The following is a 72,089-nucleotide window of genomic DNA, read 5'->3' as shown; positions in this document are numbered from 1 at the left end:
ATGCACAAGTGGCAGGAGCAGGCATAGATGCTTGGGCAAAGTCTAAGGAAGATAAAATCTCACAATCTGTGAATGAGCCAATTCAGACTGCTGTTAGTAACCTGATGACAAAGTTCCCTCCGACAGTGGGCTAAGGAAGGAATTACTCATGATATAGGAACAAACACAATGAAATTTTTTTCAGTGGAGAAATAAAATAGGAGAATCAGTCAAAAACATGAAAAAATAGTTAATAGATATCGGAGGGACAGTGCAGGATCAGACTATAACAGTCTGAATGTGTGTCAGCCAGTTCAAAATATTTCACCTTCTGCACGTGGCGCACTGTTGGTGACAGCACTACACACAACAGTAATGATAGAAGGAAAGATGCTTAAGCATAGAACTTTTCAAAGATATTCATCAGGTAAGAGACAGTATATCCTGTGCCATTCACTTTACAGGTGTGTTGCCCCTGTCATCAACGAGGCCACAAAATATAATTTGTGTAAACAAATGTATACATGTGACAGACCCATATGAGTAACTGAAATCAATGATTCATGTGAAACATACCCTGAGATGACAAAAGTCATGGGATAATGATATGCACATATGCAGATAGTGGTAGCATCATGTACATGTGATATAAAAGTGCAGTGCATTTGCAGAGCTGTCATTTGTACTCAGCTCCCTGATGTGTCCAACATGATTATGGCCCCATGATGAAAATTAATAGACATGGAACATGAAGTGATAATTCAAACCTGATGGCATGGGACATTCCATTTTTGAAATCATTAGGGCATTTAATATTCTGAGATCCTCAGTGCCAAGAGTGTGCTGAAAATACCAGATTTCTGGCTTTACCTCTCACTGTGGACAATACAGTGGCTGACGGTCTTCATTTAATGGTGAAGAGCAGCAGCATTCGTGAAGAGGTGTCTTTGCTAACAGACAATCAACACTGCATGAAATACAAAATCACAGAAATTAGTCTGGGACATATGACAAGTGTATCCGTTAGGACAGTGCTGTGAAATTTGTCATTAATCGGCTATGATGGCAGTCAACCAATACAAGTGCCTTTGCAAAAAGCATGACATCACCTGTTGGGCTTGTGACCTTATCAGTCTAGTGGGAAACTGTTTGCTGGTCACATGAGCTCCAATTTTAGTTGGGGAGAGCTGATGGTAGATTTCAGGTGTGGCACATACGTCACAATGTCATGGACCCAAGTTGTCAACAAGGCACTGTGCAAGCTGATGGTGGTTCCATATTGGTGGTGTCTGTGTTTATTTGGAATGGACTAGGTTTTAGTCCAGCTGAACTGATCATTGACTTGAAATCATTATGTTCAGCTACTTGGAGACCATTTGCAGCCAGTCATTGACTCTAGGTCCCCAAACAACAATATAAATTTTATGGACAACAATGCACCATGTCACTGGGCCACAGTTGTTCACGATTCATTTTAAGAACATTCTGGACAATTTGAGTGAATGATATGGCCACCCAGATTGTCCACCATGAATTCCACTAAGCATTTATGGGACGGAATCAAGAGGTCAGTTCATGCACAAAATCCTGCACTGGCACCACTTTCACATTTATGGATGGCTATAGAGGCATTATGGCTCATTATTTCTGCAGGGGATTTCCAATGACTTGTTGAGTCCATGCCATATTGAGTTGGTGGACTACACCAGGCAAATGGGGGCCAGACACCATTTTAGGAGATATCCTATGACTTTTGACACCTCAGTGTGCAAGATTTTGAACAGGGTTTTCTTGTCAAATTGTGGTCCAGTGGTGTGCAGGTAATACTACAGAAGAAGGATTTTACTCGGAGCTTTTCTCTTTTCAAAATGGGAGGTTGCGCTGTTATTTCAAATAATAACTTAATAAGGCATGCTATTGGGATGAACCATTTCGGGTAGAAATATTTGAATGATCTTGAAGCAAACACTGCCTGTTGAAATTAGAGAGAAACTTGTCCAGAAGTTTGGAATCCAATCTGGAAGAATTTAAGTGTGTATTGCATTCGATGGGCATAATTGAAGGAGGCATTTAAGTTGCAACCAGGACCCAGAGGTTATTATTCACAGAGTCCTAGTACAATCAATGGTTGTATTGGAGCACTACCACATGAACTGTATGTGGGCAACCCCAACCAAATAACAAACTGAACAGTTATCAAAACCACAACAAATGAAATGGTAGCGGGAATTATTACATATTAACTGAAACAAACAAAGGTGCTATGAAATGAGATATGTGCTGGCCATGCACCTACTAATAATATTGAAGTAACAGACATCTGCAAACACCAGTGAATTATGACTGGAGATCTCAGTCACCAGTGATTACCAAAGTCAATGATGATGTCAGTCACCCTACTGAACAATATCCGGTAAACTGTCTCTGACCACATCAAGCCCTGGAGAGCTGATCATGAGATAAGATAGGGCCTGTGATAGAGCTGCAAAATTCTTTCATTGTGCTAATGGGACCAACATGTGGGAGGAGCTCTGCTCTATTTGATTCAATGTAACCAGGAATAGCTGTTGTTACTACAATCTGAAATTTGGACCAGTATTGAGGATGTTCCAGCAACTATTGTTCTAGACTGAGGAGCCTTTGTCAGTGTGATTTCAAGCAGTTCTTTCAATAAAGTATCCACAAAAACAAAGTTGTGTAGCATTCCTGTACAGAACAGCAAGATTATTGTGCATGATCCAGAAATGTTAGAATGATGGAGACGTTACTAAAACTAGAAAATGTAGCAGTACCATGAACCATTCTTGTAGATGAAGACTTGATTGTTGATTATATTCTGAGACTTGTGTTTATCCATGAGGACATGAAATTGACTTCTCTATAGGCAAGGTCTCAAAGAGCTAAAGTTGAGCTGCTGTGGAGGGATGGTAGCCACAGGTGGTAGTGCCAAGTATGTATTTGTATGTTGTTGTGTGTAGTAGATAAGTATTATCCTGCGAAAGATGCAGGAGCTCATGAATTATTCTTGAATTTTAATTAGTCATATTATGAGAATACTCAAGATCATTTTTGTTAGTAATAAGATCTGCTTACAAATGAAGCATATTATTACAAAATAATGTAAGACAAAGCTTTATGTTTATGTAGCTTGAATGATTCTCACCTGCCAGTCTTAAGATCAGTATTTCCTACATTTGCATCTACATGATTACTCTTTAATTCACAATTAAGTGCCTGGCAGAGGGTTCATCAAACCACGTTCAAGCTATTTCTCTACTGTTCCACTTTCAGACAGCACACAGGAGCAATGGACATTTAACTCTTTGTTTACAGGCTCTGATTTTTCTTATATTATTATGATGATCATTTCTCCCTTCCTAGGTGGGTGCCAACAAAATACCTTTACACACTGAGGAAAAAGTTGGTGATTGAAATGTCTCGAGAAGGTCCTACCACAACAAAAAAATACCTTTGTTGTAATGATTGCCACTCTAATTCATGTACCATATCACATGGTACTCTCTCCCTTATTTTATGATAATACAAAATAACCTGCCTTCCTTTGAACTTTATTCATGTCCTCTGTCAGTTATATCTGTCAAAGATCCCACACTGCACACCAGTACTCCGGAAGAGGGTGGACAAGCATAGTGTAAGCAGTCTGATTACTAGACTCGTTGGAGTTTGTGATGTTTGTCTACTTTATTTCTTTGTTGATAGTTCTCTGTGTTGATGTACTGCATTGTCATACTCGCTGCAAAATGGGGGGGGGGGGGGGTGGAAGATCAATACTGGCACTGTAAATGATGTAGTTGACAATTGCAGAATTGTGTTTCACAGTTCTTTACTTTCACTGTTCACATCACCCCTCCCAGTAGTACATAATTATATGCCCGATCCACTATTGGTAAATGTTGAAAAGCCTCATTAACAGGTTGCAGGCAACATCAGCATACTGCTGCAATAGTTTACAGTTGAACATGTATGAGAAGTAAAAACCTAAACACACAGTTCACAGTTCTTGCAGAATAATATGGTACCTGTGACACTATTTTTCAAATAAATTAAACAGACATTGTCATTAATTGTTCTAACGCAGGGCCTATTAGTGTTCCCCTTATTCCACTGTTAAGTTGATGCATTGTTGTTAATCTAACCAATATGTGTTTCACATCTGAAAATTGGCCAGGGGCTGACTGGATGGGGACCAAAAATTGGTCCTTTACATATCCTCACAATAACAGGCGCTGAAACTTGTGATGTTACAAAATAAAAGTGAAGTTGTTATTAAATGGAAAGTTGGAAATTGAGATTTCGCTTACTGTTTTATCAATCACAATTAGCATAAGAATCATGGATTGACCATTGTCATAAAATATTGCGTTATGAAATGTGAATAGTTTTTACTTGCAGTTTCACGTGGCTTGAAGCAGTCACAGCTAGCGTGCTATTGATTAAGAAATTGCATTATCGTCTTTCTAATTACTTCATGATCGTAGGTACGATCATACCCGGTTGTGAAGTTATTGTTATGACAAAACAATTTCCTAAGGGACCAGAAAGTTCTTAAGTGCGCAAAAACAACTGTAACATCACACAAAAGGGAAATTCAATATTAAAGCTGATGCAAGAAGACGATAAAACAGTTTTCTTTTTATCAATGTAATAATAATAATAATTTTATTGCCATTTGGCCATTACAGCAATAGACAACATCATATACATACTAAAATACAATTAATAGTTTGAAAGAAACAACAGGTTTCTTGTTAACATTATAGTAACATTATAGTAACACGCACATTGGACTGCTGATCTTGGTGTCTGTAATATTAGCAAAATGCATAATTAAAATGAAAATAATACTGAGGAGATAATAGGAATGAGCACTGCTAAATGATTCAGTATTCCCAGAACAAATATTTATTATAACTAAAACATATATCATACCTTAAGCTTAGTACTACAATGACGGTAGATTTTTATGTCCGTATCAGGTCCATTGAGCGCTCTTTTATATAGCCATTGTCCTTTTGAGTCACCCGTGTGTCGTCACGATAAGTTATAACAGTTCTTCTTACACTTCACTCAAACTTAGACGGAGCATGTTTTTATTTATTTAGTAAAAAAAATTAGATCAGACCGCCACAAATCTGCGTCCGTCTTACTCCAGAAAAACGGTACAAGTCTCTAGCGCTCAAGGTTTCATTTGTTCTCCAGCGAACAAAATAGTGAAGGATCACATATCTATCCGTATTTTTCTGTTTATATTGCCGCCCGACGAATTACATTATTTACAAAATTCCACCGTCGCCATGCGACGCCTCATTATACATTAATCATTATTTACAAACAAGTATTTGCCTTCTGGCTGGAAGTATTAACTACTCGTATTTGCTGTTTTTAATGAAGTCAAAAATAGCGAATATCACATTGCCTCCCATAAGGAGGGAGGGAATGCCGAAGGATTACCTCGATCCTCATGCCCTCATGAGATATTCGTGATTATTTGGTGTGACATTTACATAACGTTACTGGCGTACTATGTACATAAATTGAAATTACATTTATAAACATATATCAGATATTTATCATTTTTCAAAATAAAGTTTTTCATTCTTTGTTCATCAGTCACTTCATTCCATAATACCAAGATTAACATTTATGTGCATATTTAAGTTTGGTCCATATTTGCTTATAACAATAAGTGAACGTTCATTTCGCACTTCAGGGGATAGAATTCAGAAATTACTTTCTCTTGAGCTTAACAACTAATACATGAGTACAGTGAGTGCTTATTTTCACTAAACTAGAGTGGACAATGTTCGAGCATCTGTTGACTCATTGTGGTTCAATTACAGTTTAATAACATAGCACTACACTTCGTGATGCTTTCACTTCTGTGTTAGCTGTCTACGGCGTTCATCATGCAGTACATCTGTCCTTTCCACTGTGGTGCCAGGAATTCAAGTGGCTTCCCGGGTTTTTATTTACAATATGAAACAGAAGAAGTGGAAAATTATTAGTATAACTTACAACCTATTGGCTACATTTGTTAAGGATCGGGACTGGTCTGAAGTTTAGGGTCTTCGTATAGTGCACATTCATTTTCTTTGTCCATCAAGAGACAGGATTATAATTCATTTTAGCAGTGTTCAGGAGTGCCGGTATTAATGGCTTTAAGGCCTGAGTAATCTAACACTCTACTTCTCACTCATCTTAACTTCAACTCAAGAAAATTTACGTATGAAAATGTAGTCACACAAGTGTACAAATGTCTTTCCTCCAGTATGTACGATGGAAGTCATGGCGGTTAGCAGTTTAAAGTTTGGATTGTTTCGTCACCCACACGTCAGCCACTCACAGTGGCTGCACAGTGTTGCATGAGCTCCAATACTCAATATCCGTTCGCCTCAGGTTGTAACAGAGCTGCCGGTCGTCGATCGCTCTTTTTTTTGTGAACTTCATATCACGCGAGTGCATCGATACAAACACCTCGCGTGCGTTTTCCATCGGAGGAGCCAGACACTGAAGCTGCCTCCATACTTCTCTGTCAACTGCCTCCCATGAGGCTCACAGGTAAGTGACGACGAATGTTTTAGCTGTCGCTGCACTTAGAACAACACTGAACTTTGCGTTGCACCTGTTGTCGTAGCCTTGACTTCTTTTTACATTTGCAGTGCAACACTACCACTAATACACACTGAACAGTTTTTTTTATTATGCACGTCGCACTTTAGTGTGCATCTTCACACAGCATTCGTGCTTAGTTCCTTCGCCGATAGAGTTCATTTACAAAACAATCAATTTTGCAGGTTTCCTCCATTGGTACTGAAAGACTTATATTCTACTATTTACAAAAGATCACTTACGAGCTAATATTTACAATTAATGGTCACTCCTTTTGTTAAGTCCAGTGAACAACTGCTTTATGAATGGACTCTTTATATCTCAAGGTTTACTTTCACTAGTGAACCTAAAAATATTCTTTCAAACTTTCTTTTAAGGGTTCATCTCCTCATTATGAAAACTACAGGTTTCGCAACACTCGTTGCATTTATTCTTTAGTGCACCCAAGATCATTTTCTACTGCCACGCACCATATCTACTACTTAACGAGTACGCATTTAACGCTGAATCCTCTTTTTTTTTTTTTTTTTTTTTTTTTTTTTTTTTTTTTTTTTTTTTTGTGCTTGCCAAATCTTATATATATATATATACACAAAATTCTAGCTTTCGCAACCAACGGTTGCCTCGTCAGGAAAGAGGGAAGGAGAGGGAAAGACGAAAGGATTTGGGTTTTAAGGGAGAGGGTAAGGAGTCATTCCAATCCCGGGAGCGGAAAGACTTACCTTAGGGGGAAAAAAAGGACGGGTATACACTCGCACACACACACATATCCATCCGCATATACACAGACACAAGCAGACATTTTAAGGGAGAGGGTAAGGAGTCATTCCAATCCCGGGAGCGGAAAGACTTACCTTAGGGGGAAAAAAGGACGGGTATACACTCGCGAGTGTATACCCGTCCTTTTTTCCCCCTAAGGTAAGTCTTTCCGCTCCCGGGATTGGAATGACTCCTTACCCTCTCCCTTAAAACCCACTTCCTTTCATCTTTCCCTCTCCTTCCCTCTTTCCTGACGAAGCAACCGTTTGTTGCGAAAGCTAGAATTTTGTGTGTATGTTTGTGTTTTTTGTGTGTCTATCGACCTGCCAGCGCTTTTGTTTGGTAAGTCTCATCATCTTTCTTTTTATATATATATATATATATATATATAATTTTTTTTTTTTTTTAGGGCAGACTGGATAACAATAGGTCTCCCTCTTCGCTTCATGTACTCAGCAATCGTTCTCTGTTAAAAAAAAAAAAAAAAGGGTAACACGTGTCTACTATTTTTCACGTGAATGGAATTACCGACAGTTCACTGGGTTTACGCAACCGGTCCATAACAAACATTACCAAAGCTAGCGAAGTTCATCACGCTACGTGTCTCATTTCTCATAAGCACTGCTTTGCCTCGAAGCACACGTGCCTTTTACAAGTCGACCCTTGGTCTGGGTTAATGAACCAGGATCAAAAGGAACGGGCACAAGGAAAATGGATTTCATAAGAGGAGTGTCTTAGGACACATTTTTGCAATAAAATCTGCATGTAAATAAAATTATCATAATAAACATAGGCACATATATAAATTTCAACCTCTTTCATTACAGCATGCTTTGCTACTTCTACGTCTTACTCTGGTTATAGTCAGTATTAAGTTTAAATATCACTGCATTGCTTGTTCTTTAGATTAGCCTTCAATTAGGGTGTTGAATTACACTACAAATCTTCTGAAGATCTTTACTTGGACTTATTTATTATATAGAGGGGGGGCTTGCTGTGTGGTTATTTAGTACCTTGATTCTACTGAAATCAATTCGTCAGCTAACATTCCTCATATACTCTTTACATTGGGCTCAGATCACAGGGAAATAGTTTACTTTCATAGCAATTAATGGCCTCGTGGAGTACTTACGCTACATTATTGATGCTTCATGGTTTGCCTCTATTTGTACTGTATTTCACCTAACTTAGTTTACTACAGCTTATTGTCTCCTTGCGTGAACACATGTGGGTTACCACTTGTTTTTCCATTTAACAGCACGCTTTAACTGAACTTTAAGATATTTCTTCTACTCCTGTCCACTGTCTGGACTGTTTGAACATGTACCTTTTTTTTTTTAAGCAGGTAATTTGGGCTTTTACAACAGAACTTCAAGTACTTACATTACTAAAAATAAATCTATAAATCTTCTTGTACCTGGAGAGAAGTGCTTATTTACGCATCCTCCTCCATTTCTCACCTTTACATATTTATATAGATCCTGGCAATCACCTCGCAAACACATTTTTTTTATGCTAACTTAAAGCTAAATTGAAATTCTTTCTGCAACCTTAATTTCCTGCTTCAGCTTGTTGAAGAAATATCAGTTCATGTCCATCACTATAAACAATTTTTCCATACATAGCATTTAATACTTAAAGTTTACATGTAGTAGCCGTTACCATGTAGTCAGTGCGCTGTTCAACACAATACTTATCATTAACAGTTCACACAAGGAAATTTCCAGTACGAAAGAAGCAAGAAACCAAAACAGATTCTATCTGCAGTTGAAGCTGTGCCTGTAAACTAACTCTCTGTTTCAATGGACCAATCACTCCCGATATGGAGCAGCCCTGAATCGGCAATGATAAAACTTTTGAAACAGAAGACACCTGTCAGAAGGGACATGACATTGATGTTTGCTCCTGTATCAACAACGGCTGTGAAAGGAATGTTGGCAACAGAAATCTTAATCGAAACCTGGACCTGTTCATCATAAATGTCGTTAATTTCTTGAGCTTCTTTGTCAGGTGCAAGGTCATCTCGTAAGTCGGTCTCATGGTTGTACCGTATCGCATTAACATACTCAGAATCAGAGTATTCGTTAGTGCCCCCACTGGAACTGGCAGCGACCTCTAGGAGGCTGAAAGGCGCTGCCTCTAATTTTCCACAGGATGTTTAACCTGTTTGTCATTCATGGCCTTAAGTGTTTGTTCCGTTTCATATTGGTGCTGGTTATGTGGTACAAATGCCGGTGTAAATGGGTAAAATCCACTGGGTGCATTCACTTGTGAATAGAATACTTGAGACGGCTGCTGTCGCCCGATCTTTTGGTTGCTGGCAAAACCATTTCCTTGTGAAGGAAAGTTCGCATTTGGTGCCGTTTGAAAACTGTTCCGTGGTCCTCTATCCTGTGAAAAGTTGTTCTGATGTTGTGCTGGGTGGCCTTCGCCTTGCCCATGCCACTTGCTATTTTTCGACCTATAACTTTGATTGTACACAGGCCCATTTGAAAAATTGCCAATCGTTTGTGGAGAATTTCCATACTGCTCAGGCACAGAATTAAAGGGTGGGTTTCCGTACTGATGTTGTACCTGGTGGTTGTAAATTGGGTGGTATCTCTGCTGATTACTGTAATTGGTTTTCTGCTTCCGTTTAAAGTTATTGCCGTTTGCGTTTTCATAACGGCTGTCAGGTTGGTACCCGCGATCACAGTAGCGCACTCTCTCCTTCGGCACATTGTTGTCCGCGTGCGATGCATTCTGCTGGCTGCCAGTGAAGAATTTGCCGCTGCCAACCTTTGAGCGCACATCCTTGCTAATTAAATCTAAGGAATCCAGCACAGAAAGGAATGCATCCGTGTCTTCTTCGGACACATTTACTAGTTTCTCTCTAATAGACACAGGGAGTTTGCTTTTGAGAATCATAATTACGTCCTTGGAAGAAATCGGAGAATCCCAGAATTTAATTTTTGCTAGATACTTCTCGAAGTATCGCCGGAGACTTCGATGCTTCTCATTGAAAATTTCCGCACCATACACCTCCTTCCTTAATCTTTGCTGTACCCCATTACTCCAAAATTTTGCCAAGAACATTTTCTCAAACTCTTTATAATTCCTACACGTGTCTACCATTTCCGTTCCCCATAATGCTGTATCACCAGAAATAAAGCCAGTGACGAACTGAATACGCTGTCTGTCTGTCCAGCTCCTGGGAAATATGCCGGAAAAATTCTTTAGGAACACAATGGGGTGTATTTCTCGTTTCTGCGGATGAAAAACAGGAAAAGTGCGATGCTTAATCACACTTTCCTGTTGCATTAAACTCACAATTGTGGGCAGATCATTTATTTTCCCTACTCGGGACTCAACAGGACTGTTGTTTTGCATGTAATCAGGCGGTGAACGATAAGGAGTTGACTGACATTCGTCACCGTCTAAAGAGTTGTTCCTTATAGTTTGCGTATGCGTGTGCGGATTTTCTACCCAGTTTCTCAGCATTCTGACTTCGTCCACTACTTGCTGCTTCCACTCGGGAAGATCCCGTGTAAGTGTCCTCCGAATCTGTCCCAATTCAGAAACCACTGTGTCTCCCGACCTACCAGGAGCAGCTAAGATTTCATAAGTTACATCCTTGACAGTCTCCCTAAGCTCCTCCCTGACCTTCTTTTCGATAAAAATATCTTTACCCTTTATCCATTCACCGTAGTGTTCCAACAATTCCTCCGCATGTGCTTTCACGGTGCTCTTAACCTGTTCTTCAATATTGATTGAGTCTATCTGCCTCGACAGATTCTCCACTACACCTTCAATGTCAGATACTGCATTTCTAACTGAGTTTATTTTTTTGGTAGCTGCCTGAATTTTTGTGTTTAATGTTCCAGATACTTCAGCTATTTCACTTTTCACCTGTTTCTGCATTTTCTGAATTTGATCACTGATCTTAGTTTGCACCTCACCCAAATGGGTATTTAATTCAGCCATAATTTCTTTATGCAGATCTGTTTTGATTGTGCCTAGCTGTGTTTTTAATGATTCGCTTACAGCATCTAATCGGACGTTAACAGCCTCAATTTGTGTTTTTACTGCTTTGCTTATAGCATCGAATCGGGCGTTAACAGTCTCATTTTGTATTTTTACTGATTCGCTTACAGCATCTAATCGGGCGGTAACAGTCTCATTTTGTGTTTTTATAGTCTCATTTACTGCGTCAAACTGTTGTTTCAGAATTTCCATTAACGCACCTAGGTCATTTGTAGCTGCAGCGGGAAGAGTTTGGACTTTAGGGCCACTTTCCCCTGTTACAGACATGGTTAGTTCAGTTTCCACACGGGAACCTACCGTTCGCGATCGTAAAGGCTATGGAATACTATTAACGTCTTCACTCCTGTCTCCTGTTGTCACCTGTCTCTGTTTACTATCTGCCATTTTCGTCAGTAAATCACGTGCTACGCAAGGCTTTCGTCGTTTGTCAGTGACGTGGTGAGTCCGCTAAGAGCACCGCTCTCGCGTGAGCAACAAATGAAATACTATCTGGCGAGAAGACAAGATGGAACCTAAATGTTTCAGACAAATGAATGAATATGCTCTTCACTGCAAATTGCACACACTATCCACCATGTTGAAAATGTAATATAGCTATACTAACAATGGAGAAAAATAATTTCTATTATCAGACTACAAAGAATTTTACTTTGAAAGATAAAATAAAGCAGATTTTCTATAGCGGGAAGGAGATAGAAAGGATGTGGATCGACTTGGAAAATGAAATACGGCTTCCCAGAAAGACACAAGTTGAAAATATGGTCACTATTTTTTAATTAACTTAAATTTGCCATATTTCGTGACAGTACCTTTTCCATTAGATGTTTGCAAGGCGATATAAGTCTTGGCTTCAGTTGTCTAAGTATGATTCCACAATGCATCGTTGTCGGCTGCAGAAATGACGTGGTTCAAAGTGTTTCTCTCATTTTGGTGTTTTAAATACAGTTTCTTCTTTATAGTCAATACAAAAATAATAGTAACATAATTCAAAATTATTCATGACTTCGACCTTCACAATGTTCTTCCATCAACACACACCAACAGTTAGCTGCCGACTGACTATAGTCAAAGACGACTCTAACGTCAAAGATACTTTACACAATCCACAAGTTTCCATTTGTAATCAGTCTCTTTGCTGTTCTTCGATACATTTCCTAATAGTAAACAATATGCTTTCACTCTCAAAAACAGAGGTAAATTAACATGTAATAAGACAAATTATAATAAATTCTGACAAAACTATAAGAAAACATTTACACTTCGGTATCGAAAAATAAGGTAAAAAAAAATAACATTTCCCAGATCCATTACAAAAAGCAACGTTGCTACTGAAGCACTACACTGCGTATGCAAAATTCTGACTTACTTTTTGATGGCTTGGTTACCGCTATGTTGTCTCAGCAAATTCGTGTCTCTTTTCTTTTCCTTTTTCTCGATAATTAAACTGCGTTATTGACCAGCATATTTTCCGTCATTCTCACAGAGATGATGTGTACATGAAACGACAGAACATTTATTAACACAAGCACATAGAAAATTTTCCAAGAATTTGAACTAATTTTTGGTCAAGTCCCTGTTCGGGCACCAAGTGTGATGTTACAAAATAAAAGTGAAGTTGTTATCAAATGGAAAGTTGGAAATTGAGATTTCGCTTACTGTTCTATCAATCACAATTAGCATAAGAATCATGGATTGACCATTGTCATAAAATATTGCGTTATGAAATGTGAATAGTTTTTACTTGCAGTTTCATGTGGCTTGAAGCAGTCACAGCTAGCGTGCTATTGATTAAGAAATTGCATTATCATCTTTCTAATTACTTCATGATCATAGGTACGATCATACCCGGTTGTGAAGTTATTGTTATGACAAAACAATTTCCTAAGGGACCAGAAAGGTCTTAAGGGCGCAAAAACAACTGTAACATCACACAAAAGGGAAATTCAATATTAAAGCTGATGCAAGAAGACGATAAAACAGTTTTCTTTTTATCAATGTAATAATAATAATAATAATAATAATAATAATTTTATTGTCATTCGGCCATTACAGCAATAGACAACGTCATATACATACTAAAATACAATTAATAGTTTGAAAGAAACAACAGGTTTCTTGTTAACATTATAGTAACATTATAGTAACACGCACATTGGACTGCTGATCTTGGTGTCTGTAATATTAGCAAAATGCATAATTAAAATGAAAATAATACTGAGGAGATAATAGGAATGAGCACTGCTAAATGATTCAGTATTACCAGAACAAATATTTATTATAACTAAAACATATATCATACCTTAAGCTTAGTACTACAATGACGGTAGATTTTTATGTCCATATCAGGTCCATTGAGCGCTCTTTTATATAGCCATTGTCCTTTTGAGTCACCCGTGTGTCGTCACGATAAGTTATAACAGTTCTTCTTACACTTCACTCAAACTTAGACGGAGCACGTTTTTATTTATTTAGTAAAAAAAATTAGATCAGACCGCCACAAATCTGCGTCCGTCTTACTCCAGAAAAACAGTACAAGTCTCTAGCGCTCAAGGCTTCATTTGTTCTCCAGCGAACAAAATAGTGAAGGATCGCATATCTATCCGTATTTTTCTGTTTATATTGCCGCCCGACGAATTACATTATTTACAAAATTCCACCGTCGCCATGCGACGCTCATTATACATTAATCATTATTTACAAACAAGTATTTGCCTTCTGGCTGGAAGTATTAACTACTCGTATTTGCTGTTTTTAATGAAGTCAAAAATAGCGAATATCACAAACTATACACTGTTCAATGTTTAAATTACAGAAATTACAATTAAAATATAACTCATTCAATTAACTGAATACATCAAAAAGTTCCTTCTGTGTACCAGTTCCTTCTACCTCAAAGGTTAGGCCAAATTGTTTGTTTGAGTAATGAAATTTTTAAGTAATGAAATTAACAGGTATAGTTATACAAACAATACTTTTGACAAACCTGGTAATTATTTTGGAATTAATTAAGGGGTGGCTTTGCTACTATGTTTTCGAATAGAGCCAAATAAATACTTTAAGAAGCCTAGAAGTTCTTCTTCCAAATGTTTGTAATTAGTACAGAATTTATATTTGTTTATAAGTCAACAACACAAACTAAGTTGCAAAAGAATTACTGATTTCAACCTATATTGATCTGTAGCAAAAGATAATAACTAGGAATGATCAAAATAAAATACGAACTTCATTACGTACACAAAAATAAGCACAAAAATAGACCTGGAGCTGTATTCCTTAAGACTGAGGGCCGACCTTTCTCTTTTATGGAAATTCAGATTATACTCATGCATATTAATGGTAATTAAGCAAGAATGAAAATATAATGAATTTAAGGAGGCAGATGGTGGAACAAGGAAGCAAGTAAAGAAACCCCAGCTTGCTTTGTCACAAACTGTGCCAATAAATCACAGTCTTTGCTTCGCTTTCCCCACATTTTCTGTGTGATCATCTCAATTTAAACTACATGTAATTGTGATTCCCAAGTATTTAATTGAATTGACAGCCTTTAGATTTGTGCGGTTTATCCTGTAACCAAAGTTTAGCAGACTCCTTTTACTACTCATGTGGATGACTTCATGCTTTTCACTATTTAGAGTCAGTAAATTGCTACTTTTTTTCATCCTTCAGATATCTTGTTGAAATTATTTTGCAGTTCGTTTTGATCATTTGATAACTTTACAGGGCATTAAATGACAGAATCATCTGCAAAAAATCTAAGGGGTTTGCTCAGATCATCTCCTAAGTAGTTTATGTATATCAGAAACAGCAGAGGGCATATAACACTTCCTTGGGGAATGCCAGATATTACTTCTATTTTACATGGTGACTTTCCATCAGTTACAATCATCTGTAACCTTTTTAACAGGATATCATCTATCTTGTCACACAACTGAGACAATACTCCACAGGCACGCTATTTGATTAGAAGTTGCATGTGATAAATGGTGTCAAAACCTTTATGGAAATCTGAAAATATAAACCTGTGGTTCTAATTCGAAGTATATTTGAATCATGATAATTATTGGTTTACAAGTTTAGCTTGTGTTTAAAGCTGCAGTGAGCTTGGTACAGGTGGGATTCCTCATAGTGGTTACATACTTCGCTTCTGAATATTGATCTTGGGAGTGTTGCATAATATATTTTCCATTAACTAAGACTGAAATACTCACTCCACATATCAGCTCATTAAACTGAATTTGTGAGAATTTGATGGGGTACTGTTCAAATATTGTAGTTGTCATGATTCATGGAACTTTTATATGAGAGGTTTATCTAAATACACTCCTGGAAATGGAAAAAAGAACACATTGACACCGGTGTGTCAGACCCACCGTACTTGCTCTGGACACTGCGAGAGGGCTGTACAAGCAATGATCACACGCACGGCACAGCGGACACACCAGGAACCACGGTGTTGGCCGTTGAATGGCGCTAGCTGCACAGCATTTGTGCACCGCCGCCGTCAGTGTCAGCCAGTTTGCGTGGCATACGGAGCTCCATCGCAGTCTTTAACACTGGTAGCATGCCGTGACAGCGTGGACGTGAACCGTATGTGGAGTTGACGGACTTTGAGCGAGGGCGTATAGTGGGCATGCGGGAGGCCGGGTGGACGTACCGCCGAATTGCTCAACACGTGGGGCGTGAGGTCTCCACAGTACATCGATGTTGTCGCCAGTGGTCAGCGGAGGGTGCACGTGCCCGTCGACCTGGGACCGGACCGCAGCAACGCACGGATGCACGCCAAGACCGTAGGATCCTACGCAGTGCCGTAGGGGACCGCACCGCCACTTCCGAGCAAATTAGGGACACTGTTGCTCCTGGGGTATCGGCGAGGACCATTCGCAACCGTCTCCATGAAGCTGGGCTACGATCCCGCACACCGTTAGGCCGTCTTCCGCTCACGCCCTAACATCGTGCAGCCCGCCTCCAGTGGTGTCGCGACAGGCGTGAATGGAGGGACGAATGGAGACGTGTCGTCTTCAGCGATGAGAGTCGCTTCTGCCTTGGTGCCAATGATGGTCGTATGCGTGTTTGGCGCCGTGCAGGTGAGCGCCACAATCAGGACTGCATACGACCGAGGCACACAGGGCAAACACCCGGCATCATGGTGTGGGGAGCGATCTCCTACACTGGCCGTGCACCACTGGTGATCGTCGAGGGGACACTGAATAGTGCACGGTACATCGAAACCGTCATCGAACCCATCGTTCTACCATTCCTAGACCGGCAAGGGAACTTGCTGTTCCAACAGGACAATGCACGTCCGCATGTATCCCGTGCCACCCAACCTGCTCTAGAAGGTGTAAGTCAACTACCCTGGCCAGCAAGATCTCCGGATCTGTCCGCCATTGAGCATGTTTGGGACTGGATGAAGCGTCGTCTCACGCGGTCTGCACGTCCAGCACGAACGCTGGTCCAACTGAGGCGCCAGGTGGAAATGGCATGGCAAGCCGTTCCACAGGACTACATCCAGCATCTCTACGATCGTCTCGATGGGAGAATAGCAGCCTGCATTGCTGCGAAAGGTGGATATACACTGTACTAGTGCCGACATTGTGCATGCTCTGTTGCCTGTGTCTATGTGCCTGTGGTTCTGTCAGTGTGATCATGTGATGTATCTCACCCCAGGAATGTGTCAATAAAGTTTCCCCTTCCTGGGACAATGAATTCACGGTGTTCTTATTTCAATTTCCAGGAGTGTATGTGGAACAATGAACATGAAGAGAAAATATTGTTCATTTTTTGATGATAAAGTGAGCATAGAATCATGAACACATGTGAGTAAATGGTCATGAAAAAGGGTAAACAGTCAATGTGCACAAACTGTATCAAATCACAGCTGATCACTCATGAATGCAACTGGAAAATTGGCCTGCAAGGACTATTTTTGCCACTGAAGTGAAGCTAGTGCTTATAAGGACCTTGTTTTGTTTGAAGGATTTGTGGAATGTACCACAGACATTCTTTGACTGTGCTATAGGGGCATTAACCAGTTCACCAACTAAACTACAGTTTTAAGTGATGGTCTAATGGCAACTAAAGGAAAATTTGCTATTGCATAATGATCAACCTTGTAATTACACCTCTCCCAAATCCAATGAATTCAGTGCAGTTGATAAAATTAAACAGAGATTATGGTGCACTAAATATCATTTCTGATTTAATGGATTCCCTTATAGTTATTCATATCAGTAAAATTTTCCTCATTTATATTCAACTGTCGTACATTCACATGCCCTTGGTACTGGCATGGTGTAGTGAGCATCCAAATACCATCTTCTACCATCCTGTGGATCAACCCTGTTTCCTGTCCATCCCACACCCTGGATGATATCAAGAAGGTCTTCAATGCCCATCACCCCAAATTTGTCACAACTTCCCCTTCAGTTTTCTTAGTGTCATAGTGATGTCATTGCATCTGATTAATATTGTTTCCTTTTTTGGTAAAATTTTGATGTGGTACCTAAAAATCGACCTAAGGAACTTTCGCAAAAATTTCATATTAAAAAGTTTTATGTAGCCTAGATTTTAAATATTTGCAAATCAAAGCATATTATGCAAACTGCTTTTCTAAAAAAGATGTACAGAAGGTGGTACATACAGGTAACACATGAAAATTATGAGGTATGTCACAAAGTAAGTTCTTTTGGGTATATAAAACAAATGTATACAGATACAGAAAAAATATTTATTGTGCAAAAATCTACAACTGTTAAACTACTTTTCTACATAGCTTCCAAAATTTTGTATGCACTTGTCATAGCGTGGCACAAATTTTTGTATGCCTTCTTCATAGAAGGTTGCCACCTATGTATTCAACCATGTGTTAACATGTTCTTTAGCTCATCATCATCATCATTGAAGTCTCAACCACCAAGGACAGATTTTAGGTGTAAGAAGAGATGAAAGTCACTAGAAACAAGGTCTGGGCTGTATGGTGGATGGTCAAATGCGTCCTAGTGAAATTCCCATAACAGTTGTTTGGTCACATTCACCGTGTGTGGTCGGGCATTATTGTGCAAAAAGACACCATCTTTTAACAGTAAGCTTAGGCACTTGTTCTGTATTGTGTGGCACAATTTCTTAATGGTCTCGCAGTAAGCATGTGCATTGATTGTTTGGCCTCATGGTAAGAAATCAATCAGTAGAATGCCATTTCTGTCCCAAAAAACGGTGCACATGACTTTTTGAGGTGTCAAGATTTGTTTAGGCTAAACCTTCATTGGTGATGAAGTGTGTCTCCATTCCATTGCTTGCTGTTTAATTTCAGGGGTGTCCTACATACCTAAGTTTCATTCCCCATGACTATCCGAGAATGAAAACCATCGTCTTCTTCATTGTAGCATGTCAAAAACTGAAGCGCACTGCCCATCCATTGTTTTTGTGTTGTTCAGTAAGAATTTTGGGTACCCAATGTGAGCGAAGTTTTCGAAATTTCAGTTTTTCAGTAACAATTTCAAGAATTAGTGATTGTGAGATTTGCGGAACTTCCATAGCAAGGGCACTAAGTGTAAATTTACGATTGTGCTTAATCTTCTCTTCAGTTGTCAACCAGTTCATCATCAGGCATCAGGGCATGATTAGAGATAGTCGGATAATGTAATTCAGTTGCTCCTCTCCTTGGTATTACTGAGTTACAAGGGGAATGTTCCTTTGTGGCTGGATGGTGGGACATTGGGAGATGGTCTGTCACTGGAGAGATAAAGCACAGAACATTTGTTTCAGTACAAATTGTGGAGGATAATTTTAGTCTATAATGCTCAGTGAGACCCTTGGTTTTTCTGAGAGGGACTGCTTGCCACTACAGATGCAACAAGTCACAGGTGGCTAGGCTGTATGCAAAGGACTTCTTGGTATGGAATAGAAAGGAACAGCTGAAGTGGAGGTACTGCTTTTGGTTGTTAGGTTTGATATGGATGGAGTTACTGATGTAGCCAACTTTTAGGTGGAGGTCAACATAGAGGAGGGCGTCTTGTTGTGTTGAGGGGAACCGTGAGAAGTAACTGGAAGGAAGTAGTTGAGATTGTGGAGGAAGGAGGATAGGATTTTCTCACACTTAATCCTGATTATGAAGGTGTCATCAACAAATCTGAACTAGGTGAGGAGTTGGGGATTCTGGGTGGTTAGGAAGGATTCCTCTAGACGGCTCATGGCAGGCTGGCATTGGATGCTGCCGTGTGGGTGACCATTGCCATACCTTAGAATTGTTTGAGGTGAGACCTTCATAGGTGAAGCAATTGTGGATTAAGATATAGTTGGTTGTGGTGACCAGAAAGGAGGTTGTAGGTCTGGAATCCATTGGGCCTTGGGAAAGGTAGCATTCAATAGTGGCAAGGCCCTGGGCTTTCGGGATATTAGTGTGAATTGAGATGGCATCAATAGTGATAAGTAGGGCATCGTGTGGTAAAGGAACAGGAAATATGGAGAGTCGGTGGAGGAAATGGTTGATGTCTTTTTATGGGAGGGAAGATTGTGGGTGGTAGGTGGAACATGTGGCTCTGTGAGACCAGAATTTCTCTCAGTGAGCGACACAGCATTTGGCCACAGGGGATGGTTGGGTGTATAGACTTTATGAAGCATGTAAAAGGTAGGAGTGTGGGGAGTGGTGGGAACGAGGAGAGACAGAAGAGAGAGAGAGAGAGAGAGGGGGAGAGAGACACTCAGGGGACAGATTCTGGGATGGGTGTAAGGATTTGAAGAGAGACCAGAGATCCTGTTGGATTTCTTGAATGGGCTCACAGTGCCAGGGTTTGTCGGTGGATAAATCTGACAGCTGGCAGAGTCCTTTCACCACATAATCCTTGCAGTTCTAAATGTCGATGTGTGTGTGTGTTATGAACCAAGATTGATCCAACTTCGCTGACAGTTCTCCATAGTTTCCCATTTGGGCTAATGCCCAAATGGGGAAGCTTACAGGAAAGCTAATCCAAAGTAGCACAGGTTGCTAATGAGTAGAAAAAAATGTTCTAGTTGCCTAACCTTTGTCAATCTTGGGACCTTTTAGGTAGCATATCTGTACCAGCTGCCAATAAAGAATAGTGTGTAATTAATTACCTGCCCATGTGATCTTAACCAGTCAGCAATTTACATTGAACAAAATAACATGAAGCCATAACCTACATATAATTTTAATTTATTGTCAATCTACATGAACAAATTGTATAAATATTTCACAGTCAAACAAACAATTTCATACTGAAATTAATGAACACAATTATCTTGTCTCAAGTTCAATTTTATCAAGTGCCTGACTTTAGATGAATGAACAGAGTGGTGATTCTTCTGTAAAAACCTGGAATCCTCATGGAATTACACTATATGATCAAAAGTAAAATTACTTACAAGTTCATGGCACCCTCCATCGGTAATGCTGAAATTCATTATGGTGTTGGCACAGCCTTATCCTTGATAACAGGTTCCACTCTTGCAGCCATACATTCATTAGGTGCTGGAAGGTTTCTTAGGGAATGGCAGCCCATTCTTCACAGAGTGCTGCACTGTGGAGAGGTATCGATGTTGGTTGGTGAGGCCTGGCATGAAGTCAGCATTCCAAACCGTCTCAAAGGTGTTCTATAGGTTTCAGGTCAGGAATCTGTGCAAGTCAGTCCATTATAGGGATGTTATTGTCGTGTAACCACTCTGCCACAAGTCTTACATTATGAACAGGTGCTCGATCATGTTGAAAGATGCAATTGCCAACCCCGAATTGTTCTTCAACAGTGGGGAGCAAGAAGGTGCTTATAACATCAATTTAGGCCTGTGCTGTGATAATGCCACACTAAACAACATAGGGTGCGTACACCCTTCACAAAAAACATGAACAAACTATAACACCACCGCTTCCGAATTTTACTGTTGGCACTACACACACTGTCAGACGACGTTCACCGGGCATTTGCCATACACACACCCTGCCATCGGATCGCCACATTGTATATTGTGATTCTTCACTCACACAATGTTTTTCCACTGTTTAATTGTCCAATGTTAACACCAACAAGTGAGGTGTCATTTGGTTTTTACCGGCGTGATGTGTGGTTTATGAGGAGCCACTCGACCACGATATCCAAGTTTTCTCGCCTCCCGCCTAACTATTATAGTACTTGCAGTGGATCTAGATGCAGTTTGGAATTTCTGTGTGATGATCTGGATAGATGTCTGCCTATTACAGATTACAAGCTTCTTCAGCTGTCGGCGGTCTCTGTCAGTCAGCAGATGAGGTCGGCCTGTACGCTTTTGTGCTGTATGTCCCCCTTCACGTTTCCACTTCACTATCACATCGGAAGCAGTGGACCTAGGGATGTTTATGAGTGTGGAAATCTTGCCTACAGACACCCAATCACCTGATCACGTTCGAAGTCTGTGAGTTCCATGGAGCACCCCATTCTACTCTCTCACAATGTCTAATTACTACTGAGGTCGCTGATGTGGAGTACCTGCCAGTAAGTGGCAGCACAAAGCACCTAATGTGAAAAACGTATGTTTTCAGTGGTGTCCGGATACTTTAGATCACATAGTGTAAATTTTACATGGAAAAATCTGGGAAATCTCAGGGAATTTCAGGGATCTCATAAAATCTCTAGGAATTGTGAATTTTTAACATATAATTAAAACTGAATTTTATTGAGTTTTGTAAATCACAAATTTTCGAATAACTTTTGAAAGTGTATTCATTAAATGAATATTATTCCATTCAAGTTATTGACATATAAAAATTCCTATTGAACTATTGCTTGTGGTTGGCATATACCTCAGCTGAGAGGAAAGAAAAGTAATTATTGTCATTTGTTGGCTGAACCACCACCACTACCACTTGCCCCTGTTCACCAATAATTTCTATTAAATTTATCAGGAGTTTCTGGACACAATCTTGCTCATTGCACCTGGAATTATCTGGGAATTTTTTTTTCCAAGTTTGAATAGCCACCTTGATGAACAATTACATGAATTTTACGTTTATGGACATAAAAAAAAAAAAAACTTTAGAGCAGATATTCTGCCCATTTCTCTAATGTTCTGTAACTTCAGTTGGATTTGATGGGATGTATGCAGAACAGTAAACAATTTCACCCTAGCAGTTATTAACAAGGAACGGTAGCAGAAATATTAATGCCTTAACCCTCCAGCCACGAGTGACATGATGTGTGCAGTCATCTCTTTCCAGACCATTTTCCAGGGCCTGTTATTATTGAGTCAAATGTAATTTCTACTCTGCCTGCACACCAGAACTTGCGATTTTTCCACCCGCTACTTTTCTGTCGCTCCGGAACGTAATAGGCAGCTATTTTTGCATTGAATCATTTTCTTTTGCTCTGGACCATCATAGGCTGCTCTTTCCACGTCAAAGGTTTTATTTATTTATTTATTTTTTTTTTTTTAAGTAAACATCTGGAACATTGGAGATCACCATCTTCCTACTGAAATAGTCAGAGTCATATTTTTTATGATATCTTCATCCATATACTTACACACATACCTCAAGTGGCATCAATTTTGTATCTGTATTACTGGGCTTGTGTATGAAACCTTCTATTATGAAATGAGCTGCTCAGAAAATTTGTCAGTAAGATTATTCAGCTTTTATAATATTGCATGAACTTTTCACATTTACTTTATTATTTATCTTGAATTTCAATTAAAAGTGAACTCTATAGTAAGTTTTTCGTTTTCTTATTACATTCCTATAATACTAAACTTGGAACTAGTCTAATTATTGAAAACAGAGAAATTTTCCTTGGAAAAATCAGAAAATCACTCACTATTAGAGGGTTAAGGTTCTGCTCTTCTAGGGGAATGGACATTGTGGCATAACATTTATGTTTTGTCAATTATGCACATACTATGTGCCAGAAATTGTAGTTCACATCCCCTGCCTGCAAGCATACAATGTGCTTAGAATTCTGAGATCTGTAGCCATTCTTTAATGGCATGGCTCTGGGGATGAAGAAAAGAATTTGCTCTCAATTGTTAACTGTCTTGTGAGACAGACAAAAAAGTGATGTCTTTTTCTGTAATATTACGTGAAAGGAGTTGTAACCATACTAAACTGCCCAGATTGTGAATGCTACTAATATTATTAACAATAGCAGTAGGCAAGGGAATAGGATTATTGCATTTCCTCAAAAATAAAACTCAAGGTGAGATAGTTATTTTGATGGCTTCTTATTACCATTATCTTGACTAATTTTCATAAGTACGTGCAGCTTGTCGGTTGAAGGGATCACTGGACAGGTGATCAGCAACAAGAACCTGAACCTCGGATTGAGCCGTGTTTGGGGAAATTTTCATTTTGATTCTTAAAATACAGCAGGATGGTTGCTGGTCATTAGCCAATGCTCATGCTAAGTCTTGGAGAAGTCTTCTTTGGTTTTCTTACTTTTCTTTCTGCTCTGGCCACCTTTGTCATGCTTTCAGTAGCTTTGACACACTGCCAGTCCAAATGTAGAAGCCCATTTTTTATATTGTCTCCAGTTATGATGCTAAGTCTGCTCATGCTTTTTAATCTGCTTATTATTCCATCATTAAAATATATTATAGTACCCATCACAATAATCTGAATGGCTGACATGCCAAAAAATGCTGTTTTTGGCAAGCACTCCGAAATGCAACTATTGACAAATGTTTGTGGATTCTGCATTTTGCCATGTAAACATTTTTACAGAAGTTTAGAAACACACAGATCTCTTTATAATGGTTTTAGTTCTACCATAACAGTTTCTGGCATTGGTTGCGCATGTGTATGTTTTTAGCATTTTGTTTCACATCTATCATACTGGCACCATGAAGTATTAGGACTAACCTCACTTCACTGTGACATGACAATTACTTTAGTTTTAATACAGTTTTCAGCAACACATATGTGTAGTTTATCACACAATTTATGATTGCAATTAAACTAGTTTTTGACATTTTATGATGCAAAATTCTTGAAATGCACCCAAAACAGTAACAACAACTACTTTACAACTAAATACATGCAAAAAGTTTCAGTAAAATGAAGTAAACTACTTATATCGTCAGAAGAATCAGTTGCAATAAATCCCTGACCACAATCAAATGTTGTTGGCAAAATTAAATAATGAAACAAATACTAACAAAGAGATTGAGGGGCTGGCCAGTACTTACCTCAGCTCAGTACAGCCGATAGATACACAAAACAGAACAGAAAATTTACGTTCCTAGCTTTCAGAACTTTGTTCCTTCATCAGGGAGCAGAGAGGGGAAAGAAAGGGACAAAGGGAAAGTGGATTCAGTTACTCACAACCCAGGTTATGAAGCAACAGGGAAAGGTAAACAGGGAGGGTTATCAGGATGGAGGAATTGTTGTCAGAGGGAAGCCAAAGATATTCTCAATATCTTTATATAAGATTTTCCATTAATCATTTAAATTAAATAATGATATATAAAAACAAAGATGAGGTGACTTACCAGACGAAAGCGCTGGCAGGTCGATAGACACACAAACATACACACAAAATTCTAGCTTTCGCAACCAACGGTTGCCTCATCAGGAAAGAGGGAAGGAGAGGGAAAGATGAAAGGATGTGGGTTTTAAGGGAGAGGGTAAGGAGTCATTCCAATCCCGGGAGCGGAAAGACTTACCTTAGGGGGGAAAAAGGACAGGTATACACTCGCACACACACACATATCCATCCACACATACAGACACAAGCAGACATATTAAAAGACAAAGGGTTAAATAATGAGACATTTTAGGCAAGGTTCTGTATTTTTCATTTCAGAATAGCACTTGCAACCTATGTCCTCAATTATTTATTGGATGTATTCCAGTCTCTATCTTCTTCTACAGCTTTTACCCTCTACAGCTCCCTCTGCTACCATGGAAGTTACTCCCTGACAATTTAATGTATGTCCTATCTTCCTGTCCCTACTTCTTTTCAGTGAGTCTTTTCCATATATCCCATTCCTCACTAATTCTGCAGAGAACGTCACCAATTGTTTCCTCATCAGTCTACCTAATTCTTCTGTAGCAGCACATCTCTAATGTTTCAGTCCTTTTCTGTTCTGATTTTCCTACATTCCATGTTTTACTACAGTACAGTGTTGTGCTCCAACATCCTCAGATATTTCTTCCTCAAATTAAGGCCTATGTTTGATACTAGCAGACTTCTTCTGGTGTCCTAGGCACATAGAAAACATTCGCCCCATCTGCTTTAAAAAGGCTTTTAAACACAAAATTGATGAGGTTATGCACATATGAAGTGATATTTCAAGAATCTGGAAGAATCACAGAATTTTATTAAATAAAACACTGAATTTCCATTTTTTTACCCCTAATTTTGTCTTGTACGGCATTGGCATTCAAGGCATACACATTTGTTCAGATGCAGGCTCTTTACAGCAGTACACCACTTTTCTAATCCCAGTCTTCTCCAGACATAACTACAGCACCACCTCAGCTTGAAAGCAGATTTCCACGGCCATCGTATCCAATCCTGCTACTGCTGAGTCCTCCAAAAAACAACTTAGGAATACACTTGTCATTACTCAGTATTACCATGGTCCTGAAAGTGTTTATCAGCTACTTTGACAAGGCTATGACTTCTTAAAATCATGTTCTGAAATGAGGTTCACTCTGTCCAACATTTTGTCCACCACACCTAGAATAGCTTCTCCATCTCCCTCCCAGTTTCCGCATTATCCTTGGCAGATCTCATGCATGCATTTCCCTACCCTATGGCTTCTACCCTTGTGACTGTCCCCACTGTAGGACTATCATCACCTATACCAGCTCTGTAGATGACAAAAGGGAGAGCCACGTATCAAATGACCCATCTCCTGTACCAGCTATTACATAAATACTGTTCAGCACTTTACTACCACAAAGTTACCAGTTTGGGTGAATTTTTGTAGGCAGACAGTATATACTGCCAACACAGTATCCTGTTGCAGAACTTGCTCTATAACATGACAGTCTTGACCTCGGTTACTGTTTCACCATGTGTGTCATCTTGATTGTTCCCCCAGACACAAGTTTATCAGCACCCTGGAGGCAGGAACTGGCATTACATCATGTCCTTGGTTCTCACTGCCATCCTGGCATTCAATTTTGTTAATTTTTTGGTTTCAGCATTCATTGGGTCACTCCCTTTTTGTTTTCTGTATCTTTGTTTTCTGACTTGTCTATTCCCACCAAAACCCTCAACCCATCCTCCCCCCCCCCCTCCTCCTCCCATCTACCACATATTTATCTTTCTGCACTTATTAACCTGTGCACCATGTTGTGTCAGTAATGTCTGTATTGCATATTGCCCTATCTTCCACCTTTAAGTGCTCAGAGTTTCAAATCTTGACCAGTGCAATCCTCAGAAATCTATTTTTCCTTCTTATCCTATCCAGAAAGTCTCCCTTGACCCAGGGTTCCTCTTCCCAACTCTCCCCATCTTCTAAACGTCACCTGTCCTTTCCCTTCATATCTCTTCCTTTCCCTTTAACCCTTCCCACCAAAAGTAGGATGCACTGGCTCTGACAGCTTCAAAATTTCTGTACTTTATGACTGGTCTCCTGCCACCGCTTGGTTAGTAGATTTTTAAGCATCCAATAAAATTATATTTTCATAAATTGATTATTTTCACTGTCTTTTTATTTAAGTAACTTGCAGCTGGAGTGCAGCCAACATTTTACCCAGCACATAACATAAGCTCGTGAAGATTCTAATATTATTAAAGAAGCAGACAAATTTCAGAGCAAAAATATCAACATCATAAATAACAAAAATAGTTAAATCCAGTTCTTTTAAAATGCATAAGCTAAATTCTAATGTAGTTGAGATTTAAATTTACATTTACATAACATAAGCTCGTGAAGATTCTAATATTATTAAAGAAGCAGACAAATTTCAGAGCAAAAATATCAGCATATAAATAACAAAAATAGTTAAATCCAGCTCCTGCTTTCAAGTGTCCCCCCCCCCCCAACCCCCCCCCCCCCCACACACACACACACACACAAGTTCCAAGCAGGAGACTATCTACCTTTGGAAATTTATTTAACATAAGGGTAATCCATATTTTGAACATAAAATGGACACTGCATTATGCAGGGAAAATAAATTACAGTTGGTATTCCATTATCTTGCACAATTGTGGAGACCATCCTTAAAATGGAATGTATTCCAGGGCAGACACTGATTTGCTTGTTGGTCTGTGGGAAAGCCAGAAGCTTCAACATGGTAGGGAAGCAAGAAGATACAAAAACAAAACTACTAAGGCTCAATCCAGATACAGTGGGCATCAGTTAAGTGAAATGGAAAGATAACCAAAATTTCTGGTCGGTATAGTGTACTATTGAGAGCAGCAGAATACAGTACAACAGAAGTAGGATTTATTATGAATAGGAAGATAGATGTGGTATAGGCAACTCAGCAAAAATTCAACAGTGTATAGACTTCTTTATGATTATGGAGATATACAGTTGTATTTTCTCTGGCATAGCACTTTTTCAGTAGTTAATGGCATGTAAATCTCTTTCAGATTGCATATTTTCAACATATTACATCCATAAACAGTAATTTTAGTGCACTCTTTAGTGCCACAATTAGAATTCACATTTCAAGCAACATCAGTCATTTTATTTACTATGACATTAAAAAAGTAATATATGCAAGAAATTTGTATCACTTGCATTAATTCTGTTTTGTTATCTCAGTGCATGATCCATGAACATAGCATTCAGTGAGTTATATAAGTCATGAACTGATTATAGCAAGTTAACATACATTTCTGTTATTTACTGTGTTCGTTACAGTATGCTACTCCCAGTATCCTTTACTCTGGAGCCATACTCATGTTTTTTCATTTGGAAAGCACTCGTCATCATATATCTATCAATTTTAACATGTAGGTATTGGCTTTGTAGGTCTCAGTGACAGTTCCATATCCTCAATCACATGTGTTATGTCAGTGTACTCGAGTGTAGTTGAGGGCATGTTTGTGTAGTACTAGAGTCTTTGTTTGTGAAAGTTCTTCTTCTGTCTTCATTTTCAGATATCTTCTTTCTTGATTCTTCATGTAATTTCAGGTACTGGTATTTTTAATTTTGTATTGTGTAAAATTTGTGTAAGAAAATTCTGTCATACGAATCCCCCGTGTTCTTCTGTAAGTGTGCATTTGAGATATTTGAAATGTTTTTGGTGAATAGTACTGATGTTATATTTCAGTGACATATTTCTTCATGTATGGTTCTCTTCTTTTTTGTTCTTCATGTCATTTGACTGAGTAGTGTGTAAAATAACTGTCATTGGGTTTACAGTGTTCAGTTGTAGAGTGTTTCTAAAGCTGTGTCCTGATTTGCGTATGTGAGTGTGTTTGTTGTGTAATTTTTCGTTGTTGTATCTACGTAATAATGTAGCTCTCAATTCGTTCGATCAATCAATCATTAATGATAGGAAACACAGTCATATCTTAGTCACTCAAAATGATTCTGAAATTTTACTTGTCAGAATGAAATCAGGCGATGATTCTTCTTCACTGCAGGCTCGTGCTTTGCAGCAGTCTGCTAATCTGTACAAATAAAATGCCTCGTAATTTTGGGAGCGTTGTATAATCAGTCGGGAAACCTCATATCAAGCGGATATTTGGCTTTGATGAAGTTTAACCTTCCGAAGAAGTAATGGAGCTCTTGGATTATTAAATGCAGGTTCGTATCCAGTCTTTCGGAAGTTCCCTTCTGATTAACAACTACGCAATATATCGATGAATATCATTAACTCTCAAATGTCAGATACAGACCTTTTTTATGAAGGAGCCATATATATATATTTCACTTTTAATCGTACAATTTCGTATCAGTTATCTTCTGTCATAAATCACAATAATCAGATTACAGTTCTTCCAAACCAAGCTCAGGCTAATCGGCACGAAGACAAATTCCGAAGCCCCCTTTCCTTTTTTTCTAACAACCACCAGAGAGAGTACTCCAAAGAATACTTATGCGCTCATGGCATAGCTATTGTATGAACTACTTTTCGCATGGATTCTGCGAGTATGAAGATAGAAAATTAGTAAACGTCATTCAAGGGTAGAATTGTATCTGAATAATTCATCGAATATAAAGAGATATTACAATTGCCCCTCGCAGCGAGCAAAGTTAATGATAATACACTTTGCGAGCTAACAGAAAAAATTTATTGGGTTGTTTATTCAAAAGAGGAATATTTTGAATTAGTAGAATTTTGCTATAGAGAGTATGGGTAACATGTTAAGACAATAAGTTACGAGAATACCTAAGCTGTAGCTTTTACATGTACTGGGGTATACCCGCATCCCGAGTACATAACCAGGGAAGATGTAGATTGGTGTAATTACGAAAAAGGTGTACCCATTTGGGAACTGGCCTTCACAGGGAAACCCTGGAAAACCTGGAAGAATAGACCCCAGCTCAGGTATTAAAGAAGATAGGAAAGCCTAAATCCAGTAATTTTGAAATATATAGAAGCTCCATAGATTAGATTGAAGGAAAAGTGCCTCATAGCCAAAAAAATTTTTTTACAATATTGCTCAAAAAAAATTTTTCAAAATTCTTCTTTCGACGATGTAGCCGGCGATCTCGTTGTGAAGTTGATGGAACAGGAACACTGGGTACGGACACCGGGTAGGCGACGTACAGCATTTGGTGGAGGCGGCACGGAGGACAGGCGATGGCTTATGGTACAGGATAGAAGCTGGTAACGTGCCGTAGAAACAGGAAGATGATCTCAGGAACAGATGGTCAGGGACGTGAACATGAAACAGGTTTAAAGTGGAATAAGAAAAAGTTCTGACTGAATAAATCCCTGGAAGAGAGTGGATTAAGGCAACGAAGTCCATATTTCATCGTTGAACTCAAAATCGGAGTGGATTCTTATATTCTTCCATCTGTACTAGGCTAGAACATTCATCAGTCCTGACAATCGCGAATTTTTTTTGTAGTCCTCAATACCAAAGTTGTTTTGCACTACAACTACTGATTGTCCAAAACATTGCCAAATAGACTGTGGGCATTTAAATTTTGTTGTAGCTCATATCGAATGTATTCCTCTCAAAAAAAATTTTAATCTAATCTTCGTTTTGTTGTAGTGCAGGTGGAAGTAGAGCATTGAATCTGTCCGAGGTTTGCTTTTAATTACGAAATTATGGATAAAATTTAAGTTTACACCTGATGAAAAATTTTAAACATAGGCATATGACACTGATTCCACAAAAGGAATAATTTGAAAAATTTTCATTATTCTTATAATTAATTGATTTGTAGATCCACTTGCAAATAAATATCATTAATGATGACGTATGTTCATTTAACTCGCAGAGTCTTCTTCATTCTCTCATGAACATTTATGGAAATATATTTCAACAATTATGTCCATAATATGAAACACACAGACTGCTATTCTTAAAATGTTAATTAATATTCTTAAATTAATTCTCCTGGTAGAGAAGGCATAATGAAGAATCTAAAAATTATAATAATCTTCTCTCGCGCAACCAGAGAGTTTCTTCAATTGTTTGCAGCAGTGACATTATCGACTGTTGCTTCATTTCACAGTTCATTTATTTCCTTGCGCGAACAGCGCACATCATACTCACAGCGTATTTACTTACATATCCCACACTGTTCAAGTTTCACACGCAATTCTCACATAAGTGCCGTGTCTTGAGGAAATGTAGATGCACTTTCATTGTATATCACTGTGGCTTCTGCTCATAGTCCACACTTACAAACACTAGTAATTAACATCTTCTTCTACCTATCTTAATTTTTTTTTTTTTTTTTTTTTTTGTGTTAAACTATCACAGGAGTAATCTCACTGTCTCTTAACCTATCACAGGAGTAATCTCACTGTCTCTTAACCTATCACAGGAGTAATCTCACTGTCTCTTCACCTATCACAGGAGTAATCTCACTGTCTCTTAATCTATCACATGAAAAATCTCACTGTCTCTTAACCTTTAGACAACAAAAAACTTATTGATATTTATATACACATTCAACTCATAGTCAAATTCCACTCTAAATTATTCTCCATATTTGGTATCACAGATCTACGATCCTTCAAAAACTTTCTTAACATCATTATGCGAGAATAATCCCTTTATTCTTTTCGATTCGGGATATGCCAACAAGTATGATCCAGGATTTGGTATATTTACAATAACATATGGTCCGGTATAAATAAGATTCCATATCTTTATGTTCTTCATCAGTTTCGAGAAATGGATGTGTCGCCTCAATAAAACCTTTTCTCCAAGATGAAACTTCTGAATCCGGTGAATCCGTTTATCATATGAAATTTCCGTTGTATTGCCTTTTTAGTTAAATTGAAAAGTGCGAGTCGAATTTTTTCCTCCAATTTTAAATTCTGGTCTTCATACTTTTCTTACGTTGCCTCCAGGTTTTGGAACGACTAAGAGCGGAGAACAATATGGACTAGTTGATGGCTCAATCAAGTTCCATTCTAACATTCTATTTATCTCCCTTTGAACGGATTGTTTGAAACGCCAGGGGATCGGATAGTGCGTGTAACAGTAAGTCTGATGTGGCTTCACTTGTAGGTGACAAATATACCCTTTAATAATTCCTGGTTTCTCATCAAAAATCTCTTCATATGCCTCTAACAAATAATGAAGCTGCTGCCTTTGTTCTCCGGTAAGCTGATTTGATTCGCTAGCTTTTATCATTGTTGTTTGGTTAAAGTCCTCCTGTTGTATCAAATCCTTTGAAAGCTCCTTCCAACGACCGTTTGTAGTGTCAATTAATTGAATTATGGCACCGCGACAATATTTCTCATGCACCGTTTCCTTTCTATTTAAATCCAGTGCTATCTCTTCTCCATTTAATCTAAATTTAACTATTCCTTCAAAAAATCAATCTGACAATCGTACTCCTGCATACTTCCAATACCAAGAATACAGTCCACTAATAACTTCTCCACTCCAAGGAACGTGCATTTTATTGCTACATTTCCCATTTTCATCTCTAATTGTGTTTGTATTTTGACATTGGGAGAGCGTGCTCCAACAGCTCCGATGGTTTTGCAGTTCTGTACTGGCAAAATTGGTACCTTCTTCTTCCTAATAATTCTCCGAAAAAGAGGGCCTGAGATGACATTGGCGGAAGCGGCGGTGTCTAATATCACATTCGTTGGAACTTCCTCTATTTCAACAAATACTTCCGATACCGGAACACTCGATCTATCATTATGACACGTTATTAAATCCTTTGTTAACTCTTCAGTCAACAGCTCACCATCATTATATCTTAACAATTGTAATTTTACTGTTTCGCCCCTAACAGATCCCCTGACCGCTCCTCCGGGGCACGATGCGGTCACGTTTAGTTTGACTGACTGTTGGTCCGATTGGTATTTGTCTCTTCAGCTACTTCAGTGATTATCGGTTGTTGTGGTGAATTCGGTCTATATTGTCTTGCTTGATTTGTGTAATTATTGTTGTTGTTCTGCTGGTGTTGGTAGAACTGTCTTGTGTTGTCATACATTGGATTATATCGATTAAAATTCCTATTGTTCCTAAAATAGCCCCTCGCTGCACCATTACCAAAGTTTCCATTATGGTAATAATTATTGTTTGCATTTTGTCCATTTCTAAGTCTCCTCGGAGAGTGTAGTTGGTTATGATTATTGTTACTACTACCATTACTGCCATTCCCATTCGAGTTGCAGCTCGGATTCGCTTCTATTACACTTCTTTGATATGACATTTCTCTTGCCCTTTTATTGTCCTCCTTAATTATATCAATACGATCAAGCGTAGTCATAAATGAGTCTATATCATTATCATTTATATATAACAGCTGATTCCTTATACTGGTGGGTAGTCTGTACTTGAGAATTCTAAGTATATCCGGCAAAGGAATCGGTACATCCCAATACAAAGATTTATTGATGTATTTCTCAAAATATCTCTTTAGAGATCCTCTAGAAAATGAGAAAGGCTCAGGATATAATACTTCCTGCCTAGGTCTTTCTTGTACTCCAGCAGACCAATATTTTGCTAGAAAAGCCTGCTCAAATTCTTTGTAACATTTACAAGAAGATGTTTGTTCGGATGCCCACAATGCTCCTGATCCTTGTATATATCCTGATACAAAACTAATCTTTTGCTATTCTGTCCAAGATCGTGGAAATAGACCTCTGAAACTTCGAATGAAGACTACAGGATGGACATTCTTTTTGTCAGGGTTAAAGATTTGAAATTGTCTCTGTTTAATCATCTTCTCCTCAACGGTACTACGATTCCAAAAATCCTCCTGTTCGTACGTTTCCCTGTGGTTATCCGTTATATCGAATCTAACTTGTGACGTTCCAGTTCTGTTTACATCGGATCTTGACGTGGACGGAATGTCACGCGCAGATTGAGAATTTTGTTTCCTACTTCTCGCTGTTTCTAAATCCTCCTGCGAGAGATTTAGTGATCTTTCGATATTTTCTTTCCAACGCGAGAATTCTTCGCCAAGTTGTTCTCGAACTTCCTTTAACCCTTTGTTGAAAAAATTCTCCTCCGAACTCTCTGAAATTGACTGTAAAGCTACTTTCACAGTTTCTTCTATGGTTTCCGAAGGAAAATTTTGCCGCTGTAATGTCATTTCCGAAAACTTTCCCGCAAGTACATTCATTCTATGTTCCACTGTCTCCTGTTTTTCCTTCACTTCGTCAAATTGCTTCTTTACATTATCTTGGGATTCTATAATTTCTGGTATCATAGCTACGGAACACTGTATGTCCTCTTGAGCTTGTATTACTTGAGGAAACAGTTCTACTTGTTTTTGTATCGTGTCAATTTTGACGGATACATATTCGGTTAGTTCCGCTTTTAATTTACTATTGTTTTCTTGGCATTGTTGGCGGACCTGCTCAATTTGAGCAATAAGATTCTGTTCGGTCCTTTCTGCCTGTTCTTTTATTTCCTGTGTCTGGGTATTTAATCTCTGATCTAATTCGGTAAAGGTTGCTCTTAACTGATTTTGTAATTCTGTTTGATTTTCGGCTAATTGATTCTGAAGTTCATTTTGTATAACGGATAAGTCTCGTTTTACCTCCGCTTGGCCTTCGGCTAATAGTGACAACTGTTGCATAATAACAACTAATGTGTCAACAACAGTCTGATCAGCTGTTGTATGAATGTTTTCTGAACCAACGGGATTATTTATATTGCTACCGCTAGCCACAACAGTCTCAGAATTGCTATCCGTGGCCGCTGCTCCTGCGCAAACAACTGAAGGCTGTTGCACTTCTCGTTGCTGATTCAATGACATTTTAAATGCCGCTCTAGTCAATACCATTAAATAACTGTCAATATCAGGTTCTAATCACTAAATACAGTTTCAAATTTACTGTCGTAGACACACTTAACTTTCAAATTACTTCACAGATGGTATAAAGTTCAATGTCCAGATACGAAAATCACACAATATACAGTCCTACAATCTAACTACTATCTGGAAAAAAGTTCTTTCTAAATTGATTTCAAACTATTTTAACTATAGGATAAAAAAATTAGATTTCTCTGGCCTTGTTCTGTTGTCTCGGTGTTGTCCAATAGTTGAAATCGTTTCTTGGTATCAGCAATCTTTTACTATGGGCACCGAATCTCTCTTCAGATTAGTTACCTCTCGTTCTCGTTGGTTTTTCATGAAACAAAAAATACATATATTATATAACAATCCAAGAGAGTCCTGTCACACTGGCGCCATTGTAATTTTTCGTTGTTGTATCTACGTAATAATGTAGCTCTCAATTCGTTCGATCAATCAATCATTAATGATAGGAAACACAGTCATATCTTAGTCACTCAAAATGATTCTGAAATTTTACTTGTCAGAATGAAATCAGGCGATGATTCTTCTTCACTGCAGGCTCGTGCTTTGCAGCAGTCTGTTAATCTGTACAAATAAAATGCCTCGTAATTTTGGGAGCGTTGTATAATCAGTCGGGAAACCTCATATCAAGCGGATATTTGGCTTTGATGAAGTTTAACCTTCCGAAGAAGTAATGGAGCTCTTGGATTATTAAATGCAGGTTCGTATCCAGTCTTTCGGAAGTTCCCTTCTGATTAACAACTACGCAATATATCGATGAATATCATTAATTCTCAAATGTCAGATACAGACCTTTTTTATGAAGGAGCCATATATATATATTTCACTTTTAATCGTACAATTTCGTATCAGTTATCTTCTGTCATAAATCACAATAATCAGATTACAGTTCTTCCAAACCAAGCTCAGGCTAATCGGCACGAAGACAAATTCCGAAGCCCCCTTTCCTTTTTGTCTAACAACCACCAGAGAGAGTACTCCAAAGAATACTTATGCGCTCATGGCATAGCTATTGTATGAACTGCTTTTCGCATGGATTCTGCAAGTATGAAGATAGAAAATTAGTAAACGTCATTCAAGGGTAGAATTGTATCTGAATAATTCATCGAATATAAAGAGATATTACAATTGCCCCTCGCAGCGAGCAAAGTTAATGATAATACACTTTGCGAGCTAACAGAAAAAATTTATTGGGTTGTTTATTCAAAAGAGGAATATTTTGAATTAGTAGAATTTTGCTATAGAGAGTATGGGTAACATGTTAAGACAATAAGTTACGAGAATACCTAAGCTGTAGCTTTTACATGTACTGGGGTATACCCGCATCCCGAGTACATAACCAGGGAAGATGTAGATTGGTGTAATTACGAAAAAGGTCTACCCATTTGGAAACTGGCCTTCACAGGGAAAACCTGGAAGAATAGACCCCAGCTCAGGTATTAAAGAAGATAGGAAAGCCTAAATCCAGTAATTTTGAAATATATAGAAGCTCCATAGATTAGATTGAAGGAAAAGTGCCTCATAGCCAAAAAAAATTTTTTACAATATTGCTCAAAAAAAATTTTTCAAAATTCTTCTTTCGACGATGTAGCCGGCGATCTCGTTGTGAAGTCGATGGAACAGGAACACTGGGTACGGACACCGGGTAGGCGACGTACAGCGTTTGGTGGAGGCGGCACGGAGGACAGGCGATGGCTTATGGTACAGGATAGAAGCTGGTAACGTGCCGTAGAAACAGGAAGATGATCTCAGGAACAGATGGTCAGGGACGTGAACATGAAACAGGTTTAAAGTGGAATAAGAAAAAGTTCTGACTGAATAAATCCCTGGAAGAGAGTGGATTAAGGCAACGAAGTCCATATTTCATCGTTGAACTCAAAATCGGAGTGGATTCTTATATTCTTCCATCTGTACTAGGCTAGAACATTCATCAGTCCTGACAATCGCGAATTTTTTTTGTAGTCCTCAATACCAAAGTTGTTTTGCACTACAACTGCTGATTGTCCAAAACATTGCCAAATAGACTGTGGGCATTTAAATTTTGTTGTAGCTCATATCGAATGTATTCCTCTCAAAAAAAATTTTAATCTAATCTTCGTTTTGTTGTAGTGCAGGTGGAAGTAGAGCATTGAATCTGTCCGAGGTTTGCTTTTAATTACGAAATTATGGATAAAATTTAAGTTTACACCTGATGAAAAATTTTAAACATAGGCATATGACACTGACTCCACAAAAGGAATAATTTGAAAAATTTTCATTATTCTTATAATTAATTGATTTGTAGATCCACTTGCAAATAAATATCATTAATGATGACGTATGTTCATTTAACTCGCAGAGTCTTCTTCATTCTCTCATGAACATTTATGGAAATATATTTCAACAATTATGTCCATAATATGAAACACACAGACTGCTATTCTTAAAATGTTAATTAATATTCTTAAATTAATTCTCCTGGTAGAGAAGGCATAATGAAGAATCTAAAAATTATAATAATCTTCTCTCGCGCAACCAGAGAGTTTCTTCAATTGTTTGCAGCAGTGACATTATCGACTGTTGCTTCATTTCACAGTTCATTTGTTTCCTTGCGCGAACAGCGCACATCATACTCACAGCGTATTTACTTACATATCCCACACTGTTCAAGTTTCACACGCAATTCTCACATAAGTGCCGTGTCTTGAGGAAATGTAGATGCACTTTCATTGTATATCACTGTGGCTTCTGCTCATAGTCCACACTTACAAACACTAGTAATTAACATCTTCTTCTACGTTTCTTAATTTTTTTTTTTTTTTTTTTGTGTTAAACTATCACAGGAGTAATCTCACTGTCTCTTAACCTATCACAGGAGTAATCTCACTGTCTCTTAACCTATCACAGGAGCAATCTCACTGTCTCTTAACCTATCACAGGAGTAATCTCACTGTCTCTTCACCTATCACAGGAGTAATCTCACTGTCTCTTAATCTATCACATGAAAAATCTCACTGTCTCTTAACCTTTAGACAACAAAAAACTTATTGATATTTATATACACATTCAACTCATAGTCAAATTCCACTCTAAATTATTCTCCATATTTGGTATCACAGATCTACGATCCTTCAAAAACTTTCTTAACATCATTATGCGAGAATAATCCCTTTATTCTTTTCGATTCGGGATATGCCAACAAGTATGATCCAGGATTTGGTATATTTACAATAACATATGGTCCGGTATAAATAAGATTCCATATCTTTATGTTCTTCATCAGTTTCGAGAAATGGATGTGTCGCCTCAATAAAACCTTTTCTCCAAGATGAAACTTCTGAATCCGGTGAATCCGTTTATCATATGAAATTTCCGTTGTATTGCCTTTTTAGTTAAATTGAAAAGTGCGAGTCGAATTTTTTCCTCCAATTTTAAATTCTGGTCTTCATACTTTTCTTACGTTGCCTCCAGGTTTTGGAACGACTAAGAGCGGAGAACAATATGGACTAGTTGATGGCTCAATCAAGTTCCATTCTAACATTCTATTTATCTCCCTTTGAACGGATTGTTTGAAACGCCAGGGGATCGGATAGTGCGTGTAACAGTAAGTCTGATGTGGCTTCACTTGTAGGTGACAAATATACCCTTTAATAATTCCTGGTTTCTCATCAAAAATCTCTTCATATGCCTCTAACAAATAATGAAGCTGCTGCCTTTGTTCTCCGGTAAGCTGATTTGATTCGCTAGCTTTTATCATTGTTGTTTGGTTAAAGTCCTCCTGTTGTATCAAATCCTTTGAAAGCTCCTTCCAACGACCGTTTGTAGTGTCAATTAATTGAATTATGGCACCGCGACAATATTTCTCATGCACCGTTTCCTTTCTATTTAAATCCAGTGCTATCTCTTCTCCATTTAATCTAAATTTAACTATTCCTTCCAAAAAATCAATCTGACAATCGTACTCCTGCATACTTCCAATACCAAGAATACAGTCCACTAATAACTTCTCCACTCCAAGGAACGTGCATTTTATTGCTACATTTCCCATTTTCATCTCTAATTGTGTTTGTATTTTGACATTGGGAGAGCGTGCTCCAACAGCTCCGATGGTTTTGCAGTTCTGTACTGGCAAAATTGGTACCTTCTTCTTCCTAATAATTCTCCGAAAAAGAGGGCCTGAGATGACATTGGCGGAAGCGGCGGTGTCTAATATCACATTCGTTGGAACTTCCTCTATTTCAACAAATACTTCCGATACCGGAACACTCGATCTATCATTATGACACGTTATTAAATCCTTTGTTAACTCTTCAGTCAACAGCTCACCATCATTATATCTTAACAATTGTAATTTTACTGTTTCGCCCCTAACAGATCCCCTGACCGCTCCTCCGGGGCACGATGCGGTCACGTTTAGTTTGACTGACTGTTGGTCCGATTGGTATTTGTCTCTTCAGCTACTTCAGTGATTATCGGTTGTTGTGGTGAATTCGGTCTATATTGTCTTGCTTGATTTGTGTAATTATTGTTGTTGTTCTGCTGGTGTTGGTAGAACTGTCTTGTGTTGTCATACATTGGATTATATCGATTAAAATTCCTATTGTTCCTAAAATAGCCCCTCGCTGCACCATTACCAAAGTTTCCATTATGGTAATAATTATTGTTTGCATTTTGTCCATTTCTAAGTCTCCTCGGAGAGTGTAGTTGGTTATGATTATTGTTACTACTACCATTACTGCCATTCCCATTCGAGTTGCAGCTCGGATTCGCTTCTATTACACTTCTTTGATATGACATTTCTCTTGCCCTTTTATTGTCCTCCTTAATTATATCAATACGATCAAGCGTAGTCATAAATGAGTCTATATCATTATCATTTATATATAACAGCTGATTCCTTATACTGGTGGGTAGTCTGTACTTGAGAATTCTAAGTATATCCGGCAAAGGAATCGGTACATCCCAATACAAAGATTTATTGATGTATTTCTCAAAATATCTCTTTAGAGATCCTCTAGAAAATGAGAAAGGCTCAGGATATAATACTTCCTGCCTAGGTCTTTCTTGTACTCCAGCAGACCAATATTTTGCTAGAAAAGCCTGCTCAAATTCTTTGTAACATTTACAAGAAGATGTTTGTTCGGATGCCCACAATGCTCCTGATCCTTGTATATATCCTGATACAAAACTAATCTTTTGCTATTCTGTCCAAGATCGTGGAAATAGACCTCTGAAACTTCGAATGAAGACTACAGGATGGACATTCTTTTTGTCAGGGTTAAAGATTTGAAATTGTCTCTGTTTAATCATCTTCTCCTCAACGGTACTACGATTCCAAAAATCCTCCTGTTCGTACGTTTCCCTGTGGTTATCCGTTATATCGAATCTAACTTGTGACGTTCCAGTTCTGTTTACATCGGATCTTGACGTGGACGGAATGTCACGCGCAGATTGAGAATTTTGTTTCCTACTTCTCGCTGTTTCTAAATCCTCCTGCGAGAGATTTAGTGATCTTTCGATATTTTCTTTCCAACGCGAGAATTCTTCGCCAAGTTGTTCTCGAACTTCCTTTAACCCTTTGTTGAAAAAATTCTCCTCCGAACTCTCTGAAATTGACTGTAAAGCTACTTTCACAGTTTCTTCTATGGTTTCCGAAGGAAAATTTTGCCGCTGTAATGTCATTTCCGAAAACTTTCCCGCAAGTACATTCATTCTATGTTCCACTGTCTCCTGTTTTTCCTTCACTTCGTCAAATTGCTTCTTTACATTATCTTGGGATTCTATAATTTCTGGTATCATAGCTACGGAACACTGTATGTCCTCTTGAGCTTGTATTACTTGAGGAAACAGTTCTACTTGTTTTTGTATCGTGTCAATTTTGACGGATACATATTCGGTTAGTTCCGCTTTTAATTTACTATTGTTTTCTTGGCATTGTTGGCGGACCTGCTCAATTTGAGCAATAAGATTCTGTTCGGTCCTTTCTGCCTGTTCTTTTATTTCCTGTGTCTGGGTATTTAATCTCTGATCTAATTCGGTAAAGGTTGCTCTTAACTGATTTTGTAATTCTGTTTGATTTTCGGCTAATTGATTCTGAAGTTCATTTTGTATAACGGATAAGTCTCGTTTTACCTCCGCTTGGCCTTCGGCTAATAGAGACAACTGTTGCATAATAACAACTAATGTGTCAACAACAGTCTGATCAGCTGTTGTATGAATGTTTTCTGAACCAACGGGATTATTTATATTGCTACCGCTAGCCACAACAGTCTCAGAATTGCTATCCGTGGCCGCTGCTCCTGCGCAAACAACTGAAGGCTGTTGCACTTCTCGTTGCTGATTCAATGACATTTTAAATGCCGCTCTAGTCAATACCATTAAATAACTGTCAATATCAGGTTCTAATCACTAAATACAGTTTCAAATTTACTGTCGTAGACACACTTAACTTTCAAATTACTTCACAGATGGTATAAAGTTCAATGTCCAGATACGAAAATCACACAATATACAGTCCTACAATCTAACTACTATCTGGAAAAAAGTTCTTTCTAAATTGATTTCAAACTATTTTAACTATAGGATAAAAAAATTAGATTTCTCTGGCCTTGTTCTGTAGTCTCGGTGTTGTCCAATAGTTGAAATCGTTTCTTGGTATCAGCAATCTTTTACTATGGGCACCGAATCTCTCTTCAGATTAGTTACCTCTCGTTCTCGTTGGTTTTTCATGAAACAAAAAATACATATATTATATAACAATCCAAGAGAGTCCTGTCACACTGGCGCCATTATAATTTTTCGTTGTTGTATCTACGTAATAATGTAGCTCTCAATTCGTTCGATCAATCAATCATTAATGATAGGAAACACAGTCATATCTTAGTCACTCAAAATGATTCTGAAATTTTACTTGTCAGAATGAAATCAGGCGATGATTCTTCTTCACTGCAGGCTCGTGCTTTGCAGCAGTCTGCTAATCTGTACAAATAAAATGCCTCGTAATTTTGGGAGCGTTGTATAATCAGTCGGGAAACCTCATATCAAGCGGATATTTGGCTTTGATGAAGTTTAACCTTCCGAAGAAGTAATGGAGCTCTTGGATTATTAAATGCAGGTTCGTATCCAGTCTTTCGGAAGTTCCCTTCTGATTAACAACTGCGCAATATATCGATGAATATCATTAATTCTCAAATGTCAGATACAGACCTTTTTTATGAAGGAGCCATATATATATATTTCACTTTTAATCGTACAATTTCGTATCAGTTATCTTCTGTCATAAATCACAATAATCAGATTACAGTTCTTCCAAACCAAGCTCAGGCTAATCGGCACGAAGACAAATTCCGAAGCCCCCTTTCCTTTTTGTCTAACAACCACCAGAGAGAGTACTCCAAAGAATACTTATGCGCTCATGGCATAGCTATTGTATGAACTACTTTTCGCATGGATTCTGCGAGTATGAAGATAGAAAATTAGTAAACGTCATTCAAGGGTAGAATTGTATCTGAATAATTCATCGAATATAAAGAGATATTACAATTGCCCCTCGCATCGAGCAAAGTTAATGATAATACACTTTGCGAGCTAACAGAAAAAAATTATTGGGTTGTTTATTCAAAAGAGGAATATTTTGAATTAGTAGAATTTTGCTATAGAGAGTATGGGTAACATGTTAAGACAATAAGTTACGAGAATACCTAAGCTGTAGCTTTTACATGTACTGGGGTATACCCGCATCCCGAGTACATAACCAGGGAAGATGTAGATTGGTGTAATTACGAAAAAGGTCTACCCATTTGGGAACTGGCCTTCACAGGGAAACCCTGGAAAACCTGGAAGAATAGACCCCAGCTCAGGTATTAAAGAAGATAGGAAAGCCTAAATCCAGTAATTTTGAAATATATAGAAGCTCCATAGATTAGATTGAAGGAAAAGTGCCTCATAGCCAAAAAAATTTTTTTACAATATTGCTCAAAAAAAATTTTTCAAAATTCTTCTTTCGACGATGTAGCCGGCGATCTCGTTGTGAAGTCGATGGAACAGGAACACTGGGTACGGACACCGGGTAGGCGACGTACAGCATTTGGTGGAGGCGGCACGGAGGACAGGCGATGGCTTATGGTACAGGATAGAAGCTGGTAACGTGCCGTAGAAACAGGAAGATGATCTCAGGAACAGATGGTCAGGGACGTGAACATGAAACAGGTTTAAAGTGGAATAAGAAAAAGTTCTGACTGAATAAATCCCTGGAAGAGAGTGGATTAAGGCAACGAAGTCCATATTTCATCGTTGAACTCAAAATCGGAGTGGATTCTTATATTCTTCCATCTGTACTAGGCTAGAACATTCATCAGTCCTGACAATCGCGAATTTTTTTTGTAGTCCTCAATACCAAAGTTGTTTTGCACTACAACTGCTGATTGTCCAAAACATTGCCAAATAGACTGTGGGCATTTAAATTTTGTTGTAGCTCATATCGAATGTATTCCTCTCAAAAAAAATTTTAATCTAATCTTCGTTTTGTTGTAGTGCAGGTGGAAGTAGAGCATTGAATCTGTCCGAGGTTTGCTTTTAATTACGAAATTATGGATAAAATTTAAGTTTACACCTGATGAAAAATTTTAAACATAGGCATATGACACTGACTCCACAAAAGGAATAATTTGAAAAATTTTCATTATTCTTATAATTAATTGATTTGTAGATCCACTTGCAAATAAATATCATTAATGATGACGTATGTTCATTTAACTCGCAGAGTCTTCTTCATTCTCTCATGAACATTTATGGAAATATATTTCAACAATTATGTCCATAATATGAAACACACAGACTGCTATTCTTAAAATGTTAATTAATATTCTTAAATTAATTCTCCTGGTAGAGAAGGCATAATGAAGAATCTAAAAATTATAATAATCTTCTCTCGCGCAACCAGAGAGTTTCTTCAATTGTTTGCAGCAGTGACATTATCGACTGTTGCTTCATTTCACAGTTCATTTGTTTCCTTGCGCGTACAGCGCACATCATACTCACAGCGTATTTACTTACATATCCCACACTGTTCAAGTTTCACATGCAATTCTCACATAAGTGCCGTGTCTTGAGGAAATGTAGATGCACTTTCATTGTATATCACTGTGGCTTCTGCTCATAGTCCACACTTACAAACACTAGTAATTAACATCTTCTTCTACCTATCTTAATTTTTTTTTTTTTTGTGTTAAACTATCACAGGAGTAATCTCACTGTCTCTTAACCTATCACAGGAGTAATCCCACTGTCTCTTAACCTATCACAGTAGTAATCTCACTGTCTCTTAACCTATCACAGGAGTAATCTCACTGTCTCTTCACCTATCACAGGAGTAATCTCACTGTCTCTTAATCTATCACATGAAAAATCTCACTGTCTCCTAACCTTTAGACAACAAAAAATTTCTTGATATTTATATACACAATCAACTCATAGTCAAATTCCACTCTAAATTATTCTCCATATTTGGTATCACAGATCTACGATCCTTCAAAAACTTTCTTAACATCATTATGCGAGAATAATCCCTTTATTCTTTTCGATTCGGGATATGCCAACAAGTATGATCCAGGATTTGGTATATTTACAATAACATATGGTCCGGTATAAATAAGATTCCATATCTTTATGTTCTTCATCAGTTTCGAGAAATGGATGTGTCGCCTCAATAAAACCTTTTCTCCAAGATGAAACTTCTGAATCCGGTGAATCCGTTTATCATATGAAATTTCCGTTGTATTGCCTTTTTAGTTAAATTGAAAAGTGCGAGTCGAATTTTTTCCTCCAATTTTAAATTCTGGTCTTCATACTTTTCTTACGTTGCCTCCAGGTTTTGGAACGACTAAGAGCGGAGAACAATATTGACTAGTTGATGGCTCAATCAAGTTCCATTCTAACATTCTATTTATCTCCCTTTGAACGGATTGTTTGAAACGCCAGGGGATCGGATAGTGCGTGTAACAGTAAGTCTGATGTGGCTTCACTTGTAGGTGACAAATATACCCTTTAATAATTCCTGGTTTCTCATCAAAAATCTCTTCATATGCCTCTAACAAATAATGAAGCTGCTGCCTTTGTTCTCCGGTAAGCTGATTTGATTCGCTAGCTTTTATCATTGTTGTTTGGTTAAAGTCCTCCTGTTGTATCAAATCCTTTGAAAGCTCCTTCCAACGACCGTTTGTAGTGTCAATTAATTGAATTATGGCACCGCGACAATATTTCTCATGCACCGTTTCCTTTCTATTTAAATCCAGTGCTATCTCTTCTCCATTTAATCTAAATTTAACTATTCCTTCAAAAAATCAATCTGACAATCGTACTCCTGCATACTTCCAATACCAAGAATACAGTCCACTAATAACTTCTCCACTCCAAGGAACGTGCATTTTATTGCTACATTTCCCATTTTCATCTCTAATTGTGTTTGTATTTTGACATTGGGAGAGCGTGCTCCAACAGCTCCGATGGTTTTGCAGTTCTGTACTGGCAAAATTGGTACCTTCTTCTTCCTAATAATTCTCCGAAAAAGAGGGCCTGAGATGACATTGGCGGAAGCGGCGGTGTCTAATATCACATTCGTTGGAACTTCCTCTATTTCAACAAATACTTCCGATACCGGAACACTCGATCTATCATTATGACACGTTATTAAATCCTTTGTTAACTCTTCAGTCAACAGCTCACCATCATTATATCTTAACAATTGTAATTTTACTGTTTCGCCCCTAACAGATCCCCTGACCGCTCCTCCGGGGCACGATGCGGTCACGTTTAGTTTGACTGACTGTTGGTCCGATTGGTATTTGTCTCTTCAGCTACTTCAGTGATTATCGGTTGTTGTGGTGAATTCGGTCTATATTGTCTTGCTTGATTTGTGTAATTATTGTTGTTGTTCTGCTGGTGTTGGTAGAACTGTCTTGTGTTGTCATACATTGGATTATATCGATTAAAATTCCTATTGTTCCTAAAATAGCCCCTCGCTGCACCATTACCAAAGTTTCCATTATGGTAATAATTATTGTTTGCATTTTGTCCATTTCTAAGTCTCCTCGGAGAGTGTAGTTGGTTATGATTATTGTTACTACTACCATTACTGCCATTCCCATTCGAGTTGCAGCTCGGATTCGCTTCTATTACACTTCTTTGATATGACATTTCTCTTGCCCTTTTATTGTCCTCCTTAATTATATCAATACGATAAAGCGTAGTCATAAATGAGTCTATATCATTATCATTTATATATAACAGCTGATTCCTTATACTGGTGGGTAGTCTGTACTTGAGAATTCTAAGTATATCCGGCAAAGGAATCGGTACATCCCAATACAAAGATTTATTGATGTATTTCTCAAAATATCTCTTTAGAGATCCTCTAGAAAATGAGAAAGGCTCAGGATATAATACTTCCTGCCTAGGTCTTTCTTGTACTCCAGCAGACCAATATTTTGCTAGAAAAGCCTGCTCAAATTCTTTGTAACATTTACAAGAAGATGTTTGTTCGGATGCCCACAATGCTCCTGATCCTTGTATATATCCTGATACAAAACTAATCTTTTGCTATTCTGTCCAAGATAGTGGAAATAGACCTCTGAAACTTCGAATGAAGACTACAGGATGGACATTCTTTTTGTCAGGGTTAAAGATTTGAAATTGTCTCTGTTTAATCATATTCTCCTCAACGGTACTACGATTCCAAAAATCCTCCTGTTCGTACGTTTCCCTGTGGTTATCCGTTATATCGAATCTAACTTGTGACATTCCAGTTCTGTTTACATCGGATCTTGACGTGGACGGAATGTCACGCGCAGATTGAGAATTTTGTTTCCTACTTCTCGCTGTTTCTAAATCCTCCTGCGAGAGATTTAGTGATCTTTCGATATTTTCTTTCCAACGCGAGAATTCTTCGCCAAGTTGTTCTCGAACTTCCTTTAACCCTTTGTTGAAAAAATTCTCCTCCGAACTCTCTGAAATTGACTGTAAAGCTACTTTCACAGTTTCTTCTATGGTTTCCGAAGGAAAATTTTGCCACTGTAATGTCATTTCCGAAAACTTTCCGGCAAGTACATTCATTCTATGTTCCACTGTCTCCTGTTTTTCCTTCACTTCGTCAAATTGCTTCTTTACATTATCTTGGGATTCTATAATTTCTGGTATCATAGCTACGGAACACTGTATGTCCTCTTGAGCTTGTATTACTTGAGGAAACAGTTCTACTTGTTTTTGTATCGTGTCAATTTTGACGGATACATATTCGGTTAGTTCCGCTTTTAATTTACTATTGTTTTCTTGGCATTGTTGGCGGACCTGCTCAATTTGAGCAATAAGATTCTGTTCGGTCCTTTCTGCCTGTTCTTTTATTTCCTGTGTCTGGGTATTTAATCTCTGATCTAATTCGGTAAAGGTTGCTCTTAACTGATTTTGTAATTCTGTTTGATTTTCGGCTAATTGATTCTGAAGTTCATTTTGTATAACGGATAAGTCTCGTTTTACCTCCGCTTGGCCTTCGGCTAATAGAGACAACTGTTGCATAATAACAACTAATGTGTCAACAACAGTCTGATCAGCTGTTGTATGAATGTTTTCTGAACCAGCGGGATTATTTATATTGCTACCGCTAGCCACAACAGTCTCAGAATTGCTATCCGTGGCCGCTGCTCCTGCGCAAACAACTGAAGGCTGTTGCACTTCTCGTTGCTGATTCAATGACATTTTAAATGCCGCTCTAGTCAATACCATTAAATAACTGTCAATATCAGGTTCTAATCACTAAATACAGTTTCAAATTTACTGTCGTAGACACACTTAACTTTCAAATTACTTCACAGATGGTATAAAGTTCAATGTCCAGATACGAAAATCACACAATATACAGTCCTACAATCTAACTACTATCTGGAAAAAAGTTCTTTCTAAATTGATTTCAAACTATTTTAACTATAGGATAAAAAAATTAGATTTCTCTGGCCTTGTTCTGTAGTCTCGGTGTTGTCCAATAGTTGAAATCGTTTCTTGGTATCAGCAATCTTTTACTATGGGCACCGAATCTCTCTTCAGATTAGTTACCTCTCGTTCTCGTTGGTTTTTCATGAAACAAAAAATACATATATTATATAACAATCCAAGAGAGTCCTGTCACACTGGCGCCATTATAATTTTTCGTTGTTGTATCTACGTAATAATGTAGCTCTCAATTCGTTCGATCAATCAATCATTAATGATAGGAAACACAGTCATATCTTAGTCACTCAAAATGATTCTGAAATTTTACTTGTCAGAATGAAATCAGGCGATGATTCTTCTTCACTGCAGGCTCGTGCTTTGCAGCAGTCTGCTAATCTGTACAAATAAAATGCCTCGTAATTTTGGGAGCGTTGTATAATCAGTCGGGAAACCTCATATCAAGCGGATATTTGGCTTTGATGAAGTTTAACCTTCCGAAGAAGTAATGGAGCTCTTGGATTATTAAATGCAGGTTCGTATCCAGTCTTTCGGAAGTTCCCTTCTGATTAACAACTGCGCAATATATCGATGAATATCATTAATTCTCAAATGTCAGATACAGACCTTTTTTATGAAGGAGCCATATATATATATTTCACTTTTAATCGTACAATTTCGTATCAGTTATCTTCTGTCATAAATCACAATAATCAGATTACAGTTCTTCCAAACCAAGCTCAGGCTAATCGGCACGAAGACAAATTCCGAAGCCCCCTTTCCTTTTTGTCTAACAACCACCAGAGAGAGTACTCCAAAGAATACTTATGCGCTCATGGCATAGCTATTGTATGAACTACTTTTCGCATGGATTCTGCGAGTATGAAGATAGAAAATTAGTAAACGTCATTCAAGGGTAGAATTGTATCTGAATAATTCATCGAATATAAAGAGATATTACAATTGCCCCTCGCAGCGAGCAAAGTTAATGATAATACACTTTGCGAGCTAACAGAAAAAAATTATTGGGTTGTTTATTCAAAAGAGGAATATTTTGAATTAGTAGAATTTTGCTATAGAGAGTATGGGTAACATGTTAAGACAATAAGTTACGAGAATACCTAAGCTGTAGCTTTTACATGTACTGGGGTATACCCGCATCCCGAGTACATAACCAGGGAAGATGTAGATTGGTGTAATTACGAAAAAGGTCTACCCATTTGGGAACTGGCCTTCACAGGGAAACCCTGGAAAACCTGGAAGAATAGACCCCAGCTCAGGTATTAAAGAAGATAGGAAAGCCTAAATCCAGTAATTTTGAAATATATAGAAGCTCCATAGATTAGATTGAAGGAAAAGTGCCTCATAGCCAAAAAAAATTTTTTACAATATTGCTCAAAAAAAATTTTTCAAAATTCTTCTTTCGACGATGTAGCCGGCGATCTCGTTGTGAAGTCGATGGAACAGGAACACTGGGTACGGACACCGGGTAGGCGACGTACAGCGTTTGGTGGAGGCGGCACGGAGGACAGGCGATGGCTTATGGTACAGGATAGAAGCTGGTAACGTGCCGTAGAAACAGGAAGATGATCTCAGGAACAGATGGTCAGGGACGTGAACATGAAACAGGTTTAAAGTGGAATAAGAAAAAGTTCTGACTGAATAAATCCCTGGAAGAGAGTGGATTAAGGCAACGAAGTCCATATTTCATCGTTGAACTCAAAATCGGAGTGGATTCTTATATTCTTCCATCTGTACTAGGCTAGAACATTCATCAGTCCTGACAATCGCGAATTTTTTTTGTAGTCCTCAATACCAAAGTTGTTTTGCACTACAACTGCTGATTGTCCAAAACATTGCCAAATAGACTGTGGGCATTTAAATTTTGTTGTAGCTCATATCGAATGTATTCCTCTCAAAAAAAATTTTAATCTAATCTTCGTTTTGTTGTAGTGCAGGTGGAAGTAGAGCATTGAATCTGTCCGAGGTTTGCTTTTAATTACGAAATTATGGATAAAATTTAAGTTTACACCTGATGAAAAATTTTAAACATAGGCATATGACACTGACTCCACAAAAGGAATAATTTGAAAAATTTTCATTATTCTTATAATTAATTGATTTGTAGATCCACTTGCAAATAAATATCATTAATGATGACGTATGTTCATTTAACTCGCAGAGTCTTCTTCATTCTCTCATGAACATTTATGGAAATATATTTCAACAATTATGTCCATAATATGAAACACACAGACTGCTATTCTTAAAATGTTAATTAATATTCTTAAATTAATTCTCCTGGTAGAGAAGGCATAATGAAGAATCTAAAAATTATAATAATCTTCTCTCGCGCAACCAGAGAGTTTCTTCAATTGTTTGCAGCAGTGACATTATCGACTGTTGCTTCATTTCACAGTTCATTTGTTTCCTTGCGCGTACAGCGCACATCATACTCACAGCGTATTTACTTACATATCCCACACTGTTCAAGTTTCACACGCAATTCTCACATAAGTGCCGTGTCTTGAGGAAATGTAGATGCACTTTCATTGTATATCACTGTGGCTTCTGCTCATAGTCCACACTTACAAACACAGGTAATTAACATCTTCTTCTACGTTTCTTAATTTTTTTTTTTTTTTTTTTTTTGTGTTAAACTATCACAGGAGTAATCTCACTGTCTCTTAACCTATCACAGGAGTAATCTCACTGTCTCTTAACCTATCACAGGAGTAATCTCACTGTCTCTTAACCTATCACAGGAGTAATCTCACTGTCTCTTCACCTATCACAGGAGTAATCTCACTGTCTCTTAATCTATCACATGAAAAATCTCACTGTCTCTTAACCTTTAGACAACAAAAAACTTATTGATATTTATATACACATTCAACTCATAGTCAAATTCCACTCTAAATTATTCTCCATATTTGGTATCACAGATCTACGATCCTTCAAAAACTTTCTTAACATCATTATGCGAGAATAATCCCTTTATTCTTTTCGATTCGGGATATGCCAACAAGTATGATCCAGGATTTGGTATATTTACAATAACATATGGTCCGGTATAAATAAGATTCCATATCTTTATGTTCTTCATCAGTTTCGAGAAATGGATGTGTCGCCTCAATAAAACCTTTTCTCCAAGATGAAACTTCTGAATCCGGTGAATCCGTTTATCATATGAAATTTCCGTTGTATTGCCTTTTTAGTTAAATTGAAAAGTGCGAGTCGAATTTTTTCCTCCAATTTTAAATTCTGGTCTTCATACTTTTCTCACGTTGCCTCCAGGTTTTGGAACGACTAAGAGCGGAGAACAATATGGACTAGTTGATGGCTCAATCAAGTTCCATTCTAACATTCTATTTATCTCCCTTTGAACGGATTGTTTGAAACGCCAGGGGATCGGATAGTGCGTGTAACAGTAAGTCTGATGTGGCTTCACTTGTAGGTGACAAATATACCCTTTAATAATTCCTGGTTTCTCATCAAAAATCTCTTCATATGCCTCTAACAAATAATGAAGCTGCTGCCTTTGTTCTCCGGTAAGCTGATTTGATTCGCTAGCTTTTATCATTGTTGTTTGGTTAAAGTCCTCCTGTTGTATCAAATCCTTTGAAAGCTCCTTCCAACGACCGTTTGTAGTGTCAATTAATTGAATTATGGCACCGCGACAATATTTCTCATGCACCGTTTCCTTTCTATTTAAATCCAGTGCTATCTCTTCTCCATTTAATCTAAATTTAACTATTCCTTCCAAAAAATCAATCTGACAATCGTACTCCTGCATACTTCCAATACCAAGAATACAGTCCACTAATAACTTCTCCACTCCAAGGAACGTGCATTTTATTGCTACATTTCCCATTTTCATCTCTAATTGTGTTTGTATTTTGACATTGGGAGAGCGTGCTCCAACAGCTCCGATGGTTTTGCAGTTCTGTACTGGCAAAATTGGTACCTTCTTCTTCCTAATAATTCTCCGAAAAAGAGGGCCTGAGATGACATTGGCGGAAGCGGCGGTGTCTAATATCACATTCGTTGGAACTTCCTCTATTTCAACAAATACTTCCGATACCGGAACACTCGATCTATCATTATGACACGTTATTAAATCCTTTGTTAACTCTTCAGTCAACAGCTCACCATCATTATATCTTAACAATTGTAATTTTACTGTTTCGCCCCTAACAGATCCCCTGACCGCTCCTCCGGGGCACGATGCGGTCACGTTTAGTTTGACTGACTGTTGGTCCGATTGGTATTTGTCTCTTCAGCTACTTCAGTGATTATCGGTTGTTGTGGTGAATTCGGTCTATATTGTCTTGCTTGATTTGTGTAATTATTGTTGTTGTTCTGCTGGTGTTGGTAGAACTGTCTTGTGTTGTCATACATTGGATTATATCGATTAAAATTCCTATTGTTCCTAAAATAGCCCCTCGCTGCACCATTACCAAAGTTTCCATTATGGTAATAATTATTGTTTGCATTTTGTCCATTTCTAAGTCTCCTCGGAGAGTGTAGTTGGTTATGATTATTGTTACTACTACCATTACTGCCATTCCCATTCGAGTTGCAGCTCGGATTCGCTTCTATTACACTTCTTTGATATGACATTTCTCTTGCCCTTTTATTGTCCTCCTTAATTATATCAATACGATAAAGCGTAGTCATAAATGAGTCTATATCATTATCATTTATATATAACAGCTGATTCCTTATACTGGTGGGTAGTCTGTACTTGAGAATTCTAAGTATATCCGGCAAAGGAATCGGTACATCCCAATACAAAGATTTATTGATGTATTTCTCAAAATATCTCTTTAGAGATCCTCTAGAAAATGAGAAAGGCTCAGGATATAATACTTCCTGCCTAGGTCTTTCTTGTACTCCAGCAGACCAATATTTTGCTAGAAAAGCCTGCTCAAATTCTTTGTAACATTTACAAGAAGATGTTTGTTCGGATGCCCACAATGCTCCTGATCCTTGTATATATCCTGATACAAAACTAATCTTTTGCTATTCTGTCCAAGATCGTGGAAATAGACCTCTGAAACTTCGAATGAAGACTACAGGATGGACATTCTTTTTGTCAGGGTTAAAGATTTGAAATTGTCTCTGTTTAATCATCTTCTCCTCAACGGTACTACGATTCCAAAAATCCTCCTGTTCGTACGTTTCCCTGTGGTTATCCGTTATATCGAATCTAACTTGTGACGTTCCAGTTCTGTTTACATCGGATCTTGACGTGGACGGAATGTCACGCGCAGATTGAGAATTTTGTTTCCTACTTCTCGCTGTTTCTAAATCCTCCTGCGAGAGATTTAGTGATCTTTCGATATTTTCTTTCCAACGCGAGAATTCTTCGCCAAGTTGTTCTCGAACTTCCTTTAACCCTTTGTTGAAAAAATTCTCCTCCGAACTCTCTGAAATTGACTGTAAAGCTACTTTCACAGTTTCTTCTATGGTTTCCGAAGGAAAATTTTGCCGCTGTAATGTCATTTCCGAAAACTTTCCGGCAAGTACATTCATTCTATGTTCCACTGTCTCCTGTTTTTCCTTCACTTCGTCAAATTGCTTCTTTACATTATCTTGGGATTCTATAATTTCTGGTATCATAGCTACGGAACACTGTATGTCCTCTTGAGCTTGTATTACTTGAGGAAACAGTTCTACTTGTTTTTGTATCGTGTCAATTTTGACGGATACATATTCGGTTAGTTCCGCTTTTAATTTACTATTGTTTTCTTGGCATTGTTGGCGGACCTGCTCAATTTGAGCAATAAGATTCTGTTCGGTCCTTTCTGCCTGTTCTTTTATTTCCTGTGTCTGGGTATTTAATCTCTGATCTAATTCGGTAAAGGTTGCTCTTAACTGATTTTGTAATTCTGTTTGATTTTCGGCTAATTGATTCTGAAGTTCATTTTGTATAACGGATAAGTCTCGTTTTACCTCCGCTTGGCCTTCGGCTAATAGAGACAACTTTTGCATAATAACAACTAATGTGTCAACAACAGTCTGATCAGCTGTTGTATGAATGTTTTCTGAACCAACGGGATTATTTATATTGCTACCGCTAGCCACAACAGTCTCAGAATTGCTATCCGTGGCCGCTGCTCCTGCGCAAACAACTGAAGGCTGTTGCACTTCTCGTTGCTGATTCAATGACATTTTAAATGCCGCTCTAGTCAATACCATTAAATAACTGTCAATATCAGGTTCTAATCACTAAATACAGTTTCAAATTTACTGTCGTAGACACACTTAACTTTCAAATTACTTCACAGATGGTATAAAGTTCAATGTCCAGATACGAAAATCACACAATATACAGTCCTACAATCTAACTACTATCTGGAAAAAAGTTCTTTCTAAATTGATTTCAAACTATTTTAACTATAGGATAAAAAAATTAGATTTCTCTGGCCTTGTTCTGTAGTCTCGGTGTTGTCCAATAGTTGAAATCGTTTCTTGGTATCAGCAATCTTTTACTATGGGCACCGAATCTCTCTTCAGATTAGTTACCTCTCGTTCTCGTTGGTTTTTCATGAAACAAAAAATACATATATTATATAACAATCCAAGAGAGTCCTGTCACACTGGCGCCATTGTAATTTTTCGTTGTTGTATCTACGTAATAATGTAGCTCTCAATTCGTTCGATCAATCAATCATTAATGATAGGAAACACAGTCATATCTTAGTCACTCAAAATGATTCTGAAATTTTACTTGTCAGAATGAAATCAGGCGATGATTCTTCTTCACTGCAGGCTCGTGCTTTGCAGCAGTCTGCTAATCTGTACAAATAAAATGCCTCGTAATTTTGGGAGCGTTGTATAATCAGTCGGGAAACCTCATATCAAGCGGATATTTGGCTTTGATGAAGTTTAACCTTCCGAAGAAGTAATGGAGCTCTTGGATTATTAAATGCAGGTTCGTATCCAGTCTTTCGGAAGTTCCCTTCTGATTAACAACTGCGCAATATATCGATGAATATCATTAATTCTCAAATGTCAGATACAGACCTTTTTTATGAAGGAGCCATATATATATATTTCACTTTTAATCGTACAATTTCGTATCAGTTATCTTCTGTCATAAATCACAATAATCAGATTACAGTTCTTCCAAACCAAGCTCAGGCTAATTGGCACGAAGACAAATTCCGAAGCCCCCTTTCCTTTTTGTCTAACAACCACCAGAGAGAGTACTCCAAAGAATACTTATGCGCTCATGGCATAGCTATTGTATGAACTACTTTTCGCATGGATTCTGCGAGTATGAAGATAGAAAATTAGTAAACGTCATTCAAGGGTAGAATTGTATCTGAATAATTCATCGAATATAAAGAGATATTACAATTGCCCCTCGCAGCGAGCAAAGTTAATGATAATACACTTTGCGAGCTAACAGAAAAAATTTATTGGGTTGTTTATTCAAAAGAGGAATATTTTGAATTAGTAGAATTTTGCTATAGAGAGTATGGGTAACATGTTAAGACAATAAGTTACGAGAATACCTAAGCTGTAGCTTTTACATGTACTGGGGTATACCCGCATCCCGAGTACATAACCAGGGAAGATGTAGATTGGTGTAATTACGAAAAAGGTCTACCCATTTGGGAACTGGCCTTCACAGGGAAACCCTGGAAAACCTGGAAGAATAGACCCCAGCTCAGGTATTAAAGAAGATAGGAAAGCCTAAATCCAGTAATTTTGAAATATATAGAAGCTCCATAGATTAGATTGAAGGAAAAGTGCCTCATAGCCAAAAAAAATTTTTTACAATATTGCTCAAAAAAAATTTTTCAAAATTCTTCTTTCGACGATGTAGCCGGCGATCTCGTTGTGAAGTCGATGGAACAGGAACACTGGGTACGGACACCGGGTAGGCGACGTACAGCATTTGGTGGAGGCGGCACGGAGGACAGGCGATGGCTTATGGTACAGGATAGAAGCTGGTAACGTGCCGTAGAAACAGGAAGATGATCTCAGGAACAGATGGTCAGGGACGTGAACATGAAACAGGTTTAAAGTGGAATAAGAAAAAGTTCTGACTGAATAAATCCCTGGAAGAGAGTGGATTAAGGCAACGAAGTCCATATTTCATCGTTGAACTCAAAATCGGAGTGGATTCTTATATTCTTCCATCTGTACTAGGCTAGAACATTCATCAGTCCTGACAATCGCGAATTTTTTTTGTAGTCCTCAATACCAAAGTTGTTTTGCACTACAACTGCTGATTGTCCAAAACATTGCCAAATAGACTGTGGGCATTTAAATTTTGTTGTAGCTCATATCGAATGTATTCCTCTCAAAAAAAATTTTAATCTAATCTTCGTTTTGTTGTAGTGCAGGTGGAAGTAGAGCATTGAATCTGTCCGAGGTTTGCTTTTAATTACGAAATTATGGATAAAATTTAAGTTTACACCTGATGAAAAATTTTAAACATAGGCATATGACACTGACTCCACAAAAGGAATAATTTGAAAAATTTTCATTATTCTTATAATTAATTGATTTGTAGATCCACTTGCAAATAAATATCATTAATGATGACGTATGTTCATTTAACTCGCAGAGTCTTCTTCATTCTCTCATGAACATTTATGGAAATATATTTCAACAATTATGTCCATAATATGAAACACACAGACTGCTATTCTTAAAATGTTAATTAATATTCTTAAATTAATTCTCCTGGTAGAGAAGGCATAATGAAGAATCTAAAAATTATAATAATCTTCTCTCGCGCAACCAGAGAGTTTCTTCAATTGTTTGCAGCAGTGACATTATCGACTGTTGCTTCATTTCACAGTTCATTTGTTTCCTTGCGCGAACAGCGCACATCATACTCACAGCGTATTTACTTACATATCCCACACTGTTCAAGTTTCACACGCAATTCTCACATAAGTGCCGTGTCTTGAGGAAATGTAGATGCACTTTCATTGTATATCACTGTGGCTTCTGCTCATAGTCCACACTTACAAACACTAGCAATTAACATCTTCTTCTACCTATCTTAATTTTTTTTTTTTTTTTTTTTTTTTTTTTGTGTTAAACTATCACAGGAGTAATCTCACTGTCTCTTAACCTATCACAGGAGTAATCTCACTGTCTCTTAACCTATCACAGGAGTAATCTCACTGTCTCTTAACCTATCACAGGAGTAATCTCACTGTCTCTTCACCTATCACAGGAGTAATCTCACTGTCTCTTAATCTATCACATGAAAAATCTCACTGTCTCTTAACCTTTAGACAACAAAAAACTTATTGATATTTATATACACATTCAACTCATAGTCAAATTCCACTCTAAATTATTCTCCATATTTGGTATCACAGATCTACGATCCTTCAAAAACTTTCTTAACATCATTATGCGAGAATAATCCCTTTATTCTTTTCGATTCGGGATATGCCAACAAGTATGATCCAGGATTTGGTATATTTACAATAACATATGGTCCGGTATAAATAAGATTCCATATCTTTATGTTCTTCATCAGTTTCGAGAAATGGATGTGTCGCCTCAATAAAACCTTTTCTCCAAGATGAAACTTCTGAATCCGGTGAATCCGTTTATCATATGAAATTTCCGTTGTATTGCCTTTTTAGTTAAATTGAAAAGTGCGAGTCGAATTTTTTCCTCCAATTTTAAATTCTGGTCTTCATACTTTTCTTACGTTGCCTCCAGGTTTTGGAACGACTAAGAGCGGAGAACAATATTGACTAGTTGATGGCTCAATCAAGTTCCATTCTAACATTCTATTTATCTCCCTTTGTACGGATTGTATGAAACGCCAGGGGATCGGATAGTGCGTGTAACAGTAAGTCTGATGTGGCTTCACTTGTAGGTGACAAATATACCCTTTAATAATTCCTGGTTTCTCATCAAAAATCTCTTCATATGCCTCTAACAAATAATGAAGCTGCTGCCTTTGTTCTCCGGTAAGCTGATTTGATTCGCTAGCTTTTATCATTGTTGTTTGGTTAAAGTCCTCCTGTTGTATCAAATCCTTTGAAAGCTCCTTCCAACGACCGTTTGTAGTGTCAATTAATTGAATTATGGCACCGCGACAATATTTCTCATGCACCGTTTCCTTTCTATTTAAATCCAGTGCTATCTCTTCTCCATTTAATCTAAATTTAACTATTCCTTCCAAAAAATCAATCTGACAATCGTACTCCTGCATACTTCCAATACCAAGAATACAGTCCACTAATAACTTCTCCACTCCAAGGAACGTGCATTTTATTGCTACATTTCCCATTTTCATCTCTAATTGTGTTTGTATTTTGACATTGGGAGAGCGTGCTCCAACAGCTCCGATGGTTTTGCAGTTCTGTACTGGCAAAATTGGTACCTTCTTCTTCCTAATAATTCTCCGAAAAAGAGGGCCTGAGATGACATTGGCGGAAGCGGCGGTGTCTAATATCACATTCGTTGGAACTTCCTCTATTTCAACAAATACTTCCGATACCGGAACACTCGATCTATCATTATGACACGTTATTAAATCCTTTGTTAACTCTTCAGTCAACAGCTCACCATCATTATATCTTAACAATTGTAATTTTACTGTTTCGCCCCTAACAGATCCCCTGACCGCTCCTCCGGGGCACGATGCGGTCACGTTTAGTTTGACTGACTGTTGGTCCGATTGGTATTTGTCTCTTCAGCTACTTCAGTGATTATCGGTTGTTGTGGTGAATTCGGTCTATATTGTCTTGCTTGATTTGTGTAATTATTGTTGTTGTTCTGCTGGTGTTGGTAGAACTGTCTTGTGTTGTCATACATTGGATTATATCGATTAAAATTCCTATTGTTCCTAAAATAGCCCCTCGCTGCACCATTACCAAAGTTTCCATTATGGTAATAATTATTGTTTGCATTTTGTCCATTTCTAAGTCTCCTCGGAGAGTGTAGTTGGTTATGATTATTGTTACTACTACCATTACTGCCATTCCCATTCGAGTTGCAGCTCGGATTCGCTTCTATTACACTTCTTTGATATGACATTTCTCTTGCCCTTTTATTGTCCTCCTTAATTATATCAATACGATCAAGCGTAGTTATAAATGAGTCTATATCATTATCATTTATATATAACAGCTGATTCCTTATACTGGTGGGTAGTCTGTACTTGAGAATTCTAAGTATATCCGGCAAAGGAATCGGTACATCCCAATACAAAGATTTATTGATGTATTTCTCAAAATATCTCTTTAGAGATCCTCTAGAAAATGAGAAAGGCTCAGGATATAATACTTCCTGCCTAGGTCTTTCTTGTACTCCAGCAGACCAATATTTTGCTAGAAAAGCCTGCTCAAATTCTTTGTAACATTTACAAGAAGATGTTTGTTCGGATGCCCACAATGCTCCTGATCCTTGTATATATCCTGATACAAAACTAATCTTTTGCTATTCTGTCCAAGATCGTGGAAATAGACCTCTGAAACTTCGAATGAAGACTACAGGATGGACATTCTTTTTGTCAGGGTTAAAGATTTGAAATTGTCTCTGTTTAATCATCTTCTCCTCAACGGTACTACGATTCCAAAAATCCTCCTGTTCGTACGTTTCCCTGTGGTTATCCGTTATATCGAATCTAACTTGTGACGTTCCAGTTCTGTTTACATCGGATCTTGACGTGGACGGAATGTCGCGCGCAGATTGAGAATTTTGTTTCCTACTTCTCGTTGTTTCTAAATCCTCCTGCGAGAGATTTAGTGATCTTTCGATATTTTCTTTCCAACGCGAGAATTCTTCGCCAAGTTGTTCTCGAACTTCCTTTAACCCTTTGTTGAAAAAATTCTCCTCCGAACTCTCTGAAATTGACTGTAAAGCTACTTTCACAGTTTCTTCTATGGTTTCCGAAGGAAAATTTTGCCGCTGTAATGTCATTTCCGAAAACTTTCCGGCAAGTACATTCATTCTATGTTCCACTGTCTCCTGTTTTTCCTTCACTTCGTCAAATTGCTTCTTTACATTATCTTGGGATTCTATAATTTCTGGTATCATAGCTACGGAACACTGTATGTCCTCTTGAGCTTGTATTACTTGAGGAAACAGTTCTACTTGTTTTTGTATCGTGTCAATTTTGACGGATACATATTCGGTTAGTTCCGCTTTTAATTTACTATTGTTTTCTTGGCATTGTTGGCGGACCTGCTCAATTTGAGCAATAAGATTCTGTTCGGTCCTTTCTGCCTGTTCTTTTATTTCCTGTGTCTGGGTATTTAATCTCTGATCTAATTCGGTAAAGGTTGCTCTTAACTGATTTTGTAATTCTGTTTGATTTTCGGCTAATTGATTCTGAAGTTCATTTTGTATAACGGATAAGTCTCGTTTTACCTCCGCTTGGCCTTCGGCTAATAGAGACAACTTTTGCATAATAACAACTAATGTGTCAACAACAGTCTGATCAGCTGTTGTATGAATGTTTTCTGAACCAACGGGATTATTTATATTGCTACCGCTAGCCACAACAGTCTCAGAATTGCTATCCGTGGCCGCTGCTCCTGCGCAAACAACTGAAGGCTGTTGCACTTCTCGTTGCTGATTCAATGACATTTTAAATGCCGCTCTAGTCAATACCATTAAATAACTGTCAATATCAGGTTCTAATCACTAAATACAGTTTCAAATTTACTGTCGTAGACACACTTAACTTTCAAATTACTTCACAGATGGTATAAAGTTCAATGTCCAGATACGAAAATCACACAATATACAGTCCTACAATCTAACTACTATCTGGAAAAAAGTTCTTTCTGAATTGATTTCAAACTATTTTAACTATAGGATAAAAAAATTAGATTTCTCTGGCCTTGTTCTGTAGTCTCGGTGTTGTCCAATAGTTGAAATCGTTTCTTGGTATCAGCAATCTTTTACTATGGGCACCGAATCTCTCTTCAGATTAGTTACATCTCGTTCTCGTTGGTTTTTCATGAAACAAAAAATACATATATTATATAACAATCCAAGAGAGTCCTGTCACACTGGCGCCATTGTAATTTTTCGTTGTTGTATCTACGTAATAATGTAGCTCTCAATTCGTTCGATCAATCAATCATTAATGATAGGAAACACAGTCATATCTTAGTCACTCAAAATGATTCTGAAATTTTACTTGTCAGAATGAAATCAGGCGATGATTCTTCTTCACTGCAGGCTCGTGCTTTGCAGCAGTCTGCTAATCTGTACAAATAAAATGCCTCGTAATTTTGGGAGCGTTGTATAATCAGTCGGGAAACCTCATATCAAGCGGATATTTGGCTTTGATGAAGTTTAACCTTCCGAAGAAGTAATGGAGCTCTTGGATTATTAAATGCAGGTTCGTATCCAGTCTTTCGGAAGTTCCCTTCTGATTAACAACTACGCAATATATCGATGAATATCATTAATTCTCAAATGTCAGATACAGACCTTTTTTATGAAGGAGCCATATATATATATTTCACTTTTAATCATACAATTTCGTATCAGTTATCTTCTGTCATAAATCACAATAATCAGATTACAGTTCTTCCAAACCAAGCTCAGGCTAATTGGCACGAAGACAAATTCCGAAGCCCCCTTTCCTTTTTGTCTAACAACCACCAGAGAGAGTACTCCAAAGAATACTTATGCGCTCATGGCATAGCTATTGTATGAACTACTTTTCGCATGGATTCTGCGAGTATGAAGATAGAAAATTAGTAAACGTCATTCAAGGGTAGAATTGTATCTGAATAATTCATCGAATATAAAGAGATATTACAGTTGCATAGGGTATAAATTGTTTTGTAGGGACATCGTTCTTCATGAGCAAAAATCTTTTTCCTTCATTCTTCATGTAATGTTAACGTAAGTTTTTTGACATGTGCACTGTCACTGGTGAAATGTATTGTAGTTATCGGTGTGGTGTAGATTATTCAGCCATTTTTACACAGTACGTAAAGTTCTTAATGTACCTAGAGAAGTACAGTTACATTCTCTCTGTCAGTGGATTTTCTCAGTAGTTAACAGCATGCACATCTATTTGAGACAACATGGATTCAATATATTATTTCCTTAAAGAGATTTTCAGGTGCACTTGTATAGTTACATAATTAGAATTCACGTTTCTTCCTCAGGTTACCTTCCATTCTCAAGTGGATGCACTCCACACACTTGCTGCAGTCTGTAATTTATAATTCTAATTTTAGCTTTATTAGCTCTATTTCCCATTTTCATTCATACAGTAATATATGCCAGAATTATGTATAATTTACATTAATTCCATTTCGATATCACGGTGTCTGATACATTAATCCGTCGATGAACTTATCATGTAGTGACCTATATTAGTGATGTATTGTTACTAATAAATCTACATAGATTTCAGTTCCTTACTTAATTCGTCTCAGTATGGTATTACATGTGTCAATTATTATGGAGTTGTACTCATGTTCATTCATTTAGAGAACACTCAGTGGTAGGTGTCATCCCCATATATGTATTAATTTCAACAGGTAGCTAATGGCTTTGTAGATCTAAGTGACTGTCATATATCCTCCATTGCATGTGTTATGTCAGTGTACTCAAGTGCAGTTGGAAGCATGTTTGTGTTGTATAGGGACTTTGTTTGTGAAAGTTCATTAGCCATGTTCATATTTGTAAATCTAGTTTCTTCATTGTTCATGTAATAACATATACTTGTGTTTTTAGTTTTGTATTGTGTAAATTATGTGTAAGAGAGTTCTGTCATATAAATCCATTGTGTTGTTGGGTCTGTGACCAGCTGAGGTATTTGAAGTGTGTTTGTCGAATAGTATTGATGTTGTATTTCAGTGACATATTTCTTCGTGAACATTCCTCTTCTCTCTTGATTCTTCATGTAATTTGACTGAGTAGTGTTTAAAATGACTGTCACTGAGCTTATAGCTTCAGTTGTAGAGTGATTCTAAAGCTGTGCCCTGATTTGTTTGTGTGAGTGGGATTGTTGTATACTGAATATATTGTTTTGTAGAGACATATTTCTTCATGAGACAAAATCTTCTTTCTGTATTCTTCATGTTGTGTTAATGTAGGTGGTTTAACATGTACTCTGCCCTTTTTCCCCATTTTCATTCATAAATTAATGTATGTCAGAATTGTATATGATATACGTTGATTCCATTTAAATGCCTTGGTGTCCAATACTTTAATGCATCCATGAACTTAGCATGTACTGAGCTATATTAGTCATGTTTTATTAATAATGGCTTTTCATCTATTCCAGTTATTTACTTTATTCGTCACAGTAGACAGTTGCATGTATCAATTACTGTCAAGCTGCATTCATGTTCGTTCATTTAGAAAACACTCAGTGGTTGGTGTCATCACCTAATATGTATCAATTTTAAGATGTAGCTGATGGCGCTGTAGGTCTCAGTGACCGTCCCATATCCTCCATTGCATTTGTTATGCCAGTGTACTTGGAAGTTTGCTTGTTTTGTATAGAGTTTTATTTGTGAAAGTTCACCTTCTTTCTTCTTGTTTGGAATCTTCTTTCATTTAGTGGCATTTTTAGCTTCGTATTGTGTAAATACTGTGTAAAAGAGTTCTGTCATATAAATCCATTGTGTTGTTGTGTCTGTGACCAGTTGAGATATTTGAAATGTGTTTGTTGAATAGTATTTACGTTGTTTTTTGGAGACATCTATCTTCATGTATGGTTCTCTTCTATCTTGATTCTTCATGTTATTTGACTGAGTAGTGTGTCAAATGACTGTCATTGAGTTTATAGTTTCAGTTGTAGAGTGATTCTGAAGCCGTATCCTCATTTGCTTGTGTGAGTGTTTGCTGTATACAGTATATGGTGTTTTGTAGAGACATTTTTCTTCATAAGACAAAATAGTCTTTCTGCATTCTTCATGTAATGTTAATGTAAGTGGTTTAATATGTGCACTGTGACTGTTGAAAAGGTGTGGCATTGCAGTTATCTGTAGAGAAATATACGAGTGTGTATGGAGGATATGTGGTATAGCCATTTTTACACAGTACATAGAGCTCTTTATGTATCTGTACATATAGAGGTGGATTTAGTCTGTCATTGGACTTTGTCAGTAGTTAGCAGGATTCACATTTGTTTATGGCAACATGGTATCAGTGTATTATTTTCACATCATATAAGTACACACATATGAAATTATAAGACAGGATGTAATATCGAATCTCGGTCTCTGTAAATGCCGGAAATAATTTTAAAAGCAAAGTAAATAACTAATTAAAAATTAATACTACAATGGCTCACTCGAATGCTTGAAGGCATACAAACCACCGAATACCTTCAAGTCTTCTACTAACATTAGGATCAAGCCATGGTACAAAGCATTTGCATGTGAATCAGTAATGGATTGACAATCTAAGTATTCAGATATTTTGTGCAATACAAGAAACATTTTGAGGAGTAAAAAATCAATAAATACAGGTTATTCACATATTTACTCATGACACAACCATACTAGCATCTTGACATAGAACAGAGTTAAAAAAAATAACAATTGTTTCTTAAAAGGTCAAATTCCATAGACAGGCAATGATTCACACAAAGCAGCTTTACTACGAATTGTCCATAGTGCAATAATTTAGCTGGAGATGCTTCATAAAACATAATTCATCAGACAATAAAATAGTATAAGGCAAAACAGACTGAAGGTCTTGACAATTTGTCAACTATTTAAGTTCAAAGAAAGATTGAATGTATATAACCTCAATGTAGACTCGACGTATTCCTGGTGTTGGTGGTTTCGCTGAAATGTGCAAAAGTTTTTGAATTTACATAAAACAATGTAAGACTTGACATCTTCTTGCAATGATAGTCAAAGAAATGTCAAAAGTGTAAGGAATTTATATAAACCAAAGTAGACTTGAAGTCTTCTTGTGCTGGTAGTTGTGGAAAATGTCCAACATATAAGGAATTTCTATAAACCAAAGTAGACTTGAAGTCTTCTTGTGCTGGTAGTTGTGGAAAATGTCCAACATATAAGGAATTTATATAAACCAAAGTAGACTTGTGCTGGATGGCCTCAGTATTTTTGGAGAAAATGAGTGGATACAAACTCAAAGTAAACTCGTGATCATCTGGTAGAGTTGCATTATGGAAATGTTAAATTATACAATCTCAATGTAGACTTGGTGTTTGTTTGGCTCCGCGCAGCTACGGTCGAGTGCACTTGCATAATATCTGCGCTGGAGGGATGTGATCAGCTGACAGCTCCGGCCGCCACCCACCATGGAAGCAGCAGGCATGACATCGGACGGCTGGATCTTCAGCGTTAGTGCACAGGCGCACACTGCTGAGTTCCAATTTGCTGCCAACTGTTGTCCAGTACTCCACGGGATCATGGAACAAAATTTTTACATGGCATCAATGCTTAATAGACACACGGCTATGCAATGCTGCCAACTATATGTTCTGAACTTAGATTATGGTGTGGTTTCAGGTTTTATTAACTTTTTGGTCATGAACTGTTGTTCTATGAACTCAGTTTAGTTACACTGCTCGTAGGTTGGTATGATGCTCTGTCTACCGTCTCTGTATACGATACTGTTCAAAACATTTAACTCTGTACACATACATCACGTTGCTCTACAGAGCAGTAGTGTTAGAGCATCCTTCTATGGCTTAACAGTACCTTTTTTCAAAACTGCTGCAGCAGAGTTCTGAGGTCCAATAATGTACACACCATGACAAGAATCAGTTTATAGTGGAGATCGTGTCAATTGGCTACCACATGTGGGCAGGTGACTTTTGAATTCTCACACTAATTAATTCGTCACTTGTGTTTCTGATTCAGTGATAAGTGGTTTGTGAACTGTGGACTACCTGCAGCATCACAGGATTACAGCGTCCAGAGGATTCACAACGCAGCAGTATACCATCCGAACAAAGCCAGATAGAGGTGAGTAAACACCATTAAGTTATTCGCTTTATAATGTTCTGTGTTTATATGTCCCACATGACGGTGAGAAAGTTTGCTTTGTCGAAGGGTTTGCTAGTTGTGCTCACTCCACAGAGTGTCTTTGCATTATTTATTTGTCACACAACTGTCCTCGGAATTTTTGCACATTGGAACTGTGCACAACATTTGCACTTCAGTCTCTAGTTCGTGACAACAGTATTTTCTTAGATTTCAGCTACATAAAAGTATACTTTTAGTCAGATACAAATGGTCATTTTTCTAGCTTGGTATATTCTTAGCCACAAAAAGGGACATAAAATTGGCTGTATTTTCCAAATCTGGAATCAGTTGTTCAGTCGGGCACTAACAAATGGTCCATGGTGTAATAAATATGCGAACAGAAATAAAGGTCAGGACATCATGCCTCCTGAACCCATACATGACAGAAAGTCAAAACAAAATGACCAAAGCCAGCAAAAACAGCAAGGCTTGCGACCGCGAGTGATACACAAAGCATAGATACAAATACACTTAAAAACCACACATAATCATAATCCACTTGAGTAAACACAGAAATCATTGCATTTAAAATTTGCGTACTATTTAGGTATCTAAGAATTACTTTCTCATAGCAGAGTTCAGCTCATAGTTCTTGAAAATTGCTATATACGGGTGAAACCTAAGACCAAAATCTCATGAATCATCAGAGAACAACAATAAACACTAAGTCCATGTTTGCTAAGGTTTGTAGCTTATTTAGAAACTTTGCAAGATTGTCAGTATGCATTGTACACAAAGCACAGATATCATTCTCCTTCCGGTAATCATTGTATCCTTTTCATTAACTGGTAACACAGTTCGTGCAAGGACATTAACTGGTAACACAGTTCGTGCAAGGATAAGATTCCCTATGACTAAATGCTACATTACTATTTACATTACTAACAAATGAACATTGCTATAAAAATAATGACAAAATAAAAAATATGTAGTAAGCTTTTGCTTACGAAACAAGAGTTTGTAGTACAGAAGGCACTAACTTGTGTGTAGCAAACACAGTCCTCAGTACATGAATAAACATGGCAACATATTATAAATTATTATGAAATCTCAAACCATTTGCTGGTACACAGCTTATGGCTCTCTTTGAGACTCGTTATCTCTTAGTATTTAGAGCAGCAAGCTTTTTCTTCCAATAATTATACTGTGCCAAATGTTTACATACAGGTTTACATAGAAATACTTATTCTAGGAACAAAATAAGAAAATCCATTGTAGACAAATTAACTACACCTTCATCTCTCTCTCTTTATAAGAACAAACCAAGATCCTATCTTATAAATTTTCTGAGGTCCCGATTTTGGTAAAGCCCTTTCACTTTACATGGTTTCAGTAATGTAACAAGTAACACCCATCATGTGGAATTTTAATTATCCTGAACGGGCCAGTATATCTCTCTTTTTAGGAGAGATGGTTTAGAGTGGGACCAAAGTAACACCATTTCACTTAGGCTAAATGATTGTACTCATCCTAACCTTTTGTCGTATACTCATTTTCATCTCTCAGCGCTAGTATTTAATGATACGAGCACCAGTATAGCCTCCCCTCCCCTCGAGATGTTGCATCTTGGGGCAAGTGGAAGGGCAGCTACCCACTCATTCTTCTCAGTTTTATTTAACATTATTTCATTGGGTGTGTGCCCTGTGGACAGATGTGGAAGGTCGTTCATGATTTCTTTAAAGAGGGTGACTAAATCAAGTGTAAGTCCGGATAAAACAGTTGAATTCTTTGAATATTCTTTCTTTGCAACTACTTTCTGGGTGGAATAGAGAAATTGAAATCTGTTTGATGTTCTGCTCTTGCAGAAACAAACACCAAACTCGCCCAGTGAAATTAGATGCATTATCAGACAAAATCGCACTCGGCTTACCAAAACAAGGGAAATAATCTTCCTTAAGTCTCTTAACAACGTGTGCGGCATGAGCTGATTTTGTTACATACAAACGGATGTGTTTGGAAAACATATCATGTATAGCCACCAGGTAATCGACACTTCCCCTTCCATGAGGGTATGGTCCAGCCAAGTCAATTGAAGCAATCTCTCCAGGTTTTGATGTCAGGATGCGATGCAGCTGAATCTTATTTGGTATGCACATAGGTTTGGTTCTCTTACATACAACGCATGTTCGTAACAATTGATGCACGCGACTGTGCATGTTTGCCAGATAACAGTAAGTGGCAATCTTCTGCTTACATTTTTCTATTCCACAGTGCCCCCAGGACATGTGTGTATACCAGTTTAGGTGATCCTGGTACACATGGGGTATGTACACACACCACAATTCTGTATCGGAATAATTCCTATGGAATAACACGTAATTGTGCACTGTGTAGAATTGACTTAGTTTGTGAGTGGGCTGCTCCGCCAACACACCCTTAACTTTTGCCCACTTTGGATCTACGTCTTGCAGGGTTTTCATGTTATTATACATTTCTAAATAGTACCTGTGATGGACAGGATCTTTCATCAGTAGCACTTCGTAATTGGTGGCCTGCTGGACAAGTTCACTGAACTCGGGAAGACCACACAGCAACCTGGATAAGGTGTCAGCGATAATATTTTTGCTGCCCTTTGTATAGATAATTTCAAAATCATATTCTTGCTAAAATATGACCCACTGCATCAACCTCTGGTGTAGAAGCCGACAGGTCAAAAGAAAGCTAAGTGCCTTATGGTTGCAGTACACTTTAATGTACCGACAGCAAATAAAATAATTAAACTTCTTCAAAGACCATACAACGCAGAGAGATTCCAACTCCGTAGCTGAGTTGGATCTTTCACACTCGGTTAATACTCGGCTGGTGAAGCTAATAACTCAAACTTGCATTTGGCCATCAACGACAACCATTTGAAGTAAACAAGAGCCCAAACCCAAATAGGATGCATCTGAGGCAATGCAAAAACCTTCTTGCACCTCAGGATGTTCCAGAATTCCGGCATGGACCAATATATCTTTAATTCTTTTAAAAGCTTCCTGGCACTGTGGAGTCCAGGACCAGGGAGCATTTTTCTTTAACAAAGCTAGTAATTCTGGACTGTTCAACAGCTGGTTTGTCACAAATCGTCTAAAGAAAGATGTCATGCCAAGGAAAGCTTTTAATTGTTTTCTTGTCATGGGTGGCAGACACTTAGCTATTGCCTGTATCTTGTCCGGGTCAGTAACAATACCTGACGGAAATATTATGTGGCCTAAAAACTTGATTTGCTGCTTGCCAAATTTCAATTTCTCCATGTTTGCAGTAACACTTGAGTCCAAAAATCATTGTAATACTTATTTTAACAATTGTAGGTGTTCATCCCAATAAGCTGTGACGATTAATAACTCAACATACTTATCCAACAACCCTGGACTGAGAACAGTGTCAAGGGCCATAATAAATATGCCAGATCTGACGTTTAACCTGAATGGTAGCTCCATGAACTGGTACGACCATCCAGCGGATACAAAGACAGTATATTTGTTTGAAACTTCTGACAGCTGGGTCTGCCAATACGATGATCCAAGATCCAGTGTGGTTAGAAAATTCACACCTGAATAATTTTGCAATATCCGTTCCAGAGCTTCCAGATGTGTACATACTGGTACAATAATTTTGTTTATGTTGTGCACATCAAGGACCACGCGCAGTCCACCACCTGGTTTAACAACGGCTAACAATGGACTGTAGTAAGGAGAGAATGAAGTTTCAACTATATTCCACTCGAGCATCTTTCGTAATTCTTGTTTAATGGCATCCCTGCAGGCCCATGGGATTGCATAGGTCTTGTTGCAATAAGTATCATGGGGAACACCATTCATGTGGTATATCTATCCTTTGATAATACCGGGCTTTTTAGAAAAGACATGTACATACTTGGTTAAGAGATGGATAAGATCATTCTTTGTTGTTCGCTAAAACACTCAGATTCTCATGCCTTAGCATGTATTTTGCTTACGTCGAGTAGATCATCATCTGAATATGCCAACACTGCATCTGATTGGTTGTGGGGTAAGTGACTGTCTGCACTAGTAGATTTACACTCACTGCTCGGATAGACAGGTCTGTATGAAAACTGACTTGATGTGCCTTTGTATGAATTAAATTTAACTTTATCTCCCTCTCACTAATAGTCAGGGTGCAGGTTCTGTGTTGGATATTGATACACGCATTCCTCCATCTTAGGAACTTCATCCCTAACAAGCACGGTACTGTCAATACCTTCACTATTAAGAACGTGCACTCCATGGCTCTGCTCTCGAATTCAATTAAGACCAGTGCCTGCTTTTTTACCCTTTGTGTACATGCGCCAATAGCTCCTGACACAACACAATTCTGTATGGGCAATGTCAGTACTTTTTTGTTTTCCTGTATTCTTTTCAGAAAATGAGTAGCCATCACACTCATACTCGCACCAGTGTCGATTATAATGGTAACCAGAATACCGTCAACTACCCCATTTACTGCTGCTTGCACCTGATCTATCCAAGTATCTCTGCAAGATATCAGTTCACCTGGTACTTCTTCTCATATATCTACATTGTCATTGTAACGAAGCATGTTCGCTACATGAACAGTACTGTTGCCCCCATTAAATCCTGCAGTCATGATGAGGGAGTGCGATGAGACCCCAGTCAGTTTGACGCATACGAAGTTTGCGTTGGGTGCTTGTCTACACACTCCACTATTTGCACTGTATCATTTCTGGGATTTTGTGACCATCTGGCTGGTGGTCTTGGCTCGGAAGCAGTTTGATTCCAGTCCATGTTGGTGTTGGGAAGATTATTATTTGCGGCCACCAGTTACCTGTACTCTGTCTGGACAACCACTGCTCTGTATTTGATCTGTTGCGACCATTATGATAAACAGGGTTAAATGTATTACTTTTATTTCGACTTTGAAATCCGCTACTGTTATGCGGCTGTTGATTCTCATTTGTAGTTTGCTGCACGTCTTGCTTGAGCGGGGCCGCAACGTTATTAGCAGTGGCGTTCCGACCATTGTTCTTATGGTTGCAAGACTGCACTGCTAGTGCACCACCATTGCCATTTGCGTTGCATGCGTCATCATGGATTAAAACAAGCGCATGTACGACCAATAAAAATCCTTCTGTGTCATCTTCTGGGGCATGAAGTAATTTTTCACAGATATCCACCGGTAATTTACTTTTTAATGTCCTGATAACATCTTTCAACGCGATGGGGTTGTCCCAGTACCTAGTTTTGTTAATATACTGCTCAAAGTACTTTCAAAGCGTTCCCTGTTTAGGGTGGTACTTTTCGGGATTAAAAACCTCTTGTCTCATTTTGGCTTGCACATGTGGTGACCAATACTTGGCCAAAAACACCTGCTCGAACTGTTCATATGTTTTACAATGTTCAGCAATGGCCGTAGCCCACAGTGTGGATTCTCTTTGCAGGCACGCTGCAGTGAATTGTATTTCCTGCCTGTCATTCCATGATGTAGGCAGCACCCCGCAGAAACCTCTGATAAAAACTATGGGGTGTGGGAATTTCTTCTCTGGTATAAAAATCTGAAACTGATGGTGTTTCAACAGCCCTTCTTCTAGCAACACCGTAGTTAAAACATTCGCTGGCCCCCAGATTCAAGTGGAGAATTACCATACGGACTGTATGTTGCGGTGACATATTATTCTGTGTTGTCCCTGCCGGATTATTTTGCAGAAATGGTGGAAGTGAATCTGGCATGCGTGGCGACTCTTGCATCTGACAAATCTCGTTTTTTAAATCATTCACTTGTTGCTACCGCCCAGGCAACCCATTTTTCAAAATATTTTATGTGTGGCCAAGTTGATGCTGCTATGATTTGCCAGATGTTCCTGGTTCAGACAGTACCTCTGCACCAACAGCTTGTACTGCGGAGCGTATTTCTGTCTCAGTTTTTTGAATTATGCCTTTATTGCATTCTGTTACCCATTCACCAAATTCCCTATTTAATGTTTCACCTCCAGCGTCGAGGTTTTGCTGCAATTTGCACTCTTGCTCAAGTGAAAGTTCCGTGAAATCGTCTGTTAAATTTGACATTTTCACTTCCACGGTTGTCTGCGTATCTTTTAAGTCCTTCACATCATCAGACAACCGCTTAACTTGATCCGGGATCTCATGTTATGCTTCAGTTAAGGCTCAAGATTTCAGTTCGGATTTGCGCTAGGTTTCCATCCAGTTGATTGTTCACATCAGTGACTACTGTATCATCAAATTTCCCATGAATGTTTTTAGATAAGTCTTGAAATTTTGCATCTAATGCAATGCTCTGCTCACTAAAACTTTCTTGAATGTTTTTAGTCAAATCTGCAAATTTTGCATTAGACTCAGTCCTTTGTTCAGTAAAGCTTCCTCGGATATTTTTAGTCAAAGTTTCAAATTTTGCATCAGACACAGTGCATTGCAT

Source organism: Schistocerca nitens, chromosome 5, assembly GCF_023898315.1.
Source record: "Schistocerca nitens isolate TAMUIC-IGC-003100 chromosome 5, iqSchNite1.1, whole genome shotgun sequence".
NCBI classification, from domain to species: domain Eukaryota; kingdom Metazoa; phylum Arthropoda; class Insecta; order Orthoptera; family Acrididae; genus Schistocerca; species Schistocerca nitens.
This window is presented reverse-complemented; position numbering follows the sequence as displayed.